General features: G+C 33.7%; 4 protein-coding genes across 5 annotated transcripts; 2 read left to right on the forward strand and 2 right to left on the reverse strand.

The window, feature by feature from the left end:
• The first annotated feature begins 11730 nt into the window (after positions 1–11730).
• On the forward strand, positions 11731–14923 carry LOC132285672 (tobamovirus multiplication protein 2B). The gene is made up of 5 exons (XM_059787864.1): positions 11731–12205; positions 13528–13593; positions 13686–13750; positions 14258–14348; positions 14539–14923. The coding sequence occupies exons 1-5, from the start codon at positions 12023–12025 to the stop codon at positions 14575–14577; spliced, it is 444 nt and encodes a 147-aa protein (XP_059643847.1). The 5' UTR covers positions 11731–12022; the 3' UTR covers positions 14578–14923.
• A 3163-nt stretch (positions 14924–18086) lies between these two features.
• LOC132282917 (ribose-phosphate pyrophosphokinase 1-like) lies at positions 18087–26394 on the forward strand. Its single transcript, XM_059784747.1, has 8 exons — positions 18087–18396; positions 18960–19124; positions 20464–20712; positions 21389–21532; positions 21617–21784; positions 22807–22876; positions 23471–23552; positions 25783–26394. Exons 1-8 carry the CDS (start codon positions 18250–18252, stop codon positions 25961–25963), a joined length of 1206 nt encoding a protein of 401 aa, XP_059640730.1. The 5' UTR covers positions 18087–18249; the 3' UTR covers positions 25964–26394.
• A 1339-nt stretch (positions 26395–27733) lies between these two features.
• LOC132286552 (type I inositol polyphosphate 5-phosphatase 2) lies at positions 27734–35536 on the reverse strand. The gene is made up of 11 exons (XM_059788901.1): positions 35168–35536; positions 34951–35062; positions 34776–34868; positions 34363–34450; positions 34149–34253; positions 32092–32926; positions 31365–31549; positions 30540–30648; positions 29714–29862; positions 29045–29296; positions 27734–28146 (listed from the first exon to the last, which is right to left on the reverse strand). Exons 1-10 carry the CDS (start codon positions 35195–35197, stop codon positions 29104–29106), a joined length of 1899 nt encoding a protein of 632 aa, XP_059644884.1. The 5' UTR covers positions 35198–35536; the 3' UTR covers positions 27734–28146; positions 29045–29103.
• A 14075-nt stretch (positions 35537–49611) lies between these two features.
• On the reverse strand, positions 49612–65485 carry LOC132285794 (tobamovirus multiplication protein 2A). Of its 2 annotated transcripts, none has more exons than XM_059788019.1 (7): positions 65342–65485; positions 64477–64787; positions 60371–60470; positions 56615–56695; positions 56429–56533; positions 50849–51076; positions 49612–50161 (listed from the first exon to the last, which is right to left on the reverse strand). In XM_059788019.1, the coding sequence occupies exons 2-7, from the start codon at positions 64710–64712 to the stop codon at positions 50054–50056; spliced, it is 858 nt and encodes a 285-aa protein (XP_059644002.1). In that variant the 5' UTR covers positions 64713–64787; positions 65342–65485; the 3' UTR covers positions 49612–50053. The 2 variants fall into 2 exon arrangements, with proteins under 2 accessions (XP_059644002.1, XP_059644001.1); XM_059788018.1 differs by having other exon boundaries at positions 64477–64824; positions 65342–65477.
• Positions 65486–72089: the final 6604 nt, after the last annotated feature.

Consider the following 72089-nt stretch of genomic DNA (forward strand, 5'->3'; position numbering starts at 1 on the left):
TGATCGTCTTCTACGATTCCGAGCAAAAAAAGTTGGTTGATCGGCGATTGTGATATATCACTACTCTCTAGTCAGTAGTCATTCCAGACTCTCCTTGTCTCAAATTGAAAGGCAAGTTCAATCCTAATTCCTAACCCTAATTTTTTTTTTGGTTATTGATTAATCTCAAATCTCAATGAATCCATGTTTTACGTTTATTTTTTCTTCTATGGACATTAAACTGGACCCTATTTGTTTTAATTTTTTTAAAAAATTTTGTTCAACCTTCAAACCTTAATTTTAATTTCGTAAACTGATTTTTTTTTCTCTTTTTTTTTATTATTATTTGTTTTGTCCTTCATTGATCGATTTATTTTTTGTTGTTCTTTGAGGAGGTTCTAAAATCTGATTGCCTTAAAGAGGTTCTATAATCTGATAACCTTGAGGAGGTTCTATAATCTGATTACTTTGAGGAGGTTCTATAATCTGATTTGTGGCTTGTGAACAAATCATTTGAGCCTTGTGAACAAATCTCTGAGGTGTTATATCTGTGGATTATTATTTCTGCGGCATATTATTATTTTTTATTCTGTTATTGTGATTTCTTACTTTAGTTTTATTTTTTTATTTTTTTTATAGATGGATTCAAATGATGTTCCAGAAAACTTAGAAACTCTTGATGGAATCGATGATGAAGATGATGTGGTGGAAGTAGATACTGCAAACGTGAAACCAAAGAAAGGATAAGGAAAAAAACACAAATGGAGACTCATTTCTCCGGTTTGGTTGTGTTTTGAAATCCTTCCTTTAGGTGCAGACAAGATACAAAAGTGCAAGTGCAAAAAGTGTGGAGAAGTTTATGTTGCTGAAAGTAAGTATGGACCAGTAATATGAAGAGACGCATTAATTTATGTGTTAGGAGGGACACAAGCGACGTAGGTCAACCTTTTTTATTTTTTTTATTTTTATCTCAATCATCAGGTGCTATTACTATGCAATCATCTAAATTTTATGCTGCAAAATTTCGTGACATCTTAGCTGCTGCTCTAATAATGCATGATTTGCCTTTTCAATTTGTTGAGTATGAGGGCATTAGAGCAACATTTCGTTATTTAAATGAGAATTATCAACCTATCAGTAGGAATACTGCTAAGGCTGATATCTTGAATATGTACAAAAATGAAAAGGGTAGAATTCGACATTTGTTGGGATCAGTGCAAGGTAGATTTTGCCTGACATCTGATATGTGGTCGTCTATAATCACAGATGGGTATTTATGTCTCACAGCATATTTTATTGATGAAAATTGGAACTTGCAAAAAAGAATTATGAGGTTTTCGTACGTGCCAGCTCCACATAATGGTGTATCCATAACTGAAAAGATTTATTATTTGTTGAATGGTGGGGGCTTGAAAAAAGGTTGTTTTCAATTACTTTGGATAATGCTTCTTCAAATCTTGCATTTGTTGACATGTTGAGGTCCCAATTGAATTTAAGTGGTGCATTACCAAGTGGCAATATGTTTTTTCACATTCGTTGTTGTGCTCATATTTTGAATTTAATTGTGCAAGATGGGTTAAAAGAAATTGATGAATTTGTTCAAAAAATTCGTGAGAGTGTTAAATATGTTAAAGGATCTCAAGCAAGAAAACAGAAATTTGTAGAATGTATTACTCAAGTTTCTTTAGAATGTATTTAGTGTTTAAATTATTTTATTTTTATTTACTTGGCTATTTGAATTGTTTGTGGAGTGTTTATTTATTTGTTATTTAAACATTAATTGTTTAGTAGAAACTCTTTAGTTAATTGTAAATTGTTCTTTGATGTTATTTTATTTATTTATTAGTTACTTTTATGGATGGGTAGATATATATAAATATAAATATATATATATATAAATTAAAGTGTTATATATGTGTGTGTGTGTGTATGTGTGTATGGTTAGTATATATAATATATTATTTATATAGTTGGTGGAAAGTGTAATTTGTTGACATTAGTAACTTTTTTGATTAATTAAAATGTATATTTACGTGCACAGGAATAGGTGTACTTTGTTGACATTAGTAACTTATTGAATTATTAGTTTTTCTTTATTATATTTAATGATTCGTGGGTTGTGTTATAGTGTAGCAGGTTTAATGAATTTAGTGTAGGATTAGTTAATTATTATATTTTTATTTATAGTGGTGTTATAGTGTGGCAGGTTTCATGAATTTAGTATAGGATTATGTTAATAGGTTATATTAGAATGTGTGTACACACACACACACACACACACACACACACAAACACACATAAGTTGTGGTCTGGGGCTTTGTACACGAAACTGTAGAAAAGTAAAGAACAGAACAACGGCGAGAGAGAAAGGAGAGGAAGAAAGAGAGGAGAGAGGAAGAGAGAAAAATCAGGAAGAAGGGCGTATGATTTTTTGGCCAAAATTCTTGAGGCAAATCTTTGTCTTATTCATCCTCTTTGATTCCGTATTCAATTCATCCTTAGAACGATGTTGGGGAATAAATATTCAGACTTATTGGATGATATTTATGCTATGAACAAACTACAGAAGTGAGGGTTATGTGTATATGTATATATATACACACATGATTTTAGTCTTTGTTGCATGATTATGGGCTCTAATCTGACGAGACTCTTTATGAGATTAATCACTTTTCTTTGCTTTTCTTTTATTACGAAATTCTAAGTTTTGATGATGTAAACAATGCATCAGAAGTAGTTTGATTTTTTTTCGGGCTTAAGGAGCTCAAGCCAGTTTCAGACTTTTGGTTATTAGAATGGTATGTGAACTAAATGAAGTTATATATATATATATTAAAGTTTTCTATGTGAAAATTGGATCATGGCAGTGAACTATATGACATTATATATATATATATATATATATATATATATATATATTCATGGTTTTAGTTTGTTGCTTATTAATTTAAATGCATCTATTATTGAGAATTCTTGGTTGTGACATCTATGTTTTAGACCCTTATTTTGAGGGAATTAAAATTTCATTGTTATTTTTTTAAAACCCACGAAAGTTTGCCTATCAATGAATTACGTGAGTTAGGTTTAGAAGGAAGCTTAGGAATTTCGCTCATGCTTTACTGTACTAGCATGATTGATTGTTTCCATAGTTTTTATTGAACTGAAAGTCACTCACATAATTAAATATGATTTTGTTTGTTTTATGTTGGTATATCAATTACTATGGAAATATTATGATATTATAGATGAAGGTATGATAATAATCATACATGTGACTGTGTAGGTATATAAACTTATGTATACTTTGAAATATGTTCATATAGTATGACCATTGTCAGGATATGGTCTTAGAAGCACCATTGTTAGGATCCGGCTTACTGATACCTATGTGAGCTGGCTAATAAGCCTAGACTCATACGTTTTATTATACTATTGTTATGATATAGTTATGGCTTTAAATTGTGATATGGCTATAATTAATTATATATGTATATTTTGAGAATGTATCATGATAAGAGCTTAAGATCTCGGGATCGATGGTTAGGGTTGGCGTATATTGCCAGATGAGATGAGTAGTTGGTTATAGGGATGTGTATGCCTTGGTAAAAGAGGTACTCATGTCTTCCTTGTGTGTGCTTTCATGAGACCTATTATTTGGTTGAGGCTATCTTATGATCTAGTGAAAGTCAATAGTTATTAAATATGATTTTGTTTGTTTTATGTTGGCGTAGTTATTGCAGGAGTCGGACTAGGATGTATCGCTTCTTGGGTCTCTATTTGGGATGTGGTAGAAATGACTTATTCGTGGGTTTTGACCCCCCTTTATTGTTATCTTTTCAGGTCCTCGATAGTTTCAGGCGTAGAGTCAGTTCGTGCAAAGCAGAGGCCGATCTTCTTCATTCTTCCGGTGTCATTAACGTAGGACTCTACATTATGTTTTATTTATTTATGAAATAGACATTCACTTTTTATTTAGCAATTTGGGATTTTTATTAGGGGTCCACATGGTATGGATTTCCGAGTTATTCTCTAGAGATTTATTTTTTGGTATGGGAATTTATTAGAGATTATTGTATCAGAGGATTGGTTATTTAATTATTAATTTAGATTTCCCTTTCAGCGTTATTTATTTATTTAATTATTATTCCTCTTGTATTATGTGCTTGTTTATTATTGATTGGCTGATATCTCATGATTTTGTGCGCGGATTTGATCGACCCGTGTTCCGAAATTAGGGTGTATCACAGATTTGTAATTTTTTGGAATAATTTTACACTGCTACAAAAATATTTTCTAGAACAAAGTATCCCACAACAAATCTATACTTTCCGCTTGCATTTTTTGTTTAAAGAAAATTGGTAACGGAATTGAAAAGTAAGGATGCATTTATGCGCAAGATTACAAGTCAAATGTATTTAAAGTTTGAAAAGTATTGGTCGAAATTTAGCACAATCCTTGCTTTTGCTATCATTTTAGATCCTCGCTACAAGTCTGCATTTGTGGCTTTTTGCTATAAGAAGATTCATGGTAGTGATTCTAATGAGGGAGAAGAAGTCCGTGGGAAGTTGTTTTATCTTTTTAATGAATACATGGTTGATTTTCCTATATCTGCTAACACATCAACTTCTTCATAACAAGTTGGAAGTGGCTCTCATGAAATGGTTGACAAACAATTTTCAAAAGCAAGTAGGGATGTTATGGAGGTAATTTGCAGTTACTTTATTCATATTTTTATATTGTTATACTTTGCAGCATTACAAAACATTCTTTGACTAATTACTCGCTTTCATTCTTATACATTTTTTTAATATATAGGAATATGATACTTTTTCGAAGTAGCGGATTCCTTAATACTGCCCAAAAAAACAGAATTGGAATTGTATTTGGATGAACCAAATATTGATAGGAAGGCAGACCTTGATATACTTTCATATTAGAAAGGTAACCAATTTAGGTATCCAATACTTTCTTGCATGGCTCGTGATATCTTGAGTATTCCAGTGTCTACGGTTGCTTCTAAAGCTGCTTTTAGTGTTGGTGGTCGAGGTTTTGACCAATATCGTACTTCTCTTTTGCCCGAAAATGTGGAAGCTTTGGTATGCACTAGAGATTGATTGTTTAATTTGAAAGGTAAATAATTCATACTTACAATGATTGAAATGAATTTGGTTATAAATTATTTTGATTTGTTCTTATTAAGATTTATTTATTTATTTATTTTTCCTAAATGAAGAGAGCTCGAAACTTGAATTGGAAAAGCTTATTGTGGATCTTGAAAATGTGAATATCAACAAAGGGTATCCTACTTCAACTGAATGTTCCAACGCTATTGATATGGTGGAGTAGTGTCCAGTGAAATATCATTATATTTAGTCTCATGCATATTTAATTCCTTTAATTAGGCTTTTATATTTTCTTCCATAAGTTTTGTTGATTTACATTGTGGCTAAATGGGTATTGTTTTCTAGGTGTTTCACTTTTTTTTCTTTTTTTTTTTCTTTTTTTGCTTTGATTTTTATTTTACAATTTTGTTGCCTTTCTGTATTATGTATAAACTTTTTTTAAGCTTAATCTTTATCAAAGTGTTTCTGCGATTGGGTTCATTACAGACAACAAATATTTTTTTGGGTAATGTTGCAGCTTAAGGAATACTAGTTTTTGGGTAATGTTACAGCTCAAGGAATGATAATTTTTTGGTAATGTTGCAGCTTGAAAAAATTTTGGTTCAAAGAACACACTATTTGATTATCTTGTGTCATTCTTTTTGTGTACATTTCAATTTAATATACTATTAAATTATTTAATCTTTTGTGATTTTTCTTTTCCAGTTTTCCCAATGGTGAAAGGTTGACACTTGACAATAGTAGATGGTGATACAGTGGTACTGATGATGCTGGGATGTTTACAACTATCCCCAGATGTTCTTAAGTTTCTTTTGTGACTTTAAGTTATTTTGTTATGGGATTGTATTTGTGAATTTCCTAGAGAAAGACTTGTAATTCTGTTGGTGTGGATTGCTGGAACATGCACTTATGCAGTATCTATTATTATTTTATTATCTGTTGTGTTTTACTATGGTTTCATTGTATTAGAGGATGTTCCTCTTTTTGAAATTTATATTTGAAATCATATTTATCTTACAAAATTAAAAATAAAAGCAAGTCATGAATGGGTGATTAATCAAAAATGAGTTATGTGGGTTGTGCTACCCAAATAAGGAAAATAAAAGTAGGTCATAAATGGGAGACAGATAAAAAATGAGTTGTGTGGCTTATACGACCCAAATAAGGAATTTTATGTCGTGGTGTGTCGTGTTGAATTTTAACCCATTTATTAAACATGTTAAATGGGTTGTGTTGTGTAAGTTGAATTTTAACCCATTTATTAAACGTGTTAAATGTGTCATGTCGTGTTAACACGGTTTATAATAGTGTCGTGTTCGTGTCGTAATTGTGTTGACACGAACACGACTTACCAACACGAATTGCCACCCCTACTATCATTAGATATCTTGATCCTCTGACAGTGATATATTTAAAGCGCGATTTGCCGACTCTCATTTTGATGAGGCTATTTTCCCACCATTAGGGGGAGAAAAGAAAATTTCTGAAAGGCATAATGAGATCACTTGGAATGCCTCAACATTATCTCACTTTGATCCTCGCACAAATCAATGTGAAAAAGAAGTTCAGAAGATTATTCATTTACAAAATGTTACAAATCAATTACCTAATGCATTTATTGATACAAAGAAAGTAATAAAATCACATATACCAGCTACAAATGTTCCAGCAAAAACTGATGTCCCTGTGGGACAGAATTATAGCCCTTGATGAGGCTCAGGTACCTAAAACTGATGAAATAATTAGCCTTAACGAGGAAAAAACAGTAAATGATGATAATGTAGTCCTTGATGAGGCAATGGTACTTGAAAATGATGAGATCTCATCAAATTATGAAATAAGGTGGAATAGAAATGAAATTGTTGTCGACAACATATTCTCATATTACGTTACTCTTGATATTGAAAATGAGGATCCGAAACCTCGAAACGTCGAAGAATGTCGACGAAGAAATGATTGGCGGAAATGGAGAGAAGCAATACAGGCAGAGCTAAGTTCATTAGCTAAACGAGAAGTATTTGGACCAGTCGTCCAAACACCCGATGATGTTGAGCCTATTGGATACAAATGGGTATTTGTATGCAAACATAATGAGAAAAATGAAATTGTGAGATATAAAGCTCGACTGGTAACTCAAGGTTTCTCACAGAAACCAGGTATTGATTATGACAAAACATATTCTCCGGTAATGGATGCAAACACTTTTAGATTCATAATACATTCGGCAATCAAAGAAATATTGCATATGCATCTAATAGATATGGTAATGACATACTTTTATAGATCACTAGATAATGATATTTACATGAAGATTCCCGATGGTTTCAAAGTGCCAGAAACAAAACCACGTAATATGTACTTAATAAAATTACAACGATCCTTATATAGATTGAAGCAATTGGGGCGCATGCGGTACAATCACCTCAACGAGTACTTAATAAAAGAAGGGTATGTGAATAGTCATCATTGTCCATGCATTTTTATTAACAAAATAGAATCATGTTTTGCTATTGTTACAGTATATGTTGATGATTTGAATCTAGTGGGAACCTCTGAATAGCTCCTAAAGACTGCCACTTATTTAAAGAAAGAATTCGAAATGAAAAATTTCGGAAATACAACTTTTTGTCTGGGACTGCAAATTGAACATTTATTAAGAGGAATCCATATCCACCAGTTAACATATACAGAAAAGGTTCTCAAGCATTTTTATATAAATAAAACCTATCCCTTGAGTTCACTAATGGTTGTCCGATCACTTGATATTAAGAAAGATCATTTTTAACCTTCAGAATATGATGAAGAACTTCTTGGTCCGGAAGTATCATATCTTAGTGCAATTGGCGCACTTATGTATCTTGCAAATTGCACACGACCTGACATTGCTTTTTCAATCAACTTACACTAACCCGTAGACATTGGAATGAAGTCAAACACATATTGCGATATCTACGTGGTACAATTGATATGGGATTGTTTTATTCAAAAGAATCAAAATCCTAGTTAATTGGATATGCAGATGCTGGTTACCTCTTTGACCCACATCAAGCTCGATCACAAATAGGGTGTGTGTTTACTTGTGGTAACACTGTTATCTCATGGCGCTCTATGAAACAGACAATGATTGCCACTTCTTCAAATCATTATAAGATATTCGCGATTCATGAGGCCAGCAGGGAATGCATTTGGTTACGATCCATAATCCAACACATTAGATCAACATGTGGCTTCTCATCAATAACAGATAGCTCCACAGTATTATATGAAGATATTGTCGCATACATTGCACAAATGAAAGAGGGTTATATCAAAAGTGATTGAACCAAACACATGTCACAAAAATTTGTTTTACACACGTGAACGCCAAAAGAATAGTGAAATTGATATTCAACAAATACGTTTATGTGAAAATTTAGCAGACCTATTCACTAAGGCACTGCCAACCACGGCATTCAAGAAATTAGTACACAACATTGGGATGCAACAATTTAAAAAAATTTGGCATTGATGAGGGGGAGTACTTAAAAAGGTATTGACATTTACTGTACTATTTTTCCTTCACTCAGGTTTTGTTCCAATGGGATTTTTTGGCAAAGTTTTAATGAGGCAGCTCTAAACCATGCAATACTTTTTCAGATACACAAGAATATTGTACTCTTTTTCCTTCACTCCGGTTTTGTCCCAATGGGTTTTCCTTACAAGGTTTTAATAATGCATGTTCTTAGTGTAGCATTGTAAATCTTAAGGGGGAGTGTTATAATATATGGGCTCCACATTCTTTAATGCACTGTCAGTGCATTTGAATTGTGAATTGAAAGGTAACTTGAACAAAGGTAATGATGGTGCCCAAAAGTGAAGTCACGAAGGAACCTAATACGATTGGTGCATATGACTGCTATAGTCAACATCATCCCCTGTAGGAGTAATATAATATTATATGGATACACTTGAATGAAAAGAATTAAATCATAATAGAATTCTCTCTCATCCTTCTTTCACCCTAGATTATATATTTTCTTATATTTACAATATCCACTAGATTATATACTTTCTTATATTTACAATATTCATCACATAATTGTAGAGTGAGAAATTAGTGAAAGATCATTTATTTTTACTTTTCAAATATTTCGTTTTTGGTTGTGGTAGCAGTTTTTAACTAGTAAGTGGACTTTGATGCTTTTGAAAAAAAACAAAGAAGGAAAAGAAAAAAACCAAAAAAAATAGTGAACGTTGATGCTCCCCATGGCACTTCTTTCACCACCAGAAAACAAGTGGGACCCTTCTCTCAAATCTTATATAATAAACTCAAATTATATTTTAGTAGTAATTGATTACTGTACATCGCGTGACTTGCGATAATGTTTATACAATTATATATATAAGCACGAAGAGCACGAGGGCGGTCTACCTTTCAAGGTCCAATCAGCATTTGGCCATCATGATCGATTAAGCTTCCTTTGTCAGTGTCTTGTGGGGGCTTTTGAAGGAGTATTTTTTTAATAGGAGCTGGTCAATCGATAGCTAGTTTATTATTTATAATTTAAAATACGTAATATGTTTTATTAATTGGGACACTTAACTCACAAAATTTGAATTTAATTGACAAATTTCGGAACACTTGATCTGATCTGCAAATTATACTCTTTAATACAAATATATAACAATTTTGAAATTAATATAAATACGATTTAAAGGGTCCAACTTATTATTTAGCTATTTATGGATTAAATATTACTCCATAGATTTATTATGATATCACTTGATAGTTAATAATTCTTTTTAAATGATTTTTTTATTATTTTTTTATTTTTTATTAACACACAATTTGAAGTTGTTATATGTCATTTTTTTTTTTTCCAAAAATAATAAAAATATTAAAACCTTACTTATACTTTAAGAGATGAGGAGTGATATGACCAAAAGTGTTGTTTAATAGGCTAATTAAGCAATTAGCATTTTAAAACAATTAGAGTGCAAGATATAATATTTGTAAATATTGTGAGCTTTTGGAAAATTTTACTTTACTTTTCTTAGGAAAACAAAATCAGTTTGTTCAAATTAACACACATACACCCATATCAAACACTATTTTTGGGAGCAGAGATAATACCTTTTGGGCTAAATGATTGTTTTTTTTTGGTGAGTTTTATTTTATTTAAGGCAGTGTTGACATTTTTGTAAAATCTTGAGGTTTGTAATGGGGTGGCCAAAAATCGGCTCGTCAAAGCTTGATTGCTTCGATTATTTTTGATATATGTGTTTTGTTTTAGAAACATCCCTCGTTTCATCTTAGTCATGTGGGTAGACATGACAATGAGGTTGTCCATACTTTGACGAAACTTTCTCGAATCAATTTGGTTGATCTTGCTCAACAAAATATTCTCAACTCAAACCTTTGCTGAGATTCCTGTTGTAAAATGTAATGTGAATATCACAACCTGCTATTTAATACATGATCAAAATGTTATCCTATACTTAATAAAGAATAAAACTCATATGTACTTTTTGCTTCTAAAGCCTTGATGCATCATTTTGAAATTAGGAAAAAAAACAATGCTAAGCATATGAAGTGGACTAAAAGTTCTGTTTCATCCTTCAAATTGACATAAATCATAATAACAATAATATATATATATATATATATATATTTAATAAAAAAAGCAATCATTTCTCAAAGGCCCTAAATTTAGAATACATTTTCCACTGAAAATGTTTGTGAAGAACCAAACAAACCCTTCACTGGCCAAAAATAATATGCAACATTGGTTTGCTGCTAATAAAGATACCAAATGGACAGGTACTGGTCAACATCTTCTCTCTAGTAGGTGCTTCCTCAGTGATTTCTACTGGGGAATATTCAAATTGTGCCATCTTTCAATTAATTTTTGTCATTTGTGTGTGTGTGTGTGTGTATTATCGTTCTGTTCATTAGCATGAAAATTTTGAATGAAAGTAATATTCATCATACACGTTAAATATAAGAAGTTCGCATTAATGGGATTGTATGCACTATATTTTTGTTTGTGATTTTATATGGGGAAAAACTACACATACTCATGAGAATTACATGTTCTCTTCCTGGGCTTTGCCTCCAATTTTGTGGTTCAGTATGGAAATTAGTTATATACTAGCAGGTTTCTCGATTCAAATAATATAGGCTCCGTTTGGTCAGATATAAATTGGTGGTAGAAAGTGGAAGTAAAAGAAAATAAAATAAATTTTTTATCATGTATTTGTTTAGCATGAAAAATTTTCAACAAAAATATGAGAAATTATCATTTTATGATTTTGATAACATGAACTACCATAAAAGAAAGGGTATTATTTTAACTTCATAAAACTTTTTTAATAAATCAAAAAAAATTTCCTCAAAATTTCCCTTTTCTTGCTAACTAAACTCTTATTTATTTTTTATTTTATTGACAAAAATATTATCCACACTTTAAAAAGGGAAAATTTCTTTCACATTAAATCTGAATAAAAATATGAATAGATATAAATGATTGAGTATACAATATTATTCGCTGACCTAAACTTTTGAACGATTGCAATAGTCCATGACTTCTTAATTTATAAAATGGTGGGAGCCCATACATGTTTTACTCCTACAAGAGAGACTGACTGGAACCAATAAGAGTGGGTAAAAGAGGGATTTACCTCCCATTCTTTTATCATGCATCCACTTCAACCACTATTGAAACTTGAAACCCGATGTAACTCATATCCGATTGGAAAAAACGGAGCCTAAGATTGATCGGGTCTATTTCGCCCCATTTTCTGCAACTTGCAATTTCGAAACCCTAGATCGATCCTCCTTGCTTCATCTTCTTCTCTGGTACTTGACCCAAACCTGACTGGATTTGCAATTTATCCTTGAAAAAGTAGCAATCTTTGGCATTCTTCGAGGGAGGACGGAAATGGCGAAACCATCGACTCCTTCGTCAACATCACCTGGCGGCGGTGGCGGTGGCGGTGAAGGAAAAGGAGGGTCGAGCAGCCGAGAAAGTTCATCAAAAACTTTGGTGGCTGATCAAATATCTCAGGCCGTTCAGTCCACCTCCAATCTCCTCCATCTCATGCTACAATCCTCTCCTTCCCAGGCAACTCTCTCTCTCTCTCTCTCTCTCTCTCTCTCTCTCTCTAAATTGTTGTTTCCTTCAACCTCAGTGGTATATTGTAACAATTCTGTCATATAGATCTTTCCTAGAAATCGAACTGTTTGATATTAATTTCGTTCTGAGGAAGCCAATTTAGCAATTAGGTTTTTACTTGAAAGTCATATATATAACTCATAACTCATAAATATTGCCAAAATTATGAAAGTCTAAATACGTAAAATGGCCATTACGATAAAGAGAATATATGTTTGTACAAGAATTACTGTTATATATTATCACATTAAATACCAAATTTGTTCATTGATGTAACTGAAGTGAGGATGTTGAGCTGAACGAGAAGCAAGATGGTGCACTGTATGTGGATGTTGAGATGAATGAGAAGCAAGATTGTGCATTGTAGTGTGGATGTTGAGATGAATGAGAAGCAAGACGGTGCACTGTAATGTGGATGTTGGGATGAACTAGAAGCAAGACTGTGCATTGTAATGTGGATGTTGAGATGAATGAGAAGCAAGATGGTGCATTGTAATGTGGATGTCGAGATGAACAAGAAGCAAGACGGTACACTGTAATTTGGATGTTGAGATGAACGAGAAGCAAGACGGTATGGATTTGAGTTGCTTTAGATGGACCTAAATGATCGCGTGCATGAGGGAACTATTTGTTTAAGACGGTATATGGTCATGTCAATAGAGGTCAAGATTGTTACATACATTAGGGAGGAGTTACCAGTCCAAGTCCAAGGCTTTGCAAATACAAAGAGGAAGAGCAAAAAGAGAGCTCATATTGAAGGTTCGAGAAAAGACATGTTAAATGCGATAGGATTTGATAGATATTACTGACAGAAAATGATGTGGGGTTTTTTTTTTTTTTTCCTAAATAAAAAATTCATCAAGCAGTGTATCATTGATCAAAATGTGAAAAATGAAAGTATAAATCATTTCAAATACGCTTAAGTTTAGTATGACAAATTGATTTTCAGTAAGGTGCAATATACTCGGACTAAAAAATTTCCAGATGTGATTATACTATTCCACTGTCATATTAATTCATTTCTCATCAACATTGTACTTGACTTTTTCTTTTTTTTCTTTGTTGATAATTAAAATTGATTTTTTAATAAGTGCCAAAAGTGCATCAAAGTACATGCAATATATACAAAAGGCCATACTCCTAATGTAAAGAAGCAAAAATACCCATTTTATCTATGATCCGCCTATGGTTTACTGTGCATACTCCCTCATGTATATATATTTTTGATTAGTTTGCTCACTCGTGTATTTTATTCATTATCTCATCTGCAGGTCCATCTGGCTAAGCTTCCAAAGAACCTTTTAGCTAAAACATCCACAATTAAGAACACTGAGCTGGTACGTAGATCCATTGAATGATACTTCAATGTAGAATGCCTGTGGCAAATGTATGTGTTCTTATCTCTTTGTTTCTGTCTTATTTGATGCAGGTGTTGGAGCAGATGCCTCGGGTAATTTCATCCTTGGATGCACACATGGAGAATGGATTGCAAAGGTTGTTTTCATGTGCCCCTTTATCAATTTAAGTTGTAGTGTTCTTTATTATCTCACTGAAAGCCATTCTCATTTTACAACAAAATATGAAAATTGTGCATCATGAGTTTCAATCCTGATGTATCATAACCTGCTCTAGGCTTACAGAACTAGAATGTGTAACGTGATTATGCTAACCATGTCTTTGTACTGTGAGGTACTGGAATAATTTGATGCGAATTGCATTAATTATTTTCCCTATTATCTGAAAAAGTCTGGTAATTTGAGCGTGCTCATCAATTCTACAGTGCAATGTTTTTTTTTCTTTTGATTTGTGTCTCTCATTAAAATGTATCATTTTGTTGCACCATTTTTGGTTGAACATGCACCCAACAAACATGGTAAGCTTATTGGTTTTCGACAGCAAACCCTCGCTTTTGCCCTCAGATAATATTGATATGTGATCATTAACAGGGCATTTCGTTACTGATTTTCTTATCTTGGTTTACTTCAAATTTGATTTTTGCAGTGTTCCGCATCTGAAAACCGTAACCCAGTTACTTGAAAATATTGAAAGCTGCCAACTGAAGTCTTTATCCAGGGGCCAACTCTCTCAAAAGGTATTAGAAATCTCAGTCTCAAAAGGTTCCACATCTGTGTGTGCCCACATACGTGCGCGAACGTATTTTCATAAGCACTCTATAGTATCTAGTGAAATTGTTAGAAACTTCAATGTTAACTTGATCTTTGCTTTTGAGAACAAAGAGCTCTAGTAAGATTTCCCCGTTTGAAATTCCAATTCTTTCCCAGGAATCTGAACCGGCAGACAAACTTCCAGAGGCAGGGTAATGAAACCAATTTCTGGCTCCATTTTTGCTGGTGGTCTGAACAGCAGCTTGAGGCTTATTCTCATGGCAAGCCTAAATTTCAAAGTTCAGATGAAAACTTTGGAACCGATTTTCGGGTTGTTGGTAAGGATATACCAACCAATAACATGCTCTTATTGTATATGGATGGTCTCAAGAGATTGTCTGGTTTTGGTTGAATTGGATCTTCCAAGCATGTGAAGCTTGCTCAGTTGTTTCTTGGGTAACAATGTGACTCATCATGCTTATAAATTTTCTATTTTTTTTTTTTTTTTAAAAAAGAAAATCATAAATTACTAAATGGATTCATAACAAAATCGATTATGCTAGCATGCTTCAGTATGGTAAAATAAAGGATTGTTTGGTTGTTTCTTATAATTCAAATGGTCTCGTGTAACATTTCGGTTTTACAGTTCATCAACTTGAATAGAGCATCTGGAATTAGTAGCAAAATGATTTTAACATGTTTAAGTTTTTCAACAAGAAAATCTATAAAAATGATCATGTAAGAATGTGTGTGTGTGTGTGTGTGTATTATAAGTAGCTCTATTCAAGACAATGAATTAAAGCATGAAAAAGTTATGCGAATTGTGAAATTAGTCATTCAAATCCAAGGGATGATCAAACTGTAACAGATAGAACTAATATTGGAGAAGATTTATGCTTTAAAAGTATCTATATGGGAAGGCAATGAACAAAATTAATGAATGACAAAATGGTTAGAAAGACATTGTTATGTAAAAGTTTTTAATTTTTAATTTTTATTTATTATGCAAAGGTTATTTACTCATCATTAATGGAATCTTAAGTTAGTGGATTTCAATAACCTACCAAAAAATGCTATATCAGTGGAACAAAAGATAATTTTGTTGTGGATCCTATCCGCTTGTGTTTGTACATAAGAAAATGATATTAGTTACTTCACTACAATATTACTCATCCACCAAGGAGAACTTATATTGAGATTTTTAATTCTATTTATTTAAAGGGAAAATTCAATGCACGATGGTCGCATTTGCACGATATTTGTTCTCGTATGCAGAGGCATTTTTTTAGTTATTTATTTATTTTTTTCGATTTTTAAATTTCTTTATTTATTTCGAAGTTCTAGTTATGCTCACAACCTAACCTTGGGGGTGACTCTTTTAGAGGGTTGTTTGTGATTAATTGGCAACTTGAATTAATTAAGGAGAGTGGTTACAAATAAAAAAACAAAGGTTAAGATCACTCAATGGACCATGTGTGTAAGGGGGTGGATTTATGAGAAAAACTCTCATTCACCTTTAATATTTCGTTATTTATATTATCAACTTATTGTATTATGTCACATGAGTAAAAATATTTTATTTTAGTGGGTCTTATTATTACGTATCAATATCTAATCAGTTATTGATATCACGTCACTAATACAAGTAAGTTTATCCCATAGATTATGATTCAAATTATATGCTTATGGAATATACTATGTATAATAAGTTTTGTCTTAATTTTTTATCTCATGTATTCTTATAAACGGTGAAAAAGAAATATATGTCTGTACGTATCGGAGAAAATTTTGTTTGAGCCTAGGATGGTGCACTTCACTCACAAAAAACGTGGACCATACCAATGAGTCACATTACTGATGTAAGTGAGGTGCACAATACACTCGTGCTCAACAAGTTTTTCTATGTGAAGTTTCCAGCTATTTGGTTATAAGACCTAATATTCGTGTATCATGCATGTAACTGAAATATGTCTTGTCTTAGTTGAAGAAGTGCGTTCCAATTGCATACTTGTTCTAGTTGATGACAGTTGGTAATTCAATTACAATTACGTGTCCAATTTGAAGTCATTCTTGTTCTCACGTAATTGACTTGGTTGGAATGATATTGAAGTGAATGGTCAAAGTAAACAATTTCAAATTAATTATACTCACAATTATATGCTCTTTTTTTTTTTTAAGAAATTATTACGATAATATATTATGGAGATTCAATTATTAATCTGAACCAAATAATAATAATAATAATATTTACACAACTTACCTTATACATATATATTATATATATTATGACAATACTTAAGTCCTTATTAGTGAGAATTTATAACATACTCACTGCTGGTGTGGACCAATTATAAATGGATACGTTCTATTTTAATTATCAAATTATTAATAATAATCAAATTCACTATATCTAATTTGGTAAGTAAGTATTTACCCACCATATTTGATTTGATAATTAAAAATAACATGTCAATTTATTAGTAATCCACATCAACAATCAGGACTCAAGATGTTGTAGATTCTTACTAGTAAGAACCTAAATATTGATTGTTCAATATTTAGGTCCTCACCGGTGAAGATATATAAGGTACAACATTTTATATGCTAAAATGGACCAATAACAAATAGACAATCTTTTTAATTACTAAATAAGAGATAGATGGGTCATACACCGTTTCATCTTTTTAATTACCAAATCAGAGTTAGATGGGTACACACTATCTTTAATTTAGTAAGTGAACATGTACTCGTACCATTTTTAATTTGATAACGGAAAAAATTGTGTTGATTTATTATTATTCCATATTAACAATGGAGATGGTGTACACTTTCTCACCGGTGAGGACATAATATACTATATTACATATACGATTATAGTGACATTAAGTTCCTATTGTCTTTTCTAAATTTGGTCTCAGAATTTTTTCAAGAAGGAGGCGATGAGATTCACATTCTTGAAGAAAAAACAAAGATAACTGGCAACCTCATCACTCTCACATGGAGATGTAGTAGCTGGCACGGCCCAATAAGAGCTCAGTGGGTGAATTTTTTTATTTACAAAATTACTTAAAATTTTAAAAATATCCCTATTTTTATTTTTTTTTAAATATTAAAAATACTCTCAATCAATTTCAATTCCGTCACTAACCTAGATGTATCCAAAAAAAAAAAAAAAAAAAAAACAAACCCCAACCGAGAAGTATCCATGTTTGCTTTCATTATAGTTTTCTAAATTTGACGATGCCTCTAAAATCATTTTCCTTGTATAATGTACAAATGCGGTAAGAAATTTATAACATTTATTTTTAATACAAATCAGCAAATGTTTGTGGATTAATTAATGATAGATGGGGACCATTAACGCTGGAAAATATAATAATTTTCTATGACCCACCAAATATAACTTGACTAGGTTAATAACGTCATGATTTCCTTTTCCATATTAGGGTGTTATTTCACATTTTTCAAACCATAATCGATGGAAAATTGTTTCCACAATTCAGTGAATTCACACTAGCCACGTGGCAGTCGTTGAATAAAAGTAGTATTCTAAAGTTGTTCATTGTTGGACCATTGGTAGTTTTGATTTTGACTCATATCCGACTTGTTTGGACGGGGTCACAGGTAACCAACGACGTCGTTTATCAGATGCCAACTGTGCCAAGCTCTTCGCCACGAAACCAAATCCGTTTATAAACAGAGTGGCGCCATACAAAAAAGAGAAGCTTAAAAGAGCTCCCCCCTCTCTCTCTCTCTCTCTCACAGCCCCCAGCACACACAGTCACACACACATTTGAAACCCTAAACCTATCACGGACACAGAGTCAGATACACACACACACACACACACATACATACATATATATATATATATATATATATATATTTATGGCTTCTCTGGTTTTGCCCTCGCCTTCATCGTCTTCAACGGCGTCTTCGTCTTTATCATCATCTCTGTTTTCTCGTTGCTCTCTCAACAACAAAAGCTTCTGTTCCAACGAGTTTCGTTTTCGAATCAATGCTCCACATGGCGTGGTATATTTTCCTATCTTTAATTTATATATATATGATGATTAACTAATTCATCTGCTTCTGATTGGTTGCCGAGAAAGTTGGGAAGAATAAGAGAAAGTTAGAATTTTCCAATATTTGTTTGTTTATTTATTTTTATTTTGATTGTTTTGATTTTGGTACAGAAATGCATCATTTATTTTCAGTCGCGTGAAGGCTCTTCCATTGTCCGTGCCGCATAATGAGCCATGAAAATTACTTTCTTTGGTTTTCTCAGGAGTTTCTTTCTTAAATTTCTATTCTATTATTATAATTTCCATAAAAATTCATGTTTCGAGATGGGTTTATTTTGTTGTTTCTTATGATTTTTATGATTCAATTATAAATATCTATGGGAAATATTACTTTTGAAAAAAATGATTTGTTAATTTTTTTGAATATCGAAACTAGTTACTAGTTATGTGTTTTCCATGATATATATTAGTAATTTGTGTTACCGTCTTTTTTTTTTTTTTTAGTGTATGCAATGTATATTTGATTTAGTTGATTTTTTATTTTAATTTTATTAGTGGGTTTTCTTGTGTTAGAAATGTGATATGAGCGCACCATTGAATGGAAAGCCGTGTGTTCCGATCGTTAATGAAGGAACATGGCCCAAGTTCTTGGAGTCCAATCGCCTGGAGAATGCAGTGAACAGAACTAATACCAGACTGAAAATATTCTCTGGCACTGCAAATCCCACACTTTCTCAGGTAAAACACTGTATTCAATTCAATTTAAATTTGTTGCAACATCTGGAATGGTGGAGATAAAACTATGCTATATAGTGCTTCTCTTTGTATCTCTTATTTGGTAGATTTGGCATTGTGGAAGCATTAGGACAACATGGTTTAGCTATGGCACTGTATGAAGTACTTTTGTACAAGGTCTCTAAAATTCACATAAAGCTCACTCTCATCTGGCAATATAATGTGCTCCGAACTTTGGGTCTTTCTTATACATTAACTCCAGAAATGAATTCCCTTCATCCAATAAATTTTGAGGGAAAATTATAGCTTGTGCAGTTTGTTTTTGTCTTCTGAAATAGATTACTACCATGTAAGGTCATTGTTTATTCTCTTTTTTTCTATTATGCTTTGTTTTCATGGATATGTTCGCTTGCCTGCATGCATATATAAATTCAAAATTATAATTTTTGTCATATTATATCAATTTTTTCTTATAAGATCATGTTATATGTATTTTTACTATCAAAAAAAAAAAAAAAAGATACATTTTTTTATGACAAAAGAACTGTGAGCTGAGAGTTATTTTAGGATAAGTATTCTCATTATTTCTCAAATTTTCAATTACTTGTTTTTCTGAAGAATTTCTAAGCTTTACCTAACAGTTATGCTATGATGTTATACTTGGAAAAAGTTACATTTTAATGTTTTAGACATGTTAAACATCTTTCGCGAAGTATCTGAAAAGTACTAGATAGATGGTTGAACTATTTGAGAAGTATCAAATTCGTGGAAGAAACCAAAAAAATTCCAGTATTTTCAAATTATGGATAATTTTATTAAGTATCAAACACATATTTGTGAGTATTTGAGGAGTGTTGGTATCTGATATGGACATGACACGTGTCCGTGTTTCATAGATTGGGTCCTTGCCATTGCTGACCTTTACATTTTTGTTTTGTTGACAATCAATCATATTTCTTTCATAAGCACTCAATTGGGCGTTTAAAACTTGTACAAGTTAATGAAGACTTGAAGTTGATGACACATTATGGATTTTGATGGATTGCATTTACATTTCCCACCATTGATGATGTTGAATGCAACTTCCTTTTACAAGGATACAATTTCTTAATTTTCCAATCAAAACTCATTATGCATTCCTTCCTACCACCAAACAGGTTAAGAGAAGGAATAATAAATGAAAATATTTAGGAAGTGTTTGGTTTATTCCTTAAAGGATGTTTACAATTGTAATTTACTATGAAAAATATATTTTGTCTCTTCTATCTTTTTATAGCTTTAAAAATTCTTTTGATCCCTGGTACTTGTTCTTTTGTTTGCTCACCATCATTTTATCATTTAGGAAATCGCTTGGTATATGGGCCTTGACCTGGGAAAAATCAACATAAAGCGGTTTGCTGATGGCGAAATTTATGTTCAGTTGCAAGAGAGCGTTAGAGGGTGTGATGTGTACTTGGTGCAGGCCACCTGCCCCCCAGCAAATGAAAATCTTATGGAACTTCTTATAATGATAGATGCTTGTAGAAGGGCATCAGCCAAAAACATCACAGCAGTGATTCCATATTTTGGATATGCCCGAGCTGATAGGAAGGTAATCTAAACTATGGTGCTGTGTAAATAAACCTATCTGTGATTAGTTTATGGTTTGAACAAAGTTGGAAATCACAGATTACAAACGAAACAAAGAATATACAGCAAGTATACATATTGAAGATTTGTGATTTTCGCCTGGTCTCCTGACAGGTGATCAGGAGAGGTGTATCATCACACCAACATGATGTGCAACCGTTTAATACCCGTCCACTCTTTCCATTTCTGTTCTAAGCTGGTGGATTGAGTAGTAAAAAATCAAAATGATTCTGTAGTTCTGTTTGTGAGCTTTGCAGCAATTCATTATTGTTTTGTCATTGATTACAGAACATTTTCCATACCAACAGGGACGGACCCAGAAATTTTTTTGAGGGGGGACAATAGTGAATGTTTAGTAATTTCAGTGGGGGCAATAGTGAAATTTGATAGGTATATAATTCAGAAAGAAAAAATCACAAGGTTATAATACTTAAAAAAAAAAAATTCATTGGGGACAATTGCCCCCACTGAATTACATACAGGTATATGCCTGCATACCATGGTTTTTTACTAAATGTCTTGGTCAGTTTGTATTTCAAAGGAATGACTGTCTGAAAAATATGTACCATATTGTATTTTTAGTAGGCTGATAGAAATATGACATGTTTTATTGTCTCCATCTATGTTTTTGTCCTCAGACTCAAGGGCGTGAATCCATTGCTGCGAAACTTGTAGCAAATCTAATCACAGAAGCAGGTGCAGATCGCGTACTTGCTTGTGATCTTCATTCTGGGCAGTCCATGGGTTACTTTGATATTCCAGTTGACCATGTATACTGTCAGGTAATTAGTCCATGGTTTTGAGTTCTCGGCTTTAACTAGTTTTGTGCTTCCTGAGCCTTAACCATTGCTTTTTGTTTGCACCAGCCTGTGATTCTTGATTATCTTGCCAGCAAGACAATTTGTTCTAATGATTTGGTAGTGGTCTCACCTGATGTTGGAGGAGTTGCTAGAGCACGTGCTTTTGCGAAAAAATTATCTGATGCACCTTTAGCCATTGTGGATAAAAGGCGTCATGGACACAATGTCGCGGAGGTAATTTCTGATCGAGTCCTCTTATGTGATTTTTTTTTGCATTTTCTTGCTTTCTCCACCCTTCAGTACCAACATGTAACATGCCGGCTGCATTTGATAAATAATTTATCTACGAGATTGATTGGGGTATTTTAAGATGTTTTTTCAGATTGGTAACAGCTTTCATGTTGCTAATTAAACATTTAACCTTCAAGCCATATATTTGGTTTATATTCTCTGAAATTTCCTAGTACTAAACAACTGTATTTATTGGAGACTTTGGTAATTGATACAAGTGCAAGAGGCTCTAGTCACCTTTAAGTGATACGAAGGGAATGTTGTATGTGAAGAAGATCCACAACGGATTTGTTGGAAGTTTATGATTGTTTGACTTTGGCCCAATCTGCTTCTCATTTGTTTTGTTTGGTTGATTGATCTTATTTATCAACCAAAATAAGGAATATTCTATATGTGCATGTATTTGAGATAGAGAGTATTCAGTTAAATGGAATGTGTAATTTCTGACTATTATTGTTGCCGTAACACGTAATGATCTTTTGCTTGCCGACTGACTACCATTTCCACTTATTATCCTATTTTAGGTATGCAAAGGTGTGAGCTCATAAGCTCATTTTCCACACAGATTAAATTCATTGATGGTTTTGATTAACAAATTAAAAACCTACAGGAATCGTATGATCAAAATCCTTCACCAGACTCTCCTGAATGGATCTGATTCATTTGATAGTGTGGTCAATAGCTTGTCTTGTAACACACCGAAGTATGCAAGTAGGTTTGTATAGGAGCAACATTAGTCTCAAAATATTTTTCATCAAAGTTATGTCGGGTTTCATCATAAAATAGATCACAATGTGATTGAAAATGTAATTTTTCCTTTCCAAAGCATGAGAATTTGATTGTTTTATTTACAACTAAGTTTAATAGATATGATTGAAAAGATGATGTGTTATGCAACTGTTTATAATTATCTTCCATAAAGATCTTGATGTCCTTAATTCTACTTTTTTATTGTGATCTTGTAGGTAATGAATTTGATTGGTGATGTTAAAGGAAAAGTTGCAGTTATGGTGGATGACATGATTGACACTGCTGGTAAGTGTTGTCCTTTGATGTTGAGTTGCAGTTTATGAAATATCCTTTTATAGATAAAATGATAAATTAGAAATGATGGAAGTGGGAGGAAAATAATTTCTTGAAAGCGTGTTTCTATTGCTGCATTGATGATTGTTTTTCTATTTGCCAAGTTGCCCAAAAAATTAATGCTCCAAAAATTGTAACCTATGTTTCCCTTTTGACCTTGATCATTGCCAATTGTCTATCACTTCCTAATGAGGGCATGACTCCTGAAATTTTTCAGTCCATCTGCGTGTTGTCTCTCTGCTCAAATTTAAGTGTTTGGTCCAATGAGCAATTATCCTTCATATGCGTATCAACTTTTACAGTTATTCTAATAAATCATTTATTTAGGTTTTTTTCCCTTCTATGCCATAATGAATGCTTTGTTGGTTCGATAGATAGGTTCTGTAAGAGACATGATGTTTCCAAGTATATATATATATATATATATACATACAGATATATATTTTCAATTCCCTCATATAAAGAAGCAAAAAGGGGGTTTCTTTCAACTCTCCAAAGGCATTCTTGAAATTATTGTAATTAAAAATTGATTACTGATGTGTGTAGGGACCATTGCAAAAGGTGCAGCTCTATTACATGAAGAAGGGGCCAGAGAAGTCTATGCTTGCAGCACTCATGCTGTTTTCAGGTAACAACTTCCATGGCATTGATCTTCTTTTTCGGCTGTTTAATGTTTCTAAGTCGACCAATCTCCAGTGATGTGATTAATTTTGAGAATATTAATCACTTTCATGAGCTCTTAGTTTTTATGGAAATGCTCACTTTCTGATTATTCCATTGAAAGATGACAACATCACCATTTTTTATTTTGCCCAACTTCCATGAACCTTTTAAGGGTCAAGTGCAAAAAACTCCCCCCTACTATCGATATAGGCAAAAAGGTCCCTCTGTGGTATAAAACCTCCCTATATTATCAATTTGGTGCAAATAGGTCCCTGTGTGATATAAAATGATGATATACCCTCATTTCAGTTGAATAAATTAATAACTATAAATACAGGCCATGTACAAGGATCCCTTTGTCCAATTTGTGTGAAATTATGTTTGTTTGGGACAAGAATAAAATAAATCTCAATTTGTATAAAATTGGGATAAGCTAAACCAAAGAAACCTAAAACTGGATATAATAAAAACCGAAACCAAACAGTGCCCTACTATATAAGGCACACACTGTAGCACTATTTATCAAAAAAAAAAAAAAAAAGACAAAATTCAAAGTTGGCTTTGGCTAAGCCTCCTACTATGAGAGTTCGAAAGCACAAGATGAGGATGAAGCAACTCAAAATGCTGTCTGTGGGTCTTTGATTCCTAGAGGAGGATCTGTCTGTTCAATTCCATATGATAGCACTGGCTACAAGAAAAGACCTCATGATAGTTGTAGCTACGAAGCAGCATCTTCCAATAAGGTGTCAGATCACAAAATTGAGGCAAAGATATATATGATCTAAAAATGAGAAGGCTATTCACGAGGGTTTCGGAAACATATGTCTGCTTTCCGCGATTCGAGAATGAGTCTATTTATGAATTATACGAATGAATTTCTTAATTGAGTTTGAGAATCAGATAATCAAGGCGGGTGAATGATATCAGCAAAAAGAGGATCCAATGGTGAGAAGTAGGAGTTGGTTGGCTAACCTTATTACCTAGATTGTGTATGTGGTGATGATCCAAAAAAAAAAACAAAATTCCCAAAATTACCCATGCTGCCGCCTCCCCACCATGGCCGCCGCCTCCTCCTCCCACCTCCTACTGCCCATGCCGCCTCCTCCGCACTATGGCCGCTGCCTTCTCCCACCTCCTCCCTACCATGGCCGCCACCTCCTGTTGCCTCCTGTCGCAAAACCGCCACACACTTTAGGGTATTCCATTGTGTTTACCCTAACATAATTTGAATTATAATTATAATTTTATTTTTATTTTTATTTTATGTGTCTATTAAATTGATAAAAAATTTTAAAAAAATTACAGCATAAGGAATTAATATATATATATATATATATATATATATATATCACAAGAGAGAGAGAGGGGAGGAGAGAGAGGGGCGAATAGAAGATTATTCATCAGCATCCTAATATTATCTTATCCTTCATTATAGAAAACAATTTCTAAAAGAAGATTATTCACCAGCATCCTAATATACAAACCACTTACCCTATAAGACTAACAGAATCGTTCCAAATGAATATTAAATATATTTGTATCTATCCTCTTGCCAGAGTTTCCACTGTAGCCTGGGTTTATATGCACATATGGGTGAGGGGCAAAATGGGAATCAAAAGGGTAAAATAGAGTGTTTTCATATTTAGTTTTTGTCAAAAAGTGGTCAGAGGGGCTTATTTGCACATTTTTTGAATTTTATGGATTAACATGCACATTTTCAAAAAGTAGGGACTAGTTCTGCACAAACTCTATATATCGTGTTTTTTTGCACTTAACCCCCCTTTTAACTCTCTTTGATTCCCGAGAGAGAGAAGTAGGTGTGTTTTCTTAACATAAGAGGCTGAGAATTGCTAGGTGCATAATAAGAGATCTTTTTAAACCCAGAAAATGAAAGTCACATAGTTAGCACAATTCAATGAATGGTATAACTGTGAGAAAATTGTAATTATTCGTCTAGAGGGGTGGATTTCTGGGTATATTTTTGATGAGCTATTGTCTACCTGTGTTGTACGATCACATACCTAGTCTGGAATTGCTGTGCCCGTGGATTTCCATAATTTCCAACTCCTTGTTGCAAATCATTTATTTAAAAGTATGTGAAAGTTAATAGTGATGCAATCATATGCTGGCCATCTGCTATGTTAATTGAAATACTTGTATGATCTCCCTTGTAACAAATTTTTTTTCCTTCACAGCCCTCCTGCGATTGAGAGGTTGTCGAGTGGTCTGTTTCAAGAGGTCATCATTACAAACACAATTCCAGTAATGGAGAAGAACTACTTTCCTCAGTTGACAGTTCTTTCTGTAGCAAACCTGTTGGGTGAAACTATATGGCGTGTTCATGATGATTGTTCTGTGAGTAGCATTTTTCAGTGAATCAGATTGTTGAAGGAATTGGTGGCTGCCTCCTCCTAATCCATACATGGGTGGTGGAAACTATCCTGTCTCTTCTCTCATGATCCTTGTGATTTGTTTCCTACACCTATTTACTTCCCCTCTCAACTTCCTCCCTCTTTACTCGCCGGGTACAAGGCAACCCATACACACCAACACACACAACCTCGCTGTCTCTGGCCAGATAAGCACAATGTCAACTGGGCTGGCAGAGCATTTCTCTTTATTTTTTCTCTTGCTTGTTTTTTTTTTTTTTTAAAATTTTTTTTTTTTGGGGGGAATTCAAAGCCATGCACAAATAAAAGTGTATTGACTGTAGGGCTTGTTGATGACTTTGTAGCTTGTCAGACCCTAGTCAGACTAGGCAGTGTATTGTGAAACCATGATAAATAATATTTTGAAAAAGAATTAAATCTTTTTTTTTTTTTTTTTTTTTTTTTTTTTTTTTTCTTTTGTGGTTACTTTTTATATATTGATTTGATTTTTAGGATTTATAACTGATTGTCATTGTAATCTAAAAATTACCTCCTAATTTCTTCTTTTATTTTAGTAGGAAAATTTGAATTCTCTTGAGCAGGGAGAGAGAGAGTTACTTCAACTTCTTTGTGGGGCCAAATGAATCACATGGAATTGTGTTTTTGCAATGGAGACGTGTCCTTGCTCGATCTAGTTGTTGGAGTGAAATGTATGTAGCCAATCATTTTGAAGGCGTCTCAATTATTATTGTACCATTTTTATGGCCCATTCAAATATCAAACATCCACTTGACATTACCTAACATGCTAATAGTCACTGATGTCAATCCATATGTCACAATGATAGAAATAATAATGAGAATAGAGTTGTGCTGTGACAAAACTATTTGACTTTCATTTGGTGGATGAGATGGCTCTATATTCTGTGATTTTCATGTACTATAACCATTAATTATGAAAATGATATTTCGAATAAAGGTTTTAGATAGGATGAAAGTAAGGTGAGCCTCACATGAATGCATCTATTGAATATGTATCTTAGTTTATATGGTCTCTAATATATATATATATATATATCACTCATAGCAGTGTGTTGTTTGTTTGTTTGTTTATGGCTTTTTGTCTAATAGTTGTTGTCAGATCTATGTTAAGATCTTATTATATAGTATGTCTCAGTCATATATAGCTTTAAGAACTTAGTAACGTCTCAATCTATATGTCTACACTTAATCAAAGGATGTTTCTGCAACATTCATTTCATGTCGTCGACTTTTAGTAACTCATATACAGTCATCTATTTTTTATTTCATCCTTATCTTTTTTTTTTTTTTCTAATGAAAAAAGATTTTAACAAAAGAGTAATGAGTAGTGTCTTATACCATAGGTATCCAATGCTATAGTTGTGATTTCTGAAACTTAATATATAGTGTGTATGTCTACAGTGTCTAACTCAAAAAGCTCAAGGCTCTATCCCACCTTCAATTGGATTTTATATTCCCCCATTGTTTTTTTAGGTTTTCTAGGCTTACAACTTACTGTCCCACCTTTTTTGTCGGAAAAATTGGATTCAATTGTCAACAAGGATTTATTACTGGTTTTGTTCGAAAATAGGATTTACTATGGATTCAATTTAATATGGCACATGGTTTCGTAAACCCTCCCGATCAAAATCAAGTAGGTTTTATATATTTTCATGTGGGAAAACAAATCTAAATGTAAGCAAATTTGGGTGACATTCAAAATAACTGCAAGCCAACCAACTTTATCAAGACAAAAATGAAAAAAAAAAAAAATCTTTCATCAAGGTTAGTCCGGTACAAGTTCCTCCCAAAAAGTGAAAAAGAAAGAGATATGTATTATGTACAAACATAGGTTTCAAATTAACCATACCCATTAAACAACGCAACACAAGGTTCCTGTCTACCATATATACCTTTAGGGGTTCACCCCTAAAATTCCCACTGTGTTGAATATCATATCCCAGAAACTCCTCAACTACAACATAAACCAAAATTTTCACAAATTACATTTTCTGAATCCTCCACACACCACTCTTATTCCTTGTCATCGTCTCGAAAATGTTGAATTTTGCATGCTGATCCTCGTTTGTTATGTGAGCTAGATCTTCCCGGCCGTCAAAAGGGCTTGCAGTTCCATGCTATAATTATTTACCCTGCTTGAATGGGAGGTCTTTAAAAAATAAAAAAAGAGAGCATGTGTTATTCTATATTCTTTGAAATACAACAGCAAACCTATGTTAACATTATTCTATATTCTTTGAAGTATCAATATCAAAATAAACAGTGAGTTTCAATTAGTAATGATATTTAGTAGAAAAAATGTTAATGTGACTGGTCAACATGGTAAGCATCAATGGTGATTTCTTTAGAAGTTCAATTAACCAGAGAGTTTACCATTGAACTACTGATGTTTTAGGATATATGACAGTTCTGCAGTAGGAACGCTGATGGGAAATCATTTAGATTTCGGAAATGGCAACGGAAAGTTTGTTGGAATAAATAGGTATAAATCCTAAAAATATATACATCTTTGTATAAATATATGAATGTGTTATTGTATTCCACACATAAGAACTCCCAAGTGGTAATCACCAAACAGATGTCTAATTTGTGCATGCAAGTGTGAACTGAGACAACTTAGGCAGCTCTAGATCACTCTCTCTTGGTATGAACGATTTGTACAGCAATGTATTATGTTTTTTTGTTGTAAAGACAAAATTGAGATCAATAACATATATCCTCATCCAGTTAACCTAGACATTGATAACACGTTACCTGAACTCTTCCGTTACCCTCAACGTGCCCATGTCGACATGACACAACATGAACATGGCTATGAAATATGTATCCAATACGTGTACCCTAATTGGACCACCTAGATCCTCTAACTATGAAGAAAAAATTACTTAAATTTACTAGCGAAGAAGAGTTCCTTACCTATCAGAGATGGAATCTCTCATACATTACATTTTTAAGTAGCACATGATTACTATTATTTTTTTGAAAGGTAAATGAGTAGCACATTATTTTTTCAAGAATGCAAAACAGTGGTATTGATGATCACTCACTTTTTTTTGTGATGTTTGATCACTTGTCTGGCGCAATCAACTAAGTTAGTTTTCCGTCTTTAATCCAGAAAAATCGCAGGATGGACTGCTGCAGTACTGAAATTGAGGGCCCTCTGGAGCTTCCGATGGTCAAAGACTTCGACTTCAACCAGGAAGATTGAACTGACTGGCCGATGATCTGAGAGCCTTATCTCTGCTTGCTTATAAGAAAGCTGCTTTATGCCTTTCCCCAACCATAATATACGATCACACCTGCACAACATACCGAGTATGTATTAACAACTACCTATATACTGGGGACAAAGGCCTCGTAAAGGTGACTCTATATCAACAATCACACTGTCAATGCTCAATTATATAATTTCATGATTTAAGTTGGTGAAAACAGGTCTCTCTCTATCCGGATATAAGAATGCTTGGCAGAATTTCTGTTCAATACTATCATAAGTCGTGTCAGCTGAGTGACTTGAGTCAGGATCAGAAAAAACTAGTCGTACTGAATTTAGGTTGAGTCAATTTAATTGAGCCCATCTTGTTACATATTGTGGCATTTCTGATGCTTGGAACAAAATGGCAATATGCACCACATTTATGTCATATTTCTCCCTACTAATTTATTTCTTCAATTCCAGGTTTTGCAGTCTTGCTATACAAGAAAGTCATACTTACCATGCTGGAGATCTCTTTTTCTCCCCTTCTTTTGGGTTTTCACCAACATATCTATCAGAGTCAAATGCATATTTGTAAGTAGGTGGAAAATTTATCACTCCCTCCTTCCATCCATAGAATACATGCCCACGGCGAAGTTCTCTGATAAGCTGCATCATGTTGCCTTGAGTCAATTCCTCATTTCAAGACAAACCATGAATATATCAAAACAAAAAAATTGAGGGGCATCCTTCGAAGAGGAAAACAATAATCATAAATACTAGGGGTGTTTTTCCCAAAATATAATAGAAAAATGATCCAAATTATCCATTAATATTCTCAACAACAGTCGCACATACACCCCAAAAGAAAAAAAGCCATTGACTAGTTGATAGATGATAGATCCATCGATTCGACAACTGACTAAATTGTAATAAAAATGCCCAAGAATTACACTCCCATCAACTTCCATTCAAGAATTATGATCTCTGAACAAAGAGGCCCTAGTATATGTAATCTAACTTTCTAAAATACAATATCAGAATTCCTGTAGCCCTTTCTAAAAAAAAAATGCCCGAGAATTGAAGTTTTTGCCCCTAAAGGCCCAAAATTCCAAAGACTCTTCCCTGGTGGGTAAAATCTTCTTAGAGATATAATATATTAATATGAATTAGACACCAATTACAGTCCTAGATATCAAATAAGATCCATATTTGAATTTGGTCCGCAGTTTTACCAATAGCACATTTTATCTTCTTTTTTTTTTTTTAATTACAATCACGCAGAAAGTAGGCAGGTTTTGAGATTTAGAATCATATTTGCATAAAGTTTGTGTTTTAAGTCTCACCTGATCACTATTGAGAAGTTCATTCCACTGTCTCTTTGCAACAAGCTTCCTAACCTCTGCGTCCAACATCTTGAGACGGTAATTCAAATCCCCAAACCAGAATATCTGACTGTTTACAGAAGCACCCAATCACAAATTGATGTTGAACAAATTTTTTTAAGATGCATTTAAAAGAGGAAGAAGATTCCCAATTAGAATGACTGAATCAACAGCTGGCTGCAAACTATGTGGTTTAAAGTTCAACTCTTTGGGACTTCCTAAAAATTGTAACCAACTTAGTCGAGCTTGAGAATTTTTTTCCCCCATACATAAACTAAATAACAAGAATGCTCTTATTATTGTCCTTCTTAACAGATCACACCCAAACTCAAAACATTCGATTGACTAGTTTAATGCCATTTAGAAAATAGAAGAATCGGTCGAACAAGCACAAAGTTTTTTAATTGACTTACAAGAAAACCTAACTACAGGTTCTGAAAAATTATGAAAAGCTATAATAAGTTTGAGTTTGATCCTTTTCTTTTTTCTTTTTTATTTTTTTGGCTTTTTCATAACTTCATTTTTCATTATTGATGCAAAACAGACCTTTGTATGTTGATCCAACGATACTCTTCCAATCTCTTAATTTTTGGAAAAAGAGAGATTATTTATATCACCACTTTTATGAAACTTAAAATTTACTTTTATATATATATATACAAAAGAATCTGAGCAATCCATATTCATGTGGCTAATGACTCAATCTGATTTCCAAGCAACATGGTACTCGCATGAGTAGACAATAACTCTATGTAGATTTAATTTCAATGACAAAATGAAGCTTACTCATGAGAAGGAATTGTTTGTGGTTGATCAGAATCAATGACAGAAGAGAATTGAGTACGTCTTAAGATCTCATACACGTCGGAATTACGCCTCTGTTCATCACCATCCTTATGACCAGAGGTCAAATGAGAACAAACAAAGCATAGCCGTGTTTGAAAAAGAGACATGCTAATAGAGACGGATCCCTGTATCAGAAACCATCAATTAACTAGACTGATAACTCACAATGTCAAAACAAATATGAACAGTTCTCAATCAATGCATACGTAACAGTGACAAGTAGGTGCATCTATAATACTACAATCATCAGCCAGTAGGCAATCACACAAGCTCCACACTAAGATATGGAGTGCAATATTTTGTTTCATAAAATGGAAAAATAAGTGAATATTGAATAACCATCATCCCCTTTGCATTGTCTATGAAATGAAAGTGGCATCCTTCCTTAGAAGGATGCAGCATGATAGTAATAATAGGACAGTGGTTTCAATATAAGTACGGTATGAAATATAATTTTGCAAAGGCATTGTATCCAACAATGCCACTGCTTTTTTTTTTTTTTTTAATCTTTTTCCCATTATTTACCAACAAATGTGTATAAGGCAGCATGTCAATAATTACATGGTAGTTCAAGTTCTTTAGCATTGCAATGGAGACACTCAAGACACATGCTAGTGCAAACTTGACACAGGTTGGCGCACTATTAATTGGAAAGGAGATGTGATACCTTGTTTCCCATGTAGCCCATAAGCCCGACTCCAACAGGAGAGACTTTCAAGTTGTTTATACGTCTCCTTAAGCTTTGACGCACCCAAATTGATACGTATATCCCAACCATCTGCTTGCTGACTATCCGCACAAACCTAGGACGTGCCTTTACTCCATCTTCTAGAAGCTCACTTTCGTGTTGCACCTCTGAAATATCTAAAAAGGAATCATCCTCCTCTTCAGAAAATTGATCGGAGACATCTGAAAGGGAATCAAGAACTTCAGGCTTCTCTTGTTGATCCATCCAGATCAATCCTAGGTTTCCAGAGCTCTGATGTGATCGTCTCAGTCGACCACCATTAAGTGCAATATTCTGAGGGCTAAACGTTAGAAGATTATCCATCCAATCAGAGCCAAGTCTTGGAGAACTGCTCAACACTCTGCGCAATTTCAAACTAGAAGAACGGTATTGAGGTGTTGCATCAAATGACTGTTCAGGCCAATCCAATCTACTGTCATTGTCAATGCCATATATTCTTCTTAACTGCAGTTTCTTATCCATACCAATTATCCCCTTCAGTTTACATCCTTCATAGAATTTATCCTTAGTGGTGCCCATCAAATCCTCGCTTATCGTCTCTAATGCAGGAGTCTCGATCTCATCCGCAAGAATATCAGCGGCAGAAGACGTCCTAAATACTGGAGAAGGTGGGGCACTATAGCTCTTGTGTTTGGTTTCAGGTTCCAAAGTTCCATTCAAAGTTCTACGAATTATTGCCTCCCATTTTGGAATTGGCCTGCTATCCTCAGCTCCAAGTACATTCCCAGCATTCAAAGGGACCACCTCTTGGAAACTGTTAAATGTAAATAGAGACTTAGCATTCAATCATGATTATATCAAAATTTAAACGTCATGGCAACCAAAAGAATTAATACAAGAAATGGAATTGTACTTCCTGCTATTGTGGAAGAGAAGAATATCTAACACTAATTGCAGCAATGGATGCACTATAAACAATTCCAAAACGTTGATTTATGTGTCAGTAGACTTATTATACCATAAGTGCAGTTCTCTGAAGGCCAATTTTCTTTCTTCTATAAGGAGTTGCAGCATTTCAAGAATTCAGTTCCAAACCTTGCACACCGTAAGTGAGAATCATACCAGTAAACCAAATGCCCACTAAGGAAAAGTTGCGAAGTGAGGTTTGAAAAAAAAAAAAAGCAAACAGAAAATCTCTCTCTCTCTCAAGCCACTAAAGTTTGTTATATCATCTCTTTTCATTTGCTATTACTTTGGCGATGTCTGTAATTTGTCTGACCATTAAATAATTATCTGTAAAACATATGGTCATTAACCAAGTAATGTTGCCCTTCAAGGACTGTTTTGATTTGGGCCCTCTGACATGAACTAGTTGTAATCAATTCAAATTATCTATTAATGCTTATTAAGCAACCCAAAACTGGCTTTTTTTGGTAGAATTGTAACATATTATTGTTAGATGTCTGCACTTGTTGAGGATTTTTATCAAATTATGCTTAATAATAAGTTTCTTATATTTCTTCTCAACTTCTTGCTCTATTTGTAGATAGAGCAACTAATAAGAATTCAATATGTGTGTGTGTGAGTGTGTGTGTGTGTGAAAGAAATCCACTTGCAGCACCTATCTTACCATCACCAGTATTGCCTAGTCATTTTGACAAATACTAAAAGAACAGTAAGCCTCCATTAATGGCACTCCACTAATAAACAGGTAGATAGAAATTGAACACAGAAGGTTGTGTGCACAGTTGTGTACTCATAAAAATAATCGTAAACTATTTTCCTTTATGTATTTATCTAAACACCGAAGCCCATAAGATTTTTATGATCTCCATGTTGATTAAATGGTCATAATACATGATCTCAGAACTTCTGCTTATTTACAAATTAATAAAGAAAATTTGCCCCATGCACTCAATTTATTGAATGCAGGTGCACATATAAATTGTGACACACTCAAGAGAATAGACTCTATGTTGATTAATTGCCATGTATGCAGAATTTTAATGCATTTATAAACCTGAGGAAGTACTCACCCAAGAATGTAAATGTCTGCTGGTTCTTGCATACAAAGCCACTCGTCAATATCAAGATCCTCGTATGGATGTCTTCCAGCAACATTCCAAGTGCCTATTGTCACTCTGCAGTAAAAAAAGAAGCTCTGTAGGATATCAGCGAGTACCAAAAACTATAATTTGAGTTTCAATACCAGAAACGCAGAAACCAGATCCAATTAGTTCGGAGCCAAACCTCACATCTTTAGTATTTATATATTGAGCTCGTAGAGTTTCTGATTTCCCTCTTCTGTGCCTTAAGGAATAGCCCTTCGAAGGTGTCCCTGTATAAATAGGACATTGAAACAGCACAACCTTGAGATGGTCATCAGATGGGAAAAAGTATTAAGATAACAGGAATATCCATCAATCTTTATTAAGCTCTTTTATTGAAAATTAAATATTAAAAATCTCAAGCTGAATTAAATTATCGATAACACATCAAAATTTTAGTCAATATGAGGACTACTTAAGAATGAAGCAAGTGAATTGCCGACAGTAAGTCATAACAAAACTTTCAGAGACAATAGTTTAATGAAGAAAAAAAGAAAAAAAAAAAGGAACAAAGATGAAATCTTTAGCAAATACAGTTTATTTAAAATATATTGCCTGAAGTTTGAGTTGGGCAAACAGATTGTTTCCTCTGCATTCGACTGGCACGATCGACACCCACATGCACTCTTGCATCTCTAGGAGACTCGGCTGGATGAAAAGTGCAAAAGAATGATGAAGCAGGGGAAAGTGCAAGAAATTAAATGGCATGGTTAAATTACGAAAAGCATACCATCATCCTCGCTCTCTGCTTCAGTTTCAGTGTCAATTTCATCTTCACTAAAATCACACACCTTGGGCTGAATATTTAGCCATTTCTTCATCACAATGGAAGGCCAAAAGACCTGCAAACAAATGCAATTGTTGACAAATCATCGAGAAACATGTAATTGACATCGAAATCACACGAGAACACAAGAAAAGTAGTACTACAGCACTTCCAATAGTACCTCAGAACGTTTGGCTCTCCGGGTTTTCATTGTCCTATGATCGAATATACAGAACAGCAGCTCAGAAAGGAGATTTTGAAAATGCAGGCAGAAACACAAGGTATAGTCTTTTTTTTTTTTATACCAAATGAGAGGTTTGAAGGACCATTGCAAACAAAGCGTGTCTATGGGTTGGGGTTGGCTTCTTTGAAGCCAAACATAAAGAGGATTCGTAATAGGACCAACTAGAAAGGACAGAAGAAATAATGGTCAAGTTTCACAGACATCCACAACCTCAACTTGAAAGAAAAAAAAAAAATACTCAAATGGTCCTAACGCCTAACGCGTCTCATTGAAAAACAAAAGCATCATATCATTGAAAAATTCAAATAAATCCAAAAAAAGTTACATAACAATTAGAATGCATTGCATCATTGAAAATTTTAATGAATCCAAAAAAAAAGTTAAATAACAATTAGAATGTCATTTTCAGTTATAACGAACCTGTTGAACTAAATGAATCGATGCCACATCCATAACTTTCAGCAAAGTAGTGGGTAAAGATGAGGCATTCAAATCAACTGTTAAAGAAAAAATCTTGAAATGCCATTTTATTTAAAGTACAATAAATATTAAAAGTTACAACAGTCTAAAGATATTAAATAAATTAAGAAAAAGCAATTTTGGCTCCTCATAAAATCTAATAATCTATGCTAGACTGACCCATTAATTATATAATAGGCCACTCCTTAACAAACACAAACTCTGATTAAGACTTGTAACTACCAAGCTAAATCATCCCATAATGAACAAATTCAATATAATTTTAAAAAACCCACATCACATAACACAACCAGAAACATGGCAAAAAACAAAAACAAACAAAAGCAGGTCTGTGATTAAAATATTACAGTTGGAGTCAAATAATTTATTAAGAACTAAATTACGATATCTTTTTGTTTAGGGACCGCTGTAGACTTACCGGTTGGACGGTATATTAAATATAAGTATAGAGATAATATATACAGAGATCATTAGTAGGTCGGCACAAATTAATTTCCTTTTCTTTATGGTAGAACCAATTATATATAAAAGGTTGTATGTCTCTATATATATATAGAGAGAGAGAGAGAGAGAGAGAGACGAAGGGGGTAGTGGGGGGTTGTTGGGCTGAAGAGGGTAAAGTAAAATTACCCATGACTTATCCAGTGGGAAGGCAAATCAGGGGTGGGCCCAGAGCACTATTGGTGGTGGTTGATTAAGTACAGCTTTGTGAAAAATAAATTAAAATTGATTTAAAGGTAACTTTTAATAACAGCTATGGGAAATAGAATAACTAAATCAAAATGAAATCTAGGATTTTTGTTGGGCAAATAGTGTATAGTTGCAGAGTGGTAGTAGTTATCTGAGCTGTTTTTTTTTTTTTTTTTTCGTGGTTTAGGAAATGTCTAATCTGTTTACATCTGAGCTGAGATTGAGAATATATGGTGGTGGGCGTGTCAAGTGGGCAAGTGTACGATAGCTGTACTTACTGTGGGAAAACAAACCTGGAGGGGCTGGCTTCACTTTTCGTGTTGGCTCCTGCAAGGTGACAGCAACCCATTTCTTGGCTGCGGCATCAACTCGATCATGGCTGATGTATTGCATACTGAATCTCTCTATCTATCTACTACATGTCGATATATATATATATATATTATAACTAACAGCATCTTTAACTGTACGTTAAAACACTATTTTGTGTAAATCGCATAACGTGTAAGGTTTTTTTTTATCTCTGACAATTTGTTAAGATGCACAAATTTGTAAAATTGTTGTGTACACAATTTTTTTACACAGTCACATAAGCATATATATTCTCTCGGCCTTCTTTCCCATTCTATTAACGAATTAACTATATATTAAGTAGGCCTGTAAAAATTATGTAGAATCTGATTGATTGTTATTAAAGGGTATATTTTTACACAAAAAAATATAAAATAACCGTTAAAACTAAAAATAAATAATCTATTTTGAATAAATCTATTATGACATATCAGATTTATACAAATATATATATACATACACATAACGAGATGTTCAGAAAAAAAAAAATTCTCATTGTGCAAGAAATCTTTGTTTTAATTTGTGCAAATGAGAATATTATTTCAATTTTGAAATTAAAACATCTAAAATACCCTCATTATTGTTAAAAATATATATATATAATTAAATATTTTATATATGGTATATAAATACATAGTATAAAAAGTATGTACATATAAAAGTATGTATATCCATGAGAAAAAGAATCTACTTGCACAATCTTCATCGAGTCCAACACACTTTTTTTTTGGCATTCATTATTTTCGGTGACTTCTATATTTGTCAATCTTGCTCCCCCAAACAATGAACTAATACGAGATATTATACATAAAAATCAAATCCACTTGTAAATAAAATTCTTATAATAAAATTCACTTGGTATAACAATTATACCAAATAGAATAGACGTTACTCACTATTTAAATAAGAATTATTCCTTGAAGAGGGACAGCATATAAAACTATAACCACTATATATATTCCAAAGCAAAAAGATAAACTAAGTACTGAGATATTATGTGACCTTTTATTACAATAAAAAATATATATATTCTATGCTAATTATAATTACCACAAATGCCACGACAGCTACAGCTGTCACTCACTTAACATAAGTAGTGCACAAACAGTGAGTCGTCGACGTCAAGAAACCGTAAAGTGATTGTTCCATTTAACCACATAGTAACATTATTGCATCAACCATCGTGGTGGTGACCAAAGAGTTCATTGTCCACATCCACCTCCAAACAAAAGTTCGCATCAAATTGTTAAAAATCATCACAATTAAATAATCAATCTTTTGTGGTGCAAAAGGTTGTTGGACCACGCCCCTCATATATGTTATGTAATAATAATCACCAAAAGTCCAAAACACACTACATTTTGTCATATTTTCTCTTTTTCATAGAATGTCTACCATGAGTTTTAAAGTCTAGGTATTATAGTCGTATTTTCCGGATGATAAAAGGTTAGGTTTAAGTGTCCCACCTTATTATTATAAGTTTGAATTTCTTTCTGCTTATCCTAACTTCATTAACTACAAACTTTTCAAAAACAAAACAAATAAAAACTAAACTAAGATATTTGTGCCTAATGTAACTCCCACCAGCATTAGAAACTTTTACTCCTCATTAAAACCCATTAGTGCAATTGCACTTTTTGATTTCAAACGGACCCACACAATTAAATCAATGTTTAAAAAATTGGAAAATTATAGTAGTAGTTACTTTTAGGCCCACAGTACTTATTCCTAATTTTCCAAAAAGTTAAAATCATAAAATTCTCTTATACTTTTAAAATCGTGTATAAATCCTTCAGTAAAATTTTTAAAAAAATTCCATGAACTAACAAAACTTATCAAATTATCTCAAATTCGTGACCAACAAATTAAATGGGCTGTGAAATGTCAAATTTGACTTTACTATTTAATGTTAAATTAGAAACTATAATTATTATTTAAAATTACAAAATATATCTTCCCAAAGTACTTACAAAAATGTTAATTAAAAATTATTAAATCAAATTTGACTTTCAAATTGTTTGAGAAAAAAACGAGGATATATTTTTAATTTTAAAATAAAATTTTAATTTAATATTAAATAATAAGGTCAAATTTGACATTTCATGAACCATTTAAGAGTTGGAAGTATCTTGAAAAGTTTTGTTAGTTATTTTACTAAGATTTTATGTACGATTTTAAAAGTGGGGTTTTATAATTTTAACCCTTTTTTTTTCTTTCAAATCTCCACCTTCCAATCACCCAGTTCATATGCAAAATTCAGTTCGCCTGCCACTAATGTGAACTGAAGTTAAAACTCAGACATTTCAAATTTGTTAAGAGTATGAGATTTCAGTTTTAATTGAACTTACAAATTGATCTCAACTCAAGTCAGTTCATTTGAAACCCTAATTAAATTAGGCCAAAATTTGTTGTGATTGAAAACAGCTAAGCTCTATCTTCAAATTTTATTAATCTGATAATGACTTTTTAGGTATCTTATAGTAACGATCTCAGGTTAGTCTACAAGTAGCAATCAAATCCAGTTAAATTCCAACCGATCTCTCATTTTTTTTTCTTTCTAAAATATATGTTTGAATTGAACCGTGAAATAATTGAAAGAGAAAGGGGACAATACCTATACGCACTATCGTCGCCGTCGTCATCAATGATCAAACCGATCCAAAACCAGCACAATCTCTCTGTAAAAGTCCAAAATAAACAATCATTTATCAAACTCCGAGAGGGAGCGAGAGTTGAAAAAGAAAATCAGTAAATCGCCTTTACATTTTCCTGTTAGGGGCATGGACCACTTTAGAGAGAGAAAGTATGTGTGTTTTTAGAGAGAGAGAGATTGAACGACGTCGGAGTGTCTGTATGGGATGGGTCGAGGAAACCGATTGGATAGAGATCAAAAGAAAGAGAAGAGTAGTGAGAATGACGTCGTCCATTCGCCGACTCTATCCAGTGCGACGAATTTGACATCTTCGTTGCCGACCTCTAGAGAGAAGGCAACAAATCGGGAAATTTCTAAAAAGAGTCTACCTTTTCGCGCCTTTTTTAGATTATGACTTCGACAAGCTGATAGTGAAATGACAAATTACCCCTTGCCATTTACACCATTTTTTTTTTTTAAGTAATTCAGCCACCCAATTTTGTTTTGCCCAAACTTGAACTCTTAGAGCCGTGTTTGGTACTGAAAGCAAATTTATAACAGCTTTATTAATAAAATAGATTGTATAAAGCACTTTTTATACTTGAAATATTTTTAAATTTGTTTGATAATAATGTTGCTTAAAGCATTTTTATTATTAATTTGACAATATTATATTTATACTAAAATTTTGTTAATTTTCTAATATTAAATATTATAAAATGTCATTGTGTTCAATAATTTATAAATTTCAACTTGTATCTCTTTTTTAATTTTTTTTTATTTTTAATATCACATATTTTGTTTATAATATTGAATGTGTATTTAGTACTAAAATATAAATGGAATGTAGTTGGAGAGTCCTAGAATAAATAGAATATTGTTTGGTGTTTATTTCTAACAGGGACAAAATTGTATTCATAAAAAATATAAATGGATTACATTGTCTAAAAAATTTGGTTACCTACAAAGATAAACCTCTATCTATAACGCAGTTTTAAAAGTTACAATTTTTAACTTAATTTAAATGCGTTTTTTTTTTACCTAACCTCTACCACCTATAAGGGTTTTTATTTATTTTTTATTTTTTTTTCACCAAACACATTGGACCACAATTTTTTATAATGAAAGTGCTTTTGAATAGTAAAGAAGCAATCCCAAACACCCACTTAGACATTTTCGTTTATAAGGTAAAGGAACCTCAATGATCATCTTCATTTATACTTTTAAAAAAAACTAACATATAAACTTCGTTTATCTTTTAAATTCAAAATTTAAAATGGCTTATTATGTTAAACATATTTCATTATAATGAGACCTTCCCAAAAAGGAAGTTTCATTACTTGAAAAGAATACACAATACAACATACTACCACACATATATATAGATGAATTGCACCGCCTTTGTTTGCTTGTTCTTGATATTGGCGCCTTCATCTTTCTCCAATCAAGTAGTTAATCATCACTCCACCAATCAAATGATTGTATATGCATCAGCACACCAATTACAGAAGTGCACATCATAATACCAATTTCATCAATACGCATATTGTATAACACTCCCCTTTGGGTCCACTAATTTACACTAAGAATATGCCTCGTTAAAGTCTTGCTAGAAAAAATCCAATGGGATAAAATCTAACAAAGGAAAAATAGTACAATATTCTTGTATATGTGAAAATGGTATTGCATAGGTTAAAATTGCCTCATTAAAACTTTACTAGAAAAACCCAGTGAAATAAGCGAAGAAAAAAAGAGTACAATATGCCAATACTTTTCTAATCATTACTCCCCCTTAAATGCATATTTGTTGCATTACTTCAGCATGGAAAATCTTTGAGTTTCAATATCGTGCATCAGTTTCTCGAATGTTGTACCATAGAGCTCAACTACATGCGCGCATTCCCGGCTTGGTTCATGAATTGCGAGTATCTTGAAATGATTTGAAGAAGTTTGTAATTTATTGTTTGCTTCATAGATCGCCTTGATATAGTAGTATTGTTACAAGTTAATCAGTATCTTGTTTGCGATCAAGCTTTACGTGGATTCAGAAAGATAATCTGCATCTGCATAACTGAATTTGTCAAAGTAAAATTAAAAATGTGATTAAATCCATTATAGGAGAGTATGTCGTCTCTTTATGTCAATACCAGGTATTTGAGAGAAACCTTGTACTACCAGTCATGCTTTGTATCTTAATTTCCCTCATTTCATTATGGTACAAATATTCATTTACAAGCTTATTACCTTGTAAGGACTATAGGTCCAAGTATTTTTTTTTTTAAATTCGCCTGTATTATTTCTTTTTATTTTGGCCAATCATTTTACATTGATGTTTTTGACTTTCAGGATCCTTATCAGTGTCTTAATATCAAGAGCAACTTCAATTAAAAATATATATTGTCGACAATATTTTTCTTTTCACTATAATTTATTGAGATTTTATTATTGTCAAGTACATATGCCTCTTTAAGGGCATGTGTCTCATTAAGAGCAATTAGTTTATCATGTTTAGGTGCCTAGGCCTCATTAAAGGCCTTTGCCCCATTAGGAGGTATTTGTTTAGAAAATCTAGATTGATCAATCATTTTATTACTCTATTTATGAGAGTGACATCTTCAAGAGTGTCAATTTCTTTATGTACCTTTTTATTTTGTTGCTCTCTTTAGAGTGGCCTCTCTAGGAGCGCCAACTCCTTTATGTAATTTTTCTTATGCCTTCCTTTTCGGGAATAGTATCTTTTGCACCAACAGGTCTACTACGCTTCAAACGTATTTTAGATGCATTTGTTGCAATATTAATGGATTGTCTTATATATATGGATATCGATCTTAATTCGAAACTTTGCAACTGGCATATAATTACTTTCTTGATACCACTGAACATTCAAAAATTTTATCTAGTCTTCTAGTTGTGACGTCTCTCCTCCTAATGGTTGAAAAATTACAAAGATTTCCTTAAGGATATCATCTTTTAAAAATATAAGATATCTTATATAAAAAAATCCAAACCAAGTGTATTGTGCAAAAAATATATCTTTATCATTTATTTTCTGGAATAAGTCATTGCATTAGTCAAATTCATGCCTCTTTAAATATGCAATATTCATACTAATTTTAAAAAAATATAGATGAAAATACACTGAAAATAACACACTAGTTATTATACAATAAAAGAAATACACCAGCAATAATACAGTAAAAGAAAACTAACACACCAGCTGTACGTAATACAACAAAAGCAAAATAACACACTAGTGATAAAAAAATGATGATCATTAATTGATGTGGACATCTCCATCACCAATCAAATGATCAATTTTGCTACTTAGATCTTCAAAGAAATCTAAAACGTCAAAATGAGCAATGTCTAATGGCTCACATATTTCTGCAACATTTATTTCAATTTATTTTCCTTTTTCCTTTTATTGAGTCTTGGTAAAGATCGACTAAATGCTTGGGCGTTCGACAGACTTATGACCAGTGCCCATTCATGCCACACATGTAGCAAGCATCTTCATACTTTTTAGAACGTTTATCTTGTAAACCTTTCATTTTTGCATACTTGTTATCACTTGTATTCCCCTCCCGGTGGTACGGTCAGTAGTTTTTTTTGGGAAACATCGAGGAACGATAACCACCACAGTTATGGTAATTATTTCTACCGCGACCGCGACCATGTCCACGACAGTGAAATGAGGATGTATTTATTTCAAGTTATGGATCTGATTCGGTTGGACAGGGCTGGTGGTTTTTTTTATATAAAAGTTCATTATTTTGTTCGGCTACCAATAAGCATGAAATCAACTCCGAATACTTAGTGAACTAACGCTCTCAATACTGCAGCTGGAGGAGCTCGTTCGAGGCATGAAATATGGAGTAAGTTTTTTCCAACATGTCCTCATCAGTAATATTTTCACCACATAACATTAATTGTGAGCTAATTTTGAATGAGGCCGAGTTATATTCGCTCACACTTTTGAAATCCTACAGACCTAGGTGTATCCAGTCATATCTGGCCTTTGGAAGGATTATGGTCCTTTAGTGCTCATATTGTTCCTTCAAATTTTTCCAGAGTGTTAGTGGGTCTTTAACTATGAGGTACTCGCTTTGCAATTCCTTGTGGATATGACGCTGAAGGAAAATCATTGACTTTGTCCGATCTTGCAGAGATGCTCCATTTCCTTCTCTAATTGTATTTATGAGATTCATTGCACCAAGTGGATCTCAGCATCAAGAATCCACGATATATAATTCTTGCCTAAAATATCAAGGACAACAAATTCAAGCTTTGTCAGATTCGACATTCTCGGAATACTATAAATGATAAAATAACATAATTAGAATTATATAAATAAAATGACATATGTTCCAATCTTAAAATGATCATAATATGAAAAAAAAAAAGGAAAAAAAAAAAGAAAAAAAAAAAAGAAAGAGAATGTTGAAAGAAAAATAGACAATACAATATTGCATTTCTATGTACATGTATATAACAATAATAATAATAATAATAATTAAAATATTTAAATTACTGAAATATAATTTATTTTCTTCCCTTTGGTGTGAAAAAGAAAAATAGAGTTTTTTTCTCACTTGGTTAGAGTGTCATTCTGATAACGTGTTATGAATATATAAATAAAGAAATATATATAATATATAATGAGACCTACCTGAAAAGAAAGTTTTATTACTTGAAAAGAATACACAATACATACCACATACATATATATAGATGAAGGAAGATGATTTTTGCACTGAATAATTACAGTAAATTACTAAACCTACTCTTTTAATTGGTCAGATAATGCACTGTAAGTATTCGGTGCAAGTTACTCATAAATGAATTGCACCGCCTCTGTTTGTTTGCTCTTCATTTCGGTGCCTTCATCTTGGTTCAATCAGATAGTTAAACATCACTCCACCAATCAAATGGTTGTACATGGATCAACATACCAATTGTAGAAGTGCACATCATAATACCAATTGCATTAATACACATATTGTAAAGTGATGGTTGATGGACCCATATTGCATAACAAAACAAGTATAATTTACTTTTTGCTCTCAAAGAATTTTTTTTATTTTTATTATTTTTATTTTATATATATATCATTAGAATTGAAAGGTGAAGTTGCCCTTATAAAAGACAAATTTGATTTTTTTTTTTAATTTAGATTTTGCTGAGATAAACAAATTTTGACTTTAAATCGAGTCCCAATTTTTTATTTATTTATTTATTTATTTATTTTTATTTTATTTTATTTTTTTGTATTCTTTTCAAAAGAATCACGATTATTTCTATACCCAATCTTCATTTAAAATTAAAAAATTACTAAATTTATTTAAAGAATGTACTATATCAAGTGTCGAATATGGAAGGAATAAGAGTTTAAAATATTATATGAAAATTTGATGCTAACCTATATTTGAATAGAGTTTTTCTAGTATATTTATTTTGAGTTAGTTTTTCTCATCTATTTTTTTGTCGGAGTTAGATCTATCTTTTATATCCCTCTCAAATTCCGAACATCTTCAACTGTTAATGGTCTAAATTTTTTTTTCCCCCTTCTCTTATCGGTGGAAAATATGAAAAAGAAAGATTAAAATTGTGAATACTGCAAATTTCAATTGGGGGCAAAGTATAGAAAACCCCCTTCGACTTGTAATCTTTTTTAGTAAACCCCCCTTATCTATTTTTTTACCAAAGAATCCCCCTCGACTTTTAGTCTTTTCCCAATAAATCTTCCTTGTCTAATTTTTTACCAAAGAACCCCCTCAACTATCTGAAGGGGGTAAAAGAGTTAATATTTTGACCAAAATGCCCTTTTATTTAAATCTTAATTCTTCTGATTTTCAAAAATTCATATCTCACAAACCGTACATTTAAAAATTGTAAATGATATATGCACGGAAAGCTTATAAAATAAGGATTCCAGAACTATAAGATTTGTAAAACAAACTTTCATAACCAGAGAGAAATAGGCAATCTAAAAATCTACTCTAACAATTTTATTTTATTTTTAAAAAATAAAATACTTGAGATATTTGCAAGAAATTTTTTAGAATTATTCACTTACATATGGAGCCAAATATATAAAAAAAATTTAGCCCCAACAGAGATCGATTTCATGAGATATCGTATTTTGCGTCAAAGTATTTTCATTCTTTTATAGACTCGCCATGTTAAAAAAAAAAATTAAAAATGAATATTCGGTCTCTATTGGGGCTAATTTTTTTTATATGTCATGTTCCATAAGAAAATGAATAATTCTGAAAATTTTCTTGCAAATAACCCGAGTATTTTATAAAATAAATAAAATAAAATAAGATTATTGTAGTAGATTTTCAAATTGTCTATTTCTTTTTAGTTATGAAGTTTTGTTAAACAAATCTTATATTTCTGAAATCCTTGTTTTATAAGCTTTGTGTGCATATATTATTTGTAATATTTGGATGTACGTTTGTGAAATATGAAAATTTGAAATTTGAGATAGTTAAGATTTAAATAAAAGGACATCTTGGTCTAAATATCAACTTTTTTACCCCCCTTAAATAGTTGAGGGGAGTTCTTTGGTAAAAAATTAGACAAGGAGAATTATTGGAAAGAGTTACAAGTCGAGGGGGGTTTCTTGGGACGAGGGTGGTTTTCTGTACTTTGCCCTTTCAATTGGTGTAGTTTTATGTCATTTATGAGTTTTTGTTGGTTTGTACATTGTTTTACAATAAAAATTGAGTATTTGATTAATGTAGATAGACTAGGGTGTTAGATGGAGGTTGGGTATAGAGATTTGTGGGGGAGAAAAAGAGGGGGAAAGGGAGAGAAGAGACTCCGAATAAAAGAGAGGTTCTAAAATTATTAGGGAAAGAAAAAATTGGGTTTGAGTTTAACCCATAAGAATTTGGATAATTACAATTATAAAAAAGTTAAAAAATTTAAACATGTGCCTAAATTGTATTAGGTTACATTAACTCAGAGGATAAAGTTCATCTCCCAAAAAAAAAAGACCCAACTATTATCTATTATATTTTTCGTTAAATGAGTTGCTTCGCATGGTAGTGACTGTGTGATTAAAAATAGGAAAATACTTTGTTTTTCACCGGTAAGAACTTACACCAACCTCACCTCATGTATGACACTTATGGTGAATAAAAAATAAAAGAAAACAATGTCATTCAAAGATGAAATGAGCTTACCTGATTTTCATTTCTTTTTCTTTTTAATTAATAATTAAAAGTGATGTTATAATAAAATCGTATCTCATATGGGAAGAGGATGGTGTAGTCTTCTAACAAGCTTTACACTTTCTAACTGTACCATCAATTTCAAAACGCTAGCTTTGAATATGAAGCACCGTCAATGGTGAATATTGTCAATGATAGTTGATTGTATATCTAATGGCATGATAGTGGTGTCAGAAGATATTTTTTTTGGTGTCAGAAGATATTAAAAATAGACTTGGAATTGCTATGACTCACTTCACCCCAAATAGAGTAATTTTGGCTGCTCACCACCTTAGACGACAAACTCTTAGATCTAATTGCAACATGGTTTTTCTTCAGCATATGCCAATGAATTATTGTACTTATTGATTGTAATTTTAATGAATTTTTCTCAACAGGAAAAAAGTTATCACTTTCAATGTAATCCTAAAAGCAAAAAAATAAAAAATGATTCATATGATATTTTTAATTGGAAAAACTACATATAAGTAAGATAGGATCTTTAAATAATAAATGGGTCAATTTTAAAAGTTAATTTTTCACATTAATTGAATTAAATAAAATAATTATAAATGCATCAAGAATTATTTTTAAAGTCTAAAATGTCCTCACACTCTTATTACAAAATACAAAAATATCATTCTTAAAATTATCTAATTTCAAATATTAAAATAAATAATTAAGAATTAGTTTAATTAGCAAATAAAAATTCTCCATCTCTTTTCTTCGTTGTCCGTGGCATTGGATTGCCTTTTGGGATTGATGTCATTTGATCTAAAAGGTAAGAATTGAAAAGGGAAGCTCCACAAGCTTACTATGGTAGCGGTGATATTTCACATGAAAGATTTTTCAATTGTTAGCTAAGTGAAGCTATTATTATTGTTAATATATTAGAAGATGTAAAAACTGTAATGAGATTTATCAAGGGTCTCATATCCGGTTGGATGGTAGGGTAATGAAGTTTTTTTTTTTTTTTTTTTTTTTTTTTTTTTTTTTTTTTTTTTTGGTAGGGTAATATGAAGTGCCTTTCTTTTTTGTTGTCCAAAGGTCTCTGATTGTTGTTAGTTTCCTTCTTTAATCAATTATAAAAAATCACAACAAATTTTGAGATGCTAAATTGATAACTCTCTACAATAACGCTAATTTCATAAGGTATAACAAACTTCTAAAGCCTACAAAGTAATAGATCTGAAACTTGTGAACAAAAATGATTACTTATTTACATTTATGTGTGTGTGTGTGGAGAGAGAGAGAGAGAGGGAGGGAGGGGGGGGGGACTACGGATGGCAACGGGGCGGGTTTGGAGCGGGTTTCCCTAAATCCCGCCTTGCCCCTTTTAATTTTTGTCAATTCCATGCCCTCCTAGACCCGCAACGGGTTGGATTTTTATGTCTAGCCCTACCCCGTTGGGAAATACTGTGCCCCCGTGCTCGCCCAGCTAACAAATTTTTTTCTCCCACTTTTTGGAACTTAAGCTCCTGCTATTTAAATATGGAAAGCTTAGGAATGACACAAAATAAATGAAATTATATATCCCAACAAAAATAAAAAAATAACATGCGCATAACATAATTCAGAGAACATAATAAACAAAAATAAAAGTTTAATACAACCAAATCACAAGATGTTCTAAGCTCCAACTTCCACCATAACTAAAACAAAAGCAAATTTAATACCAAGTTTACATCCCAAATTAGGATTGTAAGAGATGGGTAATTCGGTAAGCCACTAAAATAAGTTATTAATATATATATATATAGTTATATACTTAGCGGGGCTGGGCGGGACTCTTAAGATATGTATACTGAACCCTTACCCGCTCCGTGACCCACAACGGGTACAAAATTTGTATCTATGCCTGCCCCAACGATACAAAAAGTGTTCTCATATCCGTTATTAACAGGGCAGGACAAGGCGGGGCCCCAGCGGGGCGGAAAAAATTGACATCCATAGGGGGGGACCTAAAAAACCTACGAGGTGGGTAGTGCCCTGGACGTTGGTGGCTGATTGACTATGAATATAAGTGATAGAGAATTATTATTCGCTAATAAAACTAATTTATAATTATCTATTTTATTATATTAAAATTATATAATTTTAAGGAGAATATTTTGGTATTTTGAAATAAGAGTGAGGATATTTTGGACCTGAGCAATAAATATTGATATATTTGTAATTATTTTGCTTAATCCAATCAAAATAGAAAATGAACTTTAAAAATTGATCGATTTGTATTTATGTGCAGTTTTCCTTTCTTTCTTTCCCTACATCTGTGGCACAAAAAAAATAATAATAATAATAAAATTTGGTTGAAAAATTATTCCCTAAGATTAGGAAAACAAAATATAAAACAATTTTAAAAATAATTACTTCTTGTTTGGTGAACTTGAGCCTTTTGGAGCAAACTTGACTTTTTTCACACAATTTTATGCAGAGTGATTGATGTGAGCTTGAGAACCGACTTTCTTGCTTAGATATGATAATTTTCCAATTGGCTTGGTGTGGCTTTGAAGCGAGACCAAAAAAACAAAGAAAAAAAAAAAGAAAAAGAATTTTTAACGATAATATTTATATTTTAATTCAATTGCTGAAATATACTAGTACAAATTATACACACCTAAAAAGTAATTTTTAGTGGCACTAAATAATGGCCCCTTTATTATCTGAAGCTAAATTGAAATGTTGAGGAGGCAACTTATGAACCCTCTCTTTCTGCACATCAAATTTATGGTACAATGTCATCTGCTGGTATTTCCATCAATTTCCAACAAATTACAAACTTACTCTAATCTTTTCACAAAGCACTGTTACTTCATATAATGAAAATAGAACAAATTAAATTTCACAAATAAAAACACTACTACCATGAAGCCCGAGTCACAAGACATGCATCATACTTCCACATCGATCTTCTGGTGAAATGAAGGTACCGAAAAGCCCTTATCCAAAAAAATTATACACACACACACACACACAAAAAATAAAAGAAGATGCTGAAAAGCAAGTAATGAATTTAGAAACTTTGGTTAGAATGCATTGAAGATCCATACACATTCAAGAGGGGAACTATTCTTCTCAAACTTTAAACTTTTAGGGACTTCACAAGCGACTCACAGACGATGATCCAGCCAACTTAATAAATTTTACCACAATATAGACACTACTCAAACAATGCTAAACAAGTTGAATAACCAGAAGCTAAATGGCTTAGGTCTACCCAGTTCAAGTCGGTGATTCTCTCATAACTCGGTACAAGATCTGAACTCATTGTCATGAAAAACCCGAATGGTGCTACATCATTTCACACACCAAATAGGAATGTGTTTTGTACAAACTCAAGAAGATGAAAAAAGATTTGTTTTCTGAAAATACAATGTCAGTCACACCAGTCAAAGAAAATAGTTTCCAGAACTGACTCAATTTCAAACTTTAGCAAGACCCTGATGATTATCACATGATGGTGCATCGACTCCTTTCCTCTGCTGGCTGTGCTGCTGCCTGCTGGTGCCTGTTTGACTCGGACGGGTTGTATGTAAACTCGGCAGTATCAAGCCCATACTGGTTTATATCCAGACAAGAGACAAGAAAATTCAAAAGTAAGAATTAGAAGTAGATCCACCAGAAGAATGAAACAGAAGAATAAAAAGAACAGTAGTTACACAAAGGATCACTAGAATTGTAAGAAATGAATTGGCATTCACTCGAGTATAATAACTAATATGATCCACTATGGTTCTTACTCTGGTAGTAAATAACAATATGACAACTTCATTCCGCACAAACAAGCAGGGAATTGCCAGATGAATAAAGTCCTATTATAAAACTGTTTAATCTCGCATTTAATAAGAAATTTTCCAAAGAGGATAATAGAGAATAGAACTGTTTAATTTCTTTATTGTAAGATATAGCTAGAAAAAAGTTGCAAATTTGAATCCTGCACGTGAACTTTAATAAATAAATTTTCAGTAAGGGATTAAGCCATGAATAGTAAGAATGGAAAAACAAAGCATAAGAAGCCATTTAAATTCTTCAGAATAAATTAAAAAAAATTTGCATATAAATAAGGAATTATACACATTCAATTAATTCACGATAGTTCAGGAACTAATGAAACGCACATAACAAAATCAGGTGGAAACCACTTATTGGAAAAGTTGGTATTTAGAACTCATAAAATATGGATGATTGTATCATGCAGATGCAGCTGATAAAATATTTGCAAATATAAAGAGGAAGACTTTCCACCTTTTCCCTCATACGTGCGCTCCAAGCGTCATTTCGGAGTGCTTTTCTGCTTGGACCCTGATCAAGAGTACCAGCAACAGGGACCCCGGTGGTTGGAACTGGTGCCCTGTTGTTGATCAATGGCTGATGGATTTGTTGCCTTGGGCCACCTATATACTCATCATCACTGTCATAGTCTACTGGTCTGTTTGCAGCCCTCACCACAAGCGCTAATAAGAATACCAAAGCCTGCAATTCCATGGACAGTCAGTAAAATTGGACACATTAGGGCATTAGAAGAAAGTGACAATTGTGTTTCCAATAGCTTCTAGAATTGTCTATTTTTCATGGCATTTAATCTCATCACTATTTCTGATACACAAGGCCATCTTCAGATTTCTGCAAATGAAGATTTTATTTTCATGTTTCATGGTCGCAAGGTTTCATTTGGTCTGCCGAATTTCAAATGGTGTACCGCACGTTGTCACGCCCCGAATCCTAAAGATCCGATTCACGAGGGAAACGTGGACCCGACTAGGTCCTCAACCTCTAAACGATTCACCAACCCTCAACGATGATCAATCAATGGCCATGCATAACAATGAGATGAGAAAGGAACGATAATATTGATTGAAAACGTTAATTCAATTCACAAGTTTATGAAATGAATCTACATAAGAGCACTTGAGAAAGATGAGGTTTTCGGCCCCAAAATACCATTAACAAGTCATTTTCAAATATAGAGACGTCACAGAAAAGTTTCACAAACATTTGAGAAAGATCGGATTAAAACGAAGAAGTTCCATCACATAAAAATCATGTTTTCTGCTATGAAAGATTGATTTGATTTGAAAGAGAGGTAAAATGTTGCTACTATGGTTGCCAAACAAACTCCATTTAAACCTTAAAAACATGCTTAAAATGACCATAAAGAAGTCCCATGAAGGTCCCCCAAGTAGCCCCCACATACCCCATGGAAAACTAGGTCCAAATTCTCATTTAATGAATTGTGCAGTGTAATACCTCAATATTTTTAAAGGATTAATTAATTAAAATTAATTATTTTTATTTTATTATTATTTTTTTTTTATGATTTATTTTATTTATGATTCGTTTTATTTAATTAAGTGCATAGATAAATTGTGGTTTGTTTTATTTAATTAAGGGTGTAGATATATTGTCTTGTTTTAATTGAATTATGTTTTATAATTTTATTTGTTAAAATTGTAGTGTTTGATTTGCGAAATGCTAATAAGTGAATTGTTTATTGGGTTTGGGTGTAGTTACGCTTGTGTGTATTATTTATTTAGTTAGTTTATGTATTTAAAATATTTGGATTGGGTTTAAGGGAGGTTGGGCCAAAGGATGTGGTATTGGGCTTGAAGGAAGCCTTGTTGGGTTAATTATTAAAGGCCCATGGTTGTGAGGATATTTAATAATTATCTTTGCATAATTATACCTATATAATTACATGTGTATAAAAATATATATTGATATATATAGGTATATTTAATCATGTGGAGGGGTATATATGTCAATATAAATATATATTGATATATATAGGTATATATAATTTATTTAACTAATGGTTATATATGGAAGGTAATATATATATTTATATTAAAATATATGTATATATATATATTAGTTAAAAGATAAATATTATTTATTTTTATGGTAATCATAATGGGAAAATGATTTAGATTTTTTTTTATGTGTTTAAATAGACACATAAGACTTTAGGGTTAGGAGTTTTTCTACGTTAGAAAAATAAGAGAGTTAGAGAGAGAAGAAGAAGGGCTAACGAAGAAGAAACAGGATCAAAGAAAGAGGAGACCGGATTTGGAAAAGAAAGGCGAGTTCTTCTCTATTTCTCCTCTTAGAATTCATAAACCTATCACCTTAATTATATAAATTATATTTTATTTTTTTTATTTAGTTAATTAAAATATTCGGTTAATCGGATTATTATGATTACATTTATTCTTTGCAAATATATAGATTTAATCATGGGTATTTATATATGTGTTATTAGGGTATTCAAAATTTAATTCGTGAAATTTTTAAAGAGTGATTTAATCATGTTAGCATGATTAATCATATAACATGGAGGTTAAATTATTAAATATGTTAAATATAGTATTTGGATTTCTGAAATTTTCTGGGTTTTTTTTTTTATATGATTCAGATTTTTAGAATTTCTTTTATATAGTTTTTGGTAATTATATAAGTCTGTTATATAATGTTTGGGTGTCTTTGATAAAAAAATAAATAAATAAAAGAAATACTGGAGCTTACAATTGAATCGGCGCACCAAGGGGATTGGATTCGGATTCTGTGCGGCGCAGCACAATGCAATTCAGTGCACTCACATCAGGACCATAGAATGGTTCTGATGGATCAGCGAATAATCCCATGTAGACGTGAACATAGTAAAAAAAATGCACTCGCTAATCTGATCCGTGAGTGCGGTTGATGGATGGTGGGAAAATCAGGTGTGGTGCGGCGCATGGAAATCAGGTGTGCATGGGCAGCTGGACTGTTAATGTGGTCTGGTCAACGGATGAGTAATCTGGTGCGGCGCAGCGCACCAGATCACGGTGCGCCAACGAATGAGGAGAAACCAGCACAGCACAGAGACACATCAGGCGCGTGCATGCGCGTGAGAGCGCTTGGACGCGCCTGCCAGCCAATGGAAGCGCGTGAGGATGGTTTGGGCGCTTGTGGCGGCGCGTGGGGGCGCGCGCCTGGGTGTTTGAGGTCCCTGGAGGTTCCTGTGTGGTCTCGTGAATTCCTAAAATTTGTTTTTAAGCTGTTAAGGTTGAAAACAATCACTTGAGGACGTGTTCGTGGTATTTTGAGAGGCATAGAGTATAACTACGATATTTAATGGGAGTATGTATATTAAATTAATAACTGGGGATGGAAGGATGTATGTATATATGTATTGACATATATATATATATATATATATATATATATATATATATATATATATATATATATATATAATTTTAATAATCATAGATTTTTGTAGAAGGGGTTTATACATATGTTTCTAATAAATAATATATGTATAGATGTATATACTGTTTAGGATAATTTGTTTGGTATACCTTAATAGGTTGGTTGTTACATTAAATGGTATGCTTATAATATACCTGGAAGGCTTAGGTATGATTTGGCTTATGGTTAAATTAGTTTTAAATTTGGTAGATGGTTGAGTTGTAGGCATGGATGAATTGCCAAAGGCTTAAATAGATAGCCTTATTATTTATGAATGGGAAGCATGGATGAATTGCTATTTAAAAGTATAAATAAATATACTTAAGGAAGCATGGTTGAATTGCTAATACATAAATAGATATACTTACCATGGCATGGTTGAATTGCCATTGCAAAATTAAATTATTACGTGTTAGATGATTAAAATTTCATCTGTGAATATTGTATGTATATGTTGGATTAGGACTAGAATAATCTAATACTTACCAGTTAGTGCGTTATTTTATATATATAAATAGAATAATGTTGGGTGACATGGATGATTTGTCAAGGCCTGGATATTAGTGGTGTGATTTAAATAACTAAAAATCACTATTGGGTTTTGGATTTAATTCATTCTTCGGTTAATTGTAATTTGTGGCTTAGATGATTAAATTACCGTATTTGATAAAATTAAGGAATTGATGAGTTTCTTTTAAAAGAAATATATATTATCGGATTAGTTTAGGTATGATTAGTAATTAACCATTGGTTAATGGTTTTGGCAATTTAAGTGAACCTATTAATAGACAGGATTATTGTACTACATATATAAGTATTTATATATATATTTGTAGCATCGTGTAATAAAGTTAAAACTTTAGTAGGGTTGATTTTTGGTATAGATGATTTGTTTATTGGTTTTCAGAGGCTTAGTAGAGAGAGCTTGCTCGTAGGGTTTAACCCACGATTTTTTTTTTCAGGTTATTAGAAGGTCAAGTCTCAAGGTTAAGGATCCGCAACTGGAGGACTTATCCATTCCCTCTTTATTTTGAAGTAGGATATTATTATTGTTTCAGTTGATACTAGTATTTATTTTCTGGAATTCTAAATAGTAACTTTTGGTTAAGGGGTCCTTGGGTTTCGGGATTCCCGAGTTGTAACCATTTGGGAGTTATTAATGGATTTACTATTAATTAGTTTTTCTTCAGCGTTTTATTTTATTCTTTTATTTCATTTTGTACTCTGTGCTTGTTAAATACTTTAATTGTTTTGATATCCCCTGATTTTGTGCGCGGACCTGATCAACCCGTGTTCCGAAATTAGGGGGTATCACATGCAGAAAGTCTCGTTGATTGGTACATTAATTGGCATTGTTCGAGTGAATTCTCAAGGCACAGACCATTCTACATTCAAAACTCATCCTGCAAATATGATGGTTTCCTTGATCGCCATATTAGTATTTTACTAGGCAGTACTGCTACTACACATGAAGAAGCGAATGCAACAAGGTAAGTACTCTGGAATCATGAAACATGCTATTCTCATCACAGTAGTTCTTTCTCCAGTCTCTATGGTGCCGATCTTCCTCCCAAACTAGCTCAATTACCTTATGTTAATTGCTTGGGCCTTGATTTTGGTAATAGTACTGGCACACAGCTTATTACCGAATGTCTGCAATTGGTTTTACCAGAAAACTATGAATGCATCTTCCATGTACTCAACATGTTGTCAGGGTTAATGGGACGCAGATTAATGGAGCAACAAGATTTATCCGTGTAATTCTCTATAGATACTACATTGCTCGCGGCAACCCTGTTATGAGAAATATTTTTTTTTTTCTTTTTTTTCTGGAAGGTCTGTTATAAGATTTTCTTGCTATTTGAATTGTGTTTTGCCAACAATGGCACTCTTACAAGATTTTCGTGCTTTAGTTGACGTAACTATGTTGTTATTGTTGTGGTGGTAGTGGTGATAGAAAATGTTGCTCCATCTAAAAGGAAGAAATAATTTGTTTTTAATAAATATGTGTTCATACAATACTTTATTATTTTTTTAAAAGTAATTCAAATCTGGAGTTAATAGAAATGCTTCTGTGAGTCAAATTATTGTAAATAATCAGTGCAATGTTTCCCTTAAAGCCCAATTTCCCAATTTCATGAGTTCAGAAATCCCTCTATAAATCTTCCAACTCCTTCCATCTCCAGACTCTTGAGTTTTCTTTTGCTCACAAGGTAAGTATGCTCGAAATTAGAGTAAGGTTTACCCTTCTGCTCTAATTACTTATTTTGCGGAAGCCCGAGTAGAGAGAGAGAGAGAGGGGTCATGTTTGAATTTAGTTTGAGAAAAAGAGAGGGGGAGAACATGTTTGAATTTAGTTAGAGAGAGAGAGAGGGTTCATGTTTAAATTGAGTTCCTTACCAATCTACATGTAAATTTGGGGGTAAGCAATTTTGTAACAGCCAGTAGAACCATTACAACAGCAACTAATAGCCAATGATATGCCATTTTATGTTCTAATTAATGCAAACAGAACCTATGAACTCAAACCTATCACCAAAAGGACAACATTCGGTGTTGACAAAAAAAAAAAAAAGGTCATCAAGTAGAACATACCTCCAAAATAACAACCCCAAGAGCAACCCATTTGACAATGTTCCAGTGCTCTTCAAGAAAATCATATATCATAGTAAAGACTCCAGTTTTGTCAGTTGGAATTTCCTGAAACATGCATATAGGCCATTGTTCTGACAACCAAATAACGATCTTGAAACTCAAAAACACCAGTTAAATAGCACTTACATCTATCCAGCTTTTGTCAAAAAATATGAAAGCTGCACACCCCAGTTCCGCCAAGATCAACAAGATAACCAATATGGAGTACTGTATTGACTTAAAGGAAACCAAAGATAAAGACGTATAAATAAATAAATAAAAAGCAAAAAGAGGATTGACACCCCCTCCCACAGATAACTGATGCAAATTTTTGCATGGCTCCATCCAAGAAAAAAATAAAAGAACTATATTAACCACAAGAGAAATACTGATGCAAAATTGCATGTTCAGAAATGTTATATCATAGCCCCAACAATATATAAACCACCACAATGTTGTCAACCATTAAATTTGTGCAACTGCAAATAATGACTTGTGAGCTATTGATTAAAGGAAACTTCATCTGTATCATGTTTATGGCCTAATCTTTACACTGCCCGTCCAAACTCCAAAAAAGGAGGATTGCGTCAAGACTATTATAAGCATGAATACTAACAATATACAATTAAATGCTAGGGTATTCCCCCTAAGCAACGCATTCCATCATGTTCCAGATGCTTCAAAAAATGGACAAGGGGCATCAGCACCTAGATAAAGGTAAAAAGCAGGCAAGATTCCTTCATTTTTCTTGACAAGCGTGGATAAAGAAGTTAGTCCAGCAAAGTATGCTTATTATGGAGAAGGAACGTTGACTGGTAAAGGAATTAAGTTGATAGACACTATGATAATTGATAAGGAGGAGGATTAATATAGTATGTATAGAAACTAAGTTGGTAGGAGAAGAAGCAAGGAAAATTGAGAATACCTATTATAAAACTTTATTACACGGGAAAAATAGGATAATATTAATAGAACTTGAATTGGGAGAATATAGTTAATATAATTAGCGTTTATACACCCCAAGTAGGACTAGATGAACACATTAAATCACAATTTTGGTAACAAACTGATTAATTAATTCAATGGATACCCGAAGGAGAAAACTTATACTTTGGAAGAGACTCTAATGGTCATGGAGAAAAAAAGATTGTGGAGGGTATAAGATGGTATACAGTGGACACCGATTTGAAGATAGAAATGAAGTAGAGGAGGCTCTCTTGGACTTTGTTGTGGGCCCGTGGCATATCATGTTATACTTGGGAACGCCTATTTTAAAAAGAGGGATGAACAATTAGTAACATTTAAAAGTGGAACAAATATGAGTCAAATCTACTTCTTTCTAACTAGAAAGGTGGATCAATAAACGGGCAAAGATTGTGAAGGTGTCTGAGAGGAGAATTTGACAACATAACACAGGCTATTAATTTTTTAGATGTATATATAAAAGGTCAGTCTAAAAGGAAAAATAAAATGTAATCCAAGAACTAGGTGGTGGAATTTAAGAGGGAGAAAGTATCATTTTTTAAGAATCGGATGCTAAAAGAAGTAACATAGAGCGTAAAAGATGGAAATAATGTGAAATTAGATAATTGAATGTATTAAAAGAATATCAAAAGCCCTTGGAAAATAAAAAAGATAGAAACCACTACCTAAAGAAACTTCGTGATGGAATGAATAGATCTAAAATATCGTAAAAATAAAACGGGAATGCTATAAAGTTTGGAAAACAAAACAAAAAACTAGATAACATTTGAAAAATACACATGTACCAATAAGAAAGTTATAAAAGTAGTGAGAGAAGTTAAGCATAGAGCTATGATGAGCTATATATATTCCTCAATGGGGAAAGAAAAAAAAGAGTTTAATATAGAGATGAGTTATGTTCTAAAGTAGGTACAAAAGATGGGGAGAAGCTAAACTAAAGGAGGGAAAAACTAGATTTTAACCATATTAAATGCATCAAGATGAAGTTTTTGACCATATTAAATGCATCGATAGTAACTCTAGGGATAACATATTCTTCCCTACGGTTAAAGAGTGTGAGGTTTTAAATGTCTTAAGGAGGATGAAATTAGGTAGAACTTTAGGACTAGATGACACCCCTTCGAGGTTTGGAAGTGTTTAGGGGTTGATGGCATCTCTTGGCTAACAAAATTGTTTAATAAGATAATAACTAAGAAAATGCTTGATAAGTGGCGCAAAAATATTTTATACATATAATAATAAAAATAAAAGCATACAAATTTGTACTAATTATCATGATAATAAATTATTGAGTCATGCAATAAAACTTTGGGAGAGTGATTGAACAACAACTGACACGGAAAACTGAAATGTCAAAAATCAGTTTGAAATTTGAATTCATACTAAGGAGGTCAACTATATAGGTTATTTACTCATTGAGGTGACTAATGGAAATATTATCTTTATATAGCCTTTTTGCTCAAAAATAAGTTTGAATTCATACTAAGGAGGTCAACTATATACGTTATTTACTTATTGAGGTGACTAATGGAAATATTATCTTTATATAGCTTTTTTGATCTAAAGAAAGCCATTGATAAATAGAGATTTAATAATGAAAGGTTTTAGAAAAGAAGGTATCACAAAGGAAAAATAGACACCAGAAAGGATACTTATAACGAACAAGTGAACTTTCAATTACTTTATATAGGCTTACATAAAGATTCGGCATAAGCCCAAATCTTTTAGTCTTAGTTATAAATTAACTGACAAGACGCATTAAGATGAGATTCCATAGTGTATGTCATTTATTGATGATATTATTTTAAATGTTGAAACTAAAGGAAATCTTAGAATTAAAAGGGTTTAAGATAAGTAGGAATAGAACTGAATATATGCGTAGTAATTTTAATAAGTATGAAAATACAAATATGAATGTAGTGAAGATTGAGGATCAAGGGGTACAAAAAGTTGAATATTTCTGTTATTTAGGCTCAGTTATTTGTATCGTAATGAAGGATAAATTGGAGATGTTAATTAAAGAATCAATAAATGATGGGTTAAATGGAGTACTGCATCTAGTATATTGTGTGTTTGATGTATATTGCTAGGGTTGAAAGGAAAATTCTACAAACAAGTTATCCATTCTTTGTGGGATAGAAATAACATATACATAAAGTAAGTGTAGCAGAAATATAAATATTGAAATGGAAGTGACAAGAAGGATATAATTAGAAATGAACACATTTATGAGATGGTTGAAGTAGCACCAATTGGAGATAAAATGGGAGAAAGTCAATTAAGATGGTTTAGACATATGCAACGAACTAGTGACGGTTAGGAAGAGCGACGACCCACATTGAGGGTAATGTTTGGAAAAGAGGAATATCAAAGTTAATGTGGAAGGATATGAAGACATCTGGTTTGATTGAAATTATAAACTTAGGTAGAGTGGAATTAAAAGAAAAAAGGACTTATGTAACCAATCCCAAGTAGCCGGAAAGAAGGCCTTGTTGAGTTGGCTTGAGCTATTGGTCAAAGGGTTAGCCGGGGACACTTAAATTGATACGGATCGATTGAAAACATGGGAATGAAATCAATGGTAGTAGGGATTCTTCCATTACCTGAAAAAATGATAGAATTTTGAAATCATGATGGCATGTCACAAGATATCAGCATGCACTTGCATTTTCAAACAAATGGGCAATGCAGGTCTCCCAAAAACATGGAAATGAAATCAATAGTGCTAGGGATTCTTCCATCACCTGAACAAAGGATAAAATTTTGAAACCATGAAGGCATGTCACAAGATATCAGAATGACACTAGCATTTTAAAATAAATGGGCAATGCAGGTCTCCCAAAACAAAGGAGTTACATCATGATTGTCCTCATAGGCTCATACTACTATGGAAATAAATTGCATGAGTATGTAGGATACACATGTGAGGCAGCATCCATTCCTTGTTGCTGCTCCAATACAACCAAAACAAGATATGACGAAGAGAACCACACCAATACCGATAAACAAATATATGAACCTACAAAAACAGCTAACAAATTAGCCAATATTGCAAGAATCTGCAGATCTGCAAATGGAAGTTTCATAACATCAGCTTGAGACAAAATCTTGCAGCTTCAAAGAATTTTCAAATAACTACAATTTATCAATCCATAAACATACATATATTTCAGGACATGTATATAAAAGATTGACATTGTCTAACAAATATGTGGCGACCTTGTGGGCGAGTGTGCGTGGGAGGGTGTGAGGCACTGGTAGGCTATGGGTGCACAATCTCACATCACCTAGGTAAGGTGAAGGTGAAGGTGAAGGTGAAGGTGAAGGTGAAGTGCAATATATGTAGGACTAGTAAACTCCAAATGGTATGAGGCCTTTTGGGGTAAAACTCGAGAACAAAACCATGTAGGCTTGGGCCCAAAGCGGACAATATCATATCATGTGGTGGAGTGGTTCGTTACAAATGATATCAAAGTCAGGTTGCCCAGGAAGTGTGGCCAACAAGGACGTTGGGCCCTAAAAGGGGTGATTGGGGCGACCTTGTGGGCGGTGCATTGGCAAGCTACGGGTGCACAATCCCATATCACCCGAGTAAGGTGAAGGTGAAGTGCTATGTGTGTAGGATTAGTAATCTCCAAATCATATAAGGCATTTTGGGATAAAAACCAAGAACAAACCCGTGCGGGCTCGGGCCCAAAGCGGACAATATCATACCATGTGATGGAGTGGTTCATTACAAACTAAGACCAAAGAAACTAACATGTTAGAAGCTTGGAGCTGTCGAGGATGTCATCCAGGATGCCAAGAGATTATAGTCCAATTCAAGTTTAAGGATTGGACGACTTGAAATACTCCAGATTGAAGTTGAACTTGTATTAAGGTTCAACCAAAACCACGATAGTCAAATCCAGAACTGCTATTGGCATCACTGGACTAGAGATAACCAAAAACATTAATTATGAAATAATTTCAGAGCTACTCATTTAAACTTGATATTTGTTGGCCCGGTGTAACCAAAACAGTCAACCAAGTTACCAAGAATCTCATAGCATAAATTAATTCTACCACTACGCACTTGAATCTAGATTTCATCAATATAACGTATCCCAGTAACACCACTTCTAGTTCAACTAAGAGCTTTGGGAATTTGGCATATGAAATGTCATTCTTTGTTGCAGAAGCATTTTTGCAGATATCTGGTTCCAAAGGAGAAGCACTTTTGGCCCAAGAATCAATTTGAGAAGCATTTTTTTTTTTTTTTTTTTTTTTGCTGCAGGGGAGGGTAGGGGTGGTGTTGTAAATTTGTAATGCAATAATATAACACCTATCCACCTTTCTGATTATGAAAAAGAAATAAATAAATAACCTGAATTGCCAATTTCACTCTAAACTAACCACAATCAAGGTCATTGACTGATGTAGGGGAAACATTAACAACTTCGGACACAGAAGTAATCTCAATTGACATAGAGAAACTAGGAATTAAGATTCTTCCCAGTCCTTGGCTTAGATTTCTATTTTTTTTTTTCGGTTCCACATAATTAGTAATTCGGGTTCATAATATTTGTTTCAATTGAATTGTTTTTGGTGGTAATTTGCTAAGGTGACCTACTTGCCTCATAGATTTTTGGATTCATGTTTTTACGGTGCGAGTTCTCTCAATGACTTCACACACATTAATTCCTATTCCATATCATATTAGAGAATTTACAGTCATTGCTGCGAACCTAACCTTCTTTTGGGGTGTCCCTATAGCCCTTTTCCTATAAATAGGATGAAGCCATGAGATGCTTACTGTTTCATAATTATTCAGAAATACTTTGGGTCAGACTTTCATGAAAATCTGTAGCCAAAATTCGATGCTATTCACACTGTTAAGTTTATTCATATGCTTTTTCTCCAAAGGTATCAATTACGTACACGTTACCTACCAATAATTGGAAAATCATCTAATATCAATTACATACACGTTATTTACCAATAATTGAATAATTATCCAAGGAATTTTGGATCATGTTCATAAACAATTTTGACAAATGTATGTTATTCACACTTATTTAAGGGGTTTTAATGATGTTTAGTCCAATTTTACAGATACTACATAGACATCACAGTGCCATTCAAGTGGATGGTCATATATAAACTTCAGGAATATTTTCATGAATTTTATCACCTGATTTTCCACTCTTAACACATTTTGAGGTTATCTTCATGATTTTCATGAATTATAATAGATCAGTCTAGATAGACATCTTGGTTATTCTTTTTCTTTTTTTTATAAGTAAGATTTTATTGAAAACGCTCAAAAGGGGAGCGGAACCCAAAGAAACACAAGGGCCTAATTGAAAACGCTCAAAAGGGGAGCGGAACCCAAAGAAACACAAGGGCCAAAAGGCGCCTCAAACCTTCAAAGAGGCCAAAAAAACAATAATCACCTCAATCGATCTATAATCTCTCCCTGAGACCCAACCAAAAAGAGTGGAAATAATAGAGAACTTAAGCATAAAAATAGGTTTCTCCTTTCCCTCAAAATATCTCCGATTTCTCTCAAGCCAAATGCACCACCAAATACAAAGAGGCGTAGCACCCCAGGCATCCTGCATGAGAACCCCAACAGAGACACCTTTCCAAGCCTCAATCAACCCTCTAGAGGAACAAGGCATAACCCAATAGACACCAAATAAACCAAGCATCAAATCCCACCAGTCTCTGGCTAAGCTGCAATGCAAAAGAAGGTGATCAATTATCTCCTCATCGCACAAGCACATATAACATCGATTGATCACCACCTGATTCCTCCTCCTCAAATTATCCTGTGTTAAAATCTTACCCAGGACGGAAGTCCAAGCAAAGAAAGCTACCTTAAGGGAAGCCTTAGAACGCCAAAGAGACTTCCAAGGGAAAGGACCTCCGGTGCCGACCGAAAGGCAACTAAAAAAGGACCTAACCTCAAAGCGGCCCTGAGAGTTAGGAACCCAAAACCAACAATCCGATTCCCCACCAGATAACCTGGTGATACAGAACCTCTAAAAAACGAGTAACCTCCTCAATCTTCCAGTCCTGAAAGTGCCTCCTAAACTGAACATCCCAAGTCAATCTCCCGTTATCAAGGTGATAACAGTCAACCACCATAGGCTGTCTGTGAGAAACAATCCTATAAAGCCGTGGAAAGGCGAGGGCGAAGGGAGTCTCCCCACACCAAAGATCCTCCCAAAATCTGATCCTCCTACCATTCTTGATCCGAAAATGAACATGCTTGCAAAAAACATCCCACCCCCTCCGAATGAAAGACCAAACCCCCACCCCCCTAGGACCACACACCTCAAGAAAGCACCACCCACCACTGCTCTCCCCAAACTTGCTCGCAATAACTCTCCTCCAAAGCCAATGCCTTTCAATCCCAAACCTCCAAAGCCATTTACCAAGGAGGGCCTTATTGAAAGGCAACAGCCTCCTAATCCCTAAGCCTCCACTCCGAATCAGACGGCACACAAGATCCCACCAAACCAGATGATACTTGAATTCCTGTCCTTCCCCACCAAAAGAAAGTTGCACTGCAATCTCTCAATTCTTACTCAATGATACAAGGCTGTATGTGTTAGAAAATAGATGGCAAATACTAAGTGATCATGTGCAAGTGTGCAACCAAATAAAATGAGAATGAAGAAAAAGTACAATCACAATGGCACAACCAAGAGCACAAGAATTTATGTGCTTCAACATTTAGTTTGCATTCATGAACAAACCAGTAACAAAAAGAGTTACTAAAAACTCGGTGATTCATGTCATTTATCACAATTGGGATATAGCTTTTAGAATTACTTGGTCACATTCTAGGCCAAATGCAGCACAAAGAACACAAATAAACTATCAAGCAATCTGAGCAGAAAATAATCAGCTCAATAACTCATGAAACAGAAAGGGAAAAAGAAAAAAAAGTTCACAGCAATAGATCAGAATACACCAAGATTTAGCAATAAAACGAAAACTGAAAAACAAACTTTAAGCAAACGGGGCTCCCATACCAAGCTTTTGGCAGGTTATCAAAAATGCTACTTGACATAGACACGGCGATCATCATAGGCCGACCAAGCTGCATCACATCATCACTAGTAGGCTCAATAGAAGTGCTACCACCAGAAGCTGCTCTTTTGTATTCAACAAACAAGTAGATCCCATAGCCCACCATGGCCAGACCCACAAGAGTCAACAAGAAGTTCAGAAGCTTCAATAGACACTCCAAAAAACCCCTACACGCCATCTTCTACAATTCCTTAAAATACTTCAGTAACAACTCTTACAAAGTCCGTTCTATTTCATCAAACTCCTCTGATTCCTTCAACATAAGCCCACATTTATTCCAATATCAATACCTTAAGCATGAAAGAGAAAAAATCAAATAGAAATTTTAAAATTAGAAGAAAAAAAAAAACATAAGAGACTTGAATCTCCTATTGAATAAATATATACATAAACATACATATTTAGATATGTCCATTGAGCTTAGCTCGTACAAAAAAGAAAAACAATTTTCGCAGAAAACCTCGGAAAGAACAAGAAAAAACATAGCTCAAGGAAAATTCATGTCACTTCGTCAATGGAATCTGATGGAATTCAATGGAAAACTATTCTAAGTTCTGACATAGTATACGCGTCCAAGGACAATGTTATGCATGTGAATTCCAGTGGAAATCTCGAATTCGGATTCTCGAGAAATTTTATATGAATCTAATTTTCAAGGTAATATGAAATTTGACCGAAATTTTTCAAAATAAGCAATTAAATGTGATGATGATCTTTAGCTAGATTGTTTTTCAGATGAATAGATAGATTTGTTAACGTTAAATATATGTATATATATATATATATGCATATAATTGAAGAACTTACGAGAACGAAAATAATTCCGATTCAGATTGCGAGCTGTCGAAGATCGAAACCACAAAGAGAAAGGAGGAGAGAGAGAGAGAGAGAGGAGAGGAGAGGAGAGGAGAGGAGACGAAGTGAAAGAGGAAAAGCTACTTTTTTTTTCCTAATTTACCTGTTATGGCCAGTTGGCTATTGCACGGGTCGACCCGTCATTTCCTTTTGCGTGCATGAAATGACATTATTGACCTTTGATGCATACCTATATAAAATAAAAAATGAAAAGCATAAATAGCGGATAAACTTTATAAGATGAGGTCATGTATACTACTTATAAATCTTTCTATATATAATTATTTTATGTTGGACAAAAGTGTAGGCCGAGTTCATCCGGCGGAACTTATAAAATAACTTTTAAAAAATTAATGAGTAAATTATTTTTATTAAGTTTTAATTTTTTTTAAATATTTTATAACAACCTAACACTGTGAAAAATATTTTACATTCAAACAAATAGAGCCATTCTAAGAGCATCTCCAGCGGTTAAAATATTTTGTATAAAATATACACTGTCACCTATGATGTGTAAATTTTTTTCATCTCCAGCAATCTGTTAAGATACATTGCTATATCACCAATATGTAAAAGAGTTGTGTATTTTACATAATATTTTTACATTACCAGATCAACATAAAAAATTAATCATATATTAAGTAGGTTTGTAATAGTTATGTAGGTCCTAGCATGATATATGGTTGATTGTCATTGGGAAATATATTTTTACACAAAAGATATAAAACAACCGTTAAAATTAAAATTAAATAATTCAAAATTTTGATATAAATTCATCATGACACATCAGATTTACACAAATATATATATATATATATATATATATATATATATATATAAAATGGTTGGAGATGTTCTTAATGAAAATGAATCCATAAATATTTTTTATACATATATTATTTTTTATTTTATAATTAGAGTGTTTGGGACTTTGTCACGACTAGTTTTTAAGAATTGTGCATGCATATATTATTTTGTTATGGGGATGTTTCTTTCTATATTTGACTTTTAAACAGTTAATATTTTTATAATAACTTTATTTCATTTTAATTTCGACCGTCTTTCTCCATCTCTCACGAGGGCAAAAAGAAATCTAAGGCGGTAATAAACAATAATAAGTACGGTGCCTACTAGAAACACGAGTACCCAAAATTAAAAAGGAATAATTTTTGGACGGCTGGAAAGTAATTCTCTGATTCGGTTCAGTGGGGTTTGTCTTCACCTTGAAATGTTCACTAAATTTAGCGGTACCTAAGGGTAACCCATTTGCTCCATTTTGAAGTAAGTGGAAGAAAATTAGTCACATGAATTAAAAATATTAAGTAACTAAATTTTCGTCATCCTTATATTTTATATAAAAAAATTTAAAATATTATATTATATATATATATATATATATAAATATATTTAAATATTGTATTCAAAATACGTCGTCTTCTACTTCATTTCTTTCTCTAAAAGCTTCATCAGCTATTATTAATGGACTCTCCAAAGATTCACAGCAACTTTTGAACTTCAAAACTTCACTTCAAAACCCAAACACACTCCAAAAACCCATGTAATTGTACGTCGTCTTCTTCTAAAATACGTAGTCTTCTTCCTTTCTCTCTCTAAAAGCTTCATCAACTTCCATTAATGGACTCTCCAAGGACTCACAGTAACTTTTGAATTTCAAAGCTTCACTTCGAAACCCAAACACACTCCAAAAACCCATGTAATTTTACTGAACTATTATGCAGAAACTCAATAATATCATCCATAGATCTAAACTTTGTTCATCTAGATCTCAATTTTGGGTCTGTTTTTTCTTATCTAATTGAAGAGCACAAACATGACTGGTTTGTACTATTTTTAGTATAATTTTGTTGGGATTTTACGTATAACATAAGCATGAAATATAGTTAGTAACTAAATTTTCACCACCCTTATATTTCATATATAAAACATTTAAATATTATATTTGTGGAGGGAAAAAACGCCCTCCAATAAAAAGCGCACACGTCACCACTACCCATATCTACATTCCAAGGACGTATAAGGCCCATCATGCTCAAGCCCAAGTTGAGGGTATTTACAGCCCAAGACCATTGTTATTTGTCCTCCAACTTCCATCAAGGCCGAATCAAGAAGTCATCAGCCCAGCTTATGAGTATTTAACATCCGGCCTGTTACTCAAGCCCAGCCGGATCAAAATATATTCGGCCCAAGAATGCACAAGTCCTACCATATGGAGGATTTACTGTAGAAGGAAAATTCTATAGGAAGTTCTGTACAAGGCAAGTTCTATGTATGGAAAATTCGACAATGGAAAAAACCCTATTAGCAAAGAATGGTTATATAGAAAGAATTGGAGGGCAAGCAACGCGAGTCCTACCATAATCTTGCAATCTTTTGTATATAAATAGAGGCTAAGACCTCCAATAAAAGATCAAGCAATTCTACGCTTCTCTACACACTGTTCTTATTTATTGTTATTGTTTTTGAGTGAGTTGTTTTATTTCTCTCAATCATTATTGGTTGGGCGAAATTTTGCACCTACACTTTGGCGCCTTCTGTGGGAAACGTATAGAAATATACTCCCACTTGTTCTTCAAATTAAATCCTTTAGTCGTGTCTGGAATGTCAAACGGAGAGTCAGCAATGAATCAACAGATAGAATTGATGCAAAAGATGCGAGAAGAGTTCTTGCACCAATTTGAGACACTCCGACAAGCAAACGATACAAGTGTCGCCCAGATAGCTGCGCTTCAGCAGCAGACTCATACGCTGCACGCGGCCATGGCCAGGCTAACGCCACAACCACCACCAGGTGATGCTGCGGCACCACCCCCCACCCGGAATTTACCTCCGGTTCACGAGCATCCAGCCAACGAGACACCACCCAACGGGGCTCGACCTAGTGAGGTTCAGCAAAAGTAAGGGACGAGGTCCGAGGCGGTTGCTTCGGATAATCTCCCGCATCGCACACAGGACGAACAGGCCGAGTCCAGCCATAGGCTTACGGTATGGTCCAATGGCGTTCCAGATGGCGCACGTGTACAAGATGCCTTCGACGAAAAGAAGCTCTTGAGAGTCCAGACACCAGCCGAGATGGCTAGAGAGCACAAGAACTCCTTGGTCAAGACCCCCTTTACTGACGAGGTGTACCTTGTAGAGAGGCCGAAGAAGTTCACTATGCCATCCTTCACCCAGTTCGATGGGGCAGGAGACCCCTCTCGGCATCTCGATCATTATGCGCAAAAGATGGCACTGGACGATCATAACGATCCGTGGATGTGCAAGGTTTTTCCTACCAGTTTAACCGGAGCAGCGTTAGAATGGTTCAGGAATAGGCCACACAAGTCTATCCCTGACTATGAGACCTTGTGCACTATGTTCTTAGCCCAGTATTGCGGAAATAAGAAGCAGAAGAAAAGTATCGCCAGCCTTTTCACCATAAGGCAAAGGAAGGGAGAAACTTTACAAGATTTTTTATCCAGGTTTAACATGGAGGCCTCAGAGATAGCAGATTGCCATCCTACCACGACAATCGAAACATTTAAGTTGGCAATGATCCAGGGAACCAAGTTTCACACATCCTTGGTCAAATATTCCCCCCCGGATATGCAGACTTTGAACGCTAGGGCACAAATCTACATTCGATTGGAGGAAAACGTAACTCACCGTGCACAGCACGCTACCCTTGTCACAGTGGAGAACAAGTCTCGAGAGAAAGCTGCGAGCACAAGGATGCAGAAGGTTCCTCATACCGCCACACAAGTCACCCAAGCGTCTGAGAAAAGGCGAAGGACAGAGGACAGGCTTACCCCTCTTCGTACTACCTTGGCGCGCTTATTCCAAGAAAATAAGACGAGGTTCGTGACTCCTCAGCCCATGAAACAACCCTTGGAGCAGAGGGACAAAAGCAAACATTTTGCCTACCATAGAGATTATGGGCATACCACCAGTGACTGCAGGTCCTTACAGCGACAGGTAGAAAACATGATAGCGAGAGGAGAATTGGTGGAGTATCTCGCCACGAAGGAACACGTAAAACCTCGGGAGGTTAACCCTCGACGGATAGAGGGCGGTCAGGTGAAGGTTATCCATGCTATACACGGAAGGTCAGAGGATGATGAAGAGTCTGAAGAGTTGTACAGATCTAGGCTGAGAGAGGCTCATAAGTTACGAAGATTGTCTTCGGTAAACACGGTTGCACCAGGCAGCATCAATATTGGATTCGGTAACAATGATCTTTCTAGAGTCCAGCACCCGCATGAGGACCCCTTGGTCATCAGCCTCCTGGTAGCGAATTACATGATCAGGAGAGTGCTGATAGATCCGGGAAGTAGCGCCAACATCATTACAAAAACAGCTTTTGATCAGTTGGGAGTTTCACCATCGTCCATCAGGCCAACTTCCGGCCCCCTAATGGGATTTGACGGTACTAAGGTGAATCCGCTTGGGGTGATCGATCTATCCGTTACTGCAGCAAAAAGAACTCTGAAGGAAAACTTCGTCGTGACAGAGATTCATCCATCTTATAACCTCATTATAGGGAGAGGTTGGATCCATCGTATAAACGGAGTCCCCTCTACACATCATTAAGTAATGAGGTGTTTATCCTCGGATGGCAGGGAGGTAATCGACCTCTGGGGAGACCAGGTTGCTGCCAAAGAATGTTACATGCTAACGTTACACGAAGCAAAGAAAGCATCGAAATCACCTCAGTCAGAGGCGAATCCCAAAGACGCAATCAAATAGCAGTTACAGTATCCTCTGCCCAAGTATCTCAAGGCAGAGGAAGAAGCCGAAGCTAAAGCACCTACCGAGGAGTCCCTCGAAGCTATAGAGGTAGTCCTCGGAGACCCTCAGAAGATCACCTACATTGGCTCATCTTGTACAGCCGAAGAGAAGGAAGCATTGATCAGGGTCATTCAGTGCAATTCGGATGTCTTTGCCTGGGATCACTCGGACATGGCGGGGATCAATCCTACAGTCTCATGCCATAGTCTGAGGGTTAACCCAGAGTTCAAGCCAGTCAAGCAGAGGCACTGACGGTTCGCACCTGAACGGAATCGCATAATAGCCGAGGAAGTAAATAAACTATTACAAGCAGGATTCATTCGAGAGGTGCAATACCCACAATGGCTCTCAAATGTAGTAGTCGTTCAAAAGAAGAATGGGAAATGGAGGGTATGCGTAGATTATACCAACCTTAACAAAGCTTGCCCAAAAGATAGCTTTCCTCTGCCCAAGATTGATCAAATGGTGGATGCTGCGACGGGTTATGGAAGGCTCACATTCCTCAATGCATACTCCGGCTATAATCAGATTCCCATGAATCCTGAAGATGAGGAGAAAACCGCTTTCATCACAGAAACGGGCACTTACTGCTACAGAGTGATGCCCTTCGGTCTAAAGAATGCCGGAGCCACCTACCAGCGACTTGTCAATAAAATTTTCAATAATCTGCTGGGAAATACAGTTGAAGCCTATATCGATGATATGGTGGTCAAAAGTATACGGAAAGAGGACCACCCGAAGCACCTCCAGGAGGTCTTTGATACTCTCAAGAGATACAATATGAAGCTGAACCCCACCAAGTGCTCTTTCGCCGTCTCGTCAGGACAGTTCCTTGGGCACGTCGTAAATAAAAGAGGAATAGAAGTAAGCCCAGCTCAGGCAAAGGCACTCATACAGAACCAGGAGCCGAAAACCCGCAGGGAAGTACAAGTTCTAACCGGCCGAATTACGGCTCTCAGCCGGTTCATATCCCGATTATCTGATAAGTATAAACCTTTCTTTGATGCTATTCGATCCAAAAACAAAGATATGTGGGGACCTCAGCAGCAGGAAGCTCTCAATCAATTGAAAAACTACATGACAAAACCTCCAATCCTTTCTGCTCCAACGCCCGGAGACACTCTCATCCTGTACCTGGCAGTATCAGCTGTAGCAACAAGTGCAGTGTTGATCAAAGAAGGAGGCAAGGTTCAGCACCCAATCTTTTACACAAGCAAAACGATGACGGATGTCGAGACACGGTACAGCAAGACAGAAAAGGTGATCCTGGCGTTAATTTATGCCAAGAGGAAACTTCGACATTACTTCGAGTCTCACAGCATAGTTGTAATACCCCTAATTTTCAAAAAGATAGTCTCGGTATTTTGTTTAATTGTTTTCTGTTCATTAATTGTTTTTGGTTCATTAACTGTTTTGAATTATGTTTTAATATGTTTTAATTGGTTTTTTTTTTTAATTATTTGATTTCCTTGCCTTATTTGTGTTATTTGAATTAATTAGTTGGTTTATTTGTTTTCTTTGGGTTTAATTAATTTATTTGAATTATTTACATTAATTATGTGTTTAATTGTAATGGTGTTATATTTAATTTTTAATCAGTTTGTAAGCCGTCGTAAGTTTCTCAGTATGTTGGATGGGCCGGTTAGGATTTCAGTTGGGGCTTGAATTAATTTAGGGTTTAGAAAATCCTATAAATATATGTTAGATGTTTGGTTAGGGTTTGAGAAACATAACAAAACCAAGTATACGACTGTGGAGACAAAGGAAGAACAGAGAGGGTTCACGTTGGTTTTTGTCGGACCTTTAGAGACGGCGTAGAGATTTTTGGACAAAGATCTCAAAGGCAAGTTCTAACCTTACTCTCTCCCTTATACTCGTGTTCTTTGTATACTCAATGGTTCCAGGATGAATTACA

The sequence above is a fragment of the Cornus florida genome, unplaced genomic scaffold, assembly GCF_030987335.1.
Source record: "Cornus florida cultivar Cherokee Brave unplaced genomic scaffold, ASM3098733v1 CherokeeBrave_3.0.0_Hap2_Chr11, whole genome shotgun sequence".
Taxonomy (NCBI): domain Eukaryota; kingdom Viridiplantae; phylum Streptophyta; class Magnoliopsida; order Cornales; family Cornaceae; genus Cornus; species Cornus florida.

Bases quoted from the DNA above. Each gene is read 5' to 3' on its own strand.
- LOC132285794 (XM_059788019.1), bottom strand. From the start codon at position 64,712: ATGGCGTGTAGGGGTTTTTTGGAGTGTCTATTGAAGCTTCTGAACTTC. The intron at 56,696-60,370 runs GTATCCTACATA...AAGTCAATACAG, and splicing joins ATGGATGCTGCCTCACATGT to TACTCCATATTGGTTATCTT. The intron at 51,077-56,428 runs GTATGTTCTACT...ATGGAATTGCAG, and splicing joins TTGGGGTTGTTATTTTGGAG to GCTTTGGTATTCTTATTAGC.
- LOC132286552 (XM_059788901.1), bottom strand. From the start codon at position 35,197: ATGAAAACCCGGAGAGCCAAACGTTCTGAG. The intron at 34,254-34,362 runs GTTTGGCTCCGA...TTTTTACTGCAG, and splicing joins ATAAATACTAAAGATGTGAG to AGTGACAATAGGCACTTGGA. The intron at 32,927-34,148 runs GTGAGTACTTCC...TACATTTAACAG, and splicing joins GCAGACATTTACATTCTTGG to TTTCCAAGAGGTGGTCCCTT.
- LOC132282917 (XM_059784747.1), top strand. From the start codon at position 18,250: ATGGCTTCTCTGGTTTTGCCCTCGCCTTCATCGTCTTCAACGGCGTCT. The intron at 21,533-21,616 runs GTAATTAGTCCA...TGTTTGCACCAG, and splicing joins TTGACCATGTATACTGTCAG to CCTGTGATTCTTGATTATCT. The intron at 21,785-22,806 runs GTAATTTCTGAT...GTGATCTTGTAG, and splicing joins ATGGACACAATGTCGCGGAG to GTAATGAATTTGATTGGTGA.
- LOC132285672 (XM_059787864.1), top strand. From the start codon at position 12,023: ATGGCGAAACCATCGACTCCTTCGTCAACATCACCTGGCGGCGGTGGC. The intron at 13,594-13,685 runs GTACGTAGATCC...TATTTGATGCAG, and splicing joins CAATTAAGAACACTGAGCTG to GTGTTGGAGCAGATGCCTCG. The intron at 14,349-14,538 runs GTATTAGAAATC...ATTCTTTCCCAG, and splicing joins GGGGCCAACTCTCTCAAAAG to GAATCTGAACCGGCAGACAA.